Source organism: Hyla sarda, unplaced genomic scaffold (assembly GCF_029499605.1).
Source record: "Hyla sarda isolate aHylSar1 unplaced genomic scaffold, aHylSar1.hap1 scaffold_1110, whole genome shotgun sequence".
Taxonomy (NCBI): domain Eukaryota; kingdom Metazoa; phylum Chordata; class Amphibia; order Anura; family Hylidae; genus Hyla; species Hyla sarda.
In genome coordinates this window covers 15,965-88,053 of record NW_026607731.1, presented here as the reverse complement: position 1 = coordinate 88,053, position 72,089 = coordinate 15,965, and the positions used below count along the sequence as shown (strand labels likewise).

The 72,089-nt window shown below is 44.1% G+C and overlaps 2 protein-coding genes across 4 annotated transcripts in view; one reads left to right on the top strand and one right to left on the bottom strand.

Moving 5' to 3' along the window:
• Positions 1-8,934, top strand: part of LOC130301112 (early activation antigen CD69-like) — a gene marked incomplete at its 5' end in the record, with an annotated part of 35,426 nt that extends 26,492 nt beyond the window's left edge. Inside the window, 2 exons of the mRNA XM_056551603.1 lie at positions 8,413-8,519; positions 8,700-8,934. Coding sequence (XP_056407578.1) covers positions 8,413-8,519; positions 8,700-8,811 — 219 coding nt within the window. The remainder of the gene's footprint in view (positions 1-8,412; positions 8,520-8,699) is intronic.
• Positions 8,935-36,272: 27,338 nt separating this feature from the next.
• Positions 36,273-66,706, bottom strand: LOC130301111 (sphingomyelin phosphodiesterase 5-like). Of its 3 annotated transcripts, XM_056551600.1 has the most exons (9): positions 66,594-66,706; positions 48,346-49,214; positions 48,167-48,242; positions 43,634-43,774; positions 37,872-37,949; positions 37,483-37,572; positions 37,107-37,170; positions 36,902-37,034; positions 36,273-36,471 (listed from the first exon to the last, which is right to left on the bottom strand). In XM_056551600.1, exons 2-9 carry the CDS (start codon positions 49,186-49,188, stop codon positions 36,367-36,369), a joined length of 1,530 nt encoding a protein of 509 aa, XP_056407575.1. In that variant the 5' UTR covers positions 49,189-49,214; positions 66,594-66,706; the 3' UTR covers positions 36,273-36,366. The 3 variants fall into 3 exon arrangements, with proteins under 3 accessions (XP_056407575.1, XP_056407576.1, XP_056407577.1); XM_056551601.1 differs by lacking the exon at positions 37,872-37,949; XM_056551602.1 differs by lacking the exons at positions 37,872-37,949; positions 43,634-43,774.
• Positions 66,707-72,089: the final 5,383 nt, after the last annotated feature.

Below are 72,089 nucleotides of genomic sequence, written 5' to 3'. Positions count from 1 at the left end.
GTAATCTGGTAGGTCAATTCATTAACACTCACGGAACTCCGTCAGTTCCGGTCCCTTCTGCGCTAAATCACGGCAGATCCCTAATGCGCCTGTGTAAAAAACCACGCTTGCGCTCTAGATTGTAAACAAACAACGTCACCACGTAAACTAGCGCATGCGCCCGTCCACCAGTCAATCGCGCATGCGAAAAAACTTAAAAAGTAGAACGTAGTGGCCGGAATCAAAGCGCGCATGCGGGAAAACTTAGAACTAGAAGGGTAGTGACTGCAGATTAACATGCATACGGGAAGACTAAGTTTAATGGGTACTCACTAATAATGGCTTAAATCCAACCTAAAAAAGTTCTGTTAATCACTGTATCAGAACCAATGTAAATATTCTTTTTACAACTATGGATCCATTACAAGGTAAGTATGTCCCAATCAAAAAAAGGGGGGGAGGGGCAGGCAACTGTCAACCATATAGGATTTACTTGTAAAATATTGTGTACAAAAGATTAGGATTGACGATGCTCCGTATACAATACTAGATATAGTGGGTAATAAACCGAATATACTACATACATCTACCTTTATTGTGTGTATGCCCCATACTATATACTGGACCATTATTCAAGGATCGATTGCTGGCCAGCAATAAATCCTGAGTGGACCTTCACAAATCAAGTTGCAGTGTGAAGGGATTAATGTAGCAAACTCAATGATTTATAAAAATATAAACATACAAATACTTTTTATAAGTATTTTTATAAATCATTTTTGCTCAGTCCCTTTGGGCTGAGTTGAGGTATAAAATAAACATATGTTTAGTCCACCCCTCACTAGGGTCATTGATCCTTGTGATCATTAATTTAGGAGCGTGGTCAGACCCCCTCATAATACCTATAGTAGCAGAGGTTATTCTTTGGAGTAGCCATTTGTCAGTGACAATGAAATCTATACGTGAGTAAATTTGATGTGGATGGGAGAAGAAAGTATAATCCCTCTCGCTTGCATTAAGCACTCTCCATGTATCATACAAATCCTCCTTAAATAGCACATTATATAGGGCGGTGATTTATCCATCATAGGGGACATAACTTGGTTAAAGTCTCCTAGCAATAGTAAAGCACCATATTTATGTTTATGAATGATTTCTAGCATTCGGGAAAAAAATGTGTTCTGTTTTTTATTGGGAGCGTATACGGAGACTATTGTGAATCTCTCATTGTTGATAATGCAGTTTAGTAAAATGTACCTACCATTAGGGTCGCAAACAGTGTCAATTAGCTGAAAGGCTACAGTGTTTTTAATAGCAATCAGAACCCCCTTTTTTTCCCTAGTATTTGGCGTGAAGAAAGTAAAGGGGAATCTTTTGTTTTTAACTCTGATGGTGTCGGATTCTAGAAGGTGTCTTTCCTGAGCGCAGACTATATCGCATTTCAGTCGGGAACACTCACTCCAGAACAGAGACCTTTTGAATGGGCTGTTTAGTCCCTTGACATTCAATGACGATACTTTAAGTACCATGGTGTATATTAGGGAGAACGTGGGTGAGCAGGTCACTTACCCCAGCCTGGAACCAGTACAGCATTAAGGGAATTGAGGCATTTTGGAAAGATGGAGCGCCCGTGGAGTCGCATATAGTGAAAAACAACAAAAAGAAACAACAGTAAGTAGAAACACGTATCATTTGTTCAAATTGAACCTGCCAGTACCTATTGTAATACATAGGCTAGGCTAGTGAGGGGAGATAGTGAACAGGGTATCAGACTAAAAATGAGAGAGTACACCAATTATAATGCACTCTAGTAAAAACGTAAGTATGGTATTCAAAGAATCCTGAATAATATCTCAGTTTACCAACCTAAATGATCAAATATACTTCCCTGAGAAAGTACGTCTCATTGCATTACATAACCAGTGCTAAGTTTCTATATAAGTATGAAGGAAATAAACATACTCTACTATATAGAGAAACAGTAGAAACTTATACTAAGTGTTTAGCAGATAACAATCAGTTCAAGTCGGAAGGTCACATAGATGGTCAGAGGCTGGAGATCTGGGTTGGGAGTTCATTGAAGAAGAATAGTTCTTGGTCGATGAGGGTCCCACTTTTTTCCAATCCTGTGTCAATGGTTCAGCTCTTCTTTTAGCAGGAGTTTTTTCTTTGTCTGGGATTGACCACTTCTCTATTAGTTTTAATGCCTCTGAAGGGTTGCGTAGTTCATGAGTGGAACCATTTTTAGATATTAGGAGTTTGACCAGAAATCCCCAGCGGTATGGGACACCTTTGTCTCTCAAAATATTAGTTGAGACAGAGAAGGCTTTCCTCCTCTTCAAAGTGGCTGCAGATAAGTCCGCAAATAAAGATATTTGAGAAAAGCGCTCTGGAAGAGTTGGCGGTTTCCTGGCCTTCCTGAGTATTTCATCCTTGAAGGGATAGAAATGCAGTCTCGCTAGTACGTCCCTAGGCACGATTGCTGGTAAATGGGAAGGTTTAGGTATCCTATGTACTCTGTCTATAATCATGTCCCTTTGGTCCGCTTCAGGAATGAGAATGGTGAAGTAATCAGTTAGGAATTCTTTGATGTCAGCTGCTTGCACAGTCTCTGGGATGCTGCGAATGCGGATATTATTTCTGCGTGATCTATCTTCTAAATCCCCAAGTTTAAGCTTGACTGCAAACATATCTTCTTTTAGTTCGTTTTGATCATCCACCATAGCATTGTGGGCCTCCATGAATTCGCCCATTTTTTCTTCCAGGTGGCTTGTTCTTTTGCCAATAGTAGTAACTTCCTTCGCTAAAGAGCTTAAAGATGTCATAAAGTCTTTTTGAAGGTTTTCTCTAAATTCTTGGAATAAAGATCTCATTGCAGCCTCCATATTAGGTGGCAATTCAGGGTCATCTTTAGGTTGGTGGGAAGCCATCTGGACTGGAGGAGGTGAGGGATGAAGGCAACACTGGTACCAATTAGTGTTGAGCGGCATAGGCCATATTCGAATTCGCGAATATTCGCGAATATATGGACGAATATTCGTCATATTCGCGAATATTCGCATATTCGTAATGTTCTCGTTTTATTTTCGCATATGCAAATATTCGCGTGTGCGAAAATTAACATATGCGAAAATTTGCATATACAAAAATTAACATAAGCTAAAAATCGCATAAGCGAAAATTATCATATGCAAATTTTCGCATATGCGAAAATTCGCACACCAGTCTCACACAGTAGTATTAGAGCCTTCTTACACCACATAAGCTGGAAGCAGAGAGGGATGATCACTGTGATGTGTACTGTGAAAAAAAAAATATACGAATATTCGTAATTACGAATATATAGCGCTATATTCGCGAATATTCGCGAATTCGCGAATATGCGATATTCGCGAATAAAATTCGAATTGAGAATATTCGCGAGCAACACTAGTACCAATGAAGATAGTTTTTCAGGCGGTGAGGTAGTGTTTTCCTTTTTTGCACCTGGTAAAGAAGTTGTCCCTCCTGACGTAGGTGAGTAAAACTTGGTGAGTTTAGTAGGTGCAGTTCTCCTACCCCGTCTAGCGGGCATAACTTGTCATGAACAGTCCTTTAATATAGGTGTTTAGATAGTGAGGTGGGAGAGAAGCGGGAAACTTGAGATGGTGGTTATAAGAGATTCAAGTGCAGTCTTCTCATATGCAATATCACCCTCTAGTGGCAGAAGGTGGGAAGCACAGCAGTACCTTTAGAAAAAGATTTTTGTAGGTGGCTTGAGCATTACATTGAAATGCACACGGTTCTCAGTGTATAACTGTAGGTGCGTTCTTTCCGTCTAGAAGGTTATAAGTATTTAGTGATAAAAGTTTTGTATGCAAACTGGGTCTTCAAAGCTAATATCCAATAGGCTCAGCGCAGTATAGATCAGTCAATGAATGCAATCCTCTTCAGTTTATGGGTACAACTAGGTGCATATAGACCATGAACAGAAAATAACTGGATAAAGTAAGATGAGCATCACAATAAACTCTGATTTAACTCCACCATCTAGTGGAGAAAGATGGGTAGTGCAGGAATAAAGATAATGGTGGTTGTCTGTAACTGATAAGCTGACATTAGAAAAAGTAGATTGAGTCTTTTGTATGTCAAATGTTATATAGTAATGTCCTCTTGGTATATGCCACCTCAATATCCAGGGGGTTCAATACACTACAGCTTGCTTGAGGATCCCAGCTCCTTTAAAGCGGTATAAATCAAGGTTTGGTATCTTTTAGATGGAAGAACAGCACTGTAATGGCGGCTCCGGGCAAGAGGAAGCCCTAAAATGGTGGTGCCACTAAATGTGCTGTACAATTGCCCCCTCTTCTCTTTCTCTTTATTCTTTTTCCCTTCACCTTCCACCAGACAGTACCTTTATGGTTGCAGTGGTCTTTAGACAATGCGCCTCTTGGGCGCTGGATCGCCGAGTTCGCGGGCGCCTGTAGAGGAGGAGGTATCTCAGGTTATGGCGTCCTCACTCCGCTCACGCAGGCCGTCTCCTTCTCCCAGCTCCGCAGTCAGCCACGAGTCCCCTCCCGGCTCTCCTCTGATCAGGACCCGAAACACGCAGCCTCTACCTGGTAAGTGTTATCTGTGCAGGGCACCAGGCAGCTGCGCCGGCTCTTTTTATCTTCTGTAGCCGGGACGGAGCAGCGGGAAGATGGCGCCCGTCCCCTCTCTGAGGCTCTGCCGCCGTCTCGCTGTTGCAACTGCTGAGGACCCTGCAGCGCCAATCTAAGCAGCCCGGAGAGTTCCTCTGTGCTTGGGGGTGAGACTGATCGGTGCCGGTCAGATGCAGTCGGTTGAAAGCCGGTGTTAGCCGCGTTTTATTCAGGATGGGAGAGGGAGCTTGTCAGCCATGCGACCTCTCTCCTCGGCGGTTAGCCACGCCCCCCCCGCCTCTTATCTCGGAACTGTTTGACCGCCTTCGTGGCGCTAACATCTTCACCAAATTGGACTTAAGAGGTGCATATAATCTCATCCGCATCAGGAAAGGGGATGAGTGGAAGACCGCATTTATTACCAGAGACGGACATTTTGAATATCTGGTTATGCCCTTTTTGGCTCTGCAATGCCCCCGCTGTCTTCCAGGACTTCGTGAATGAAATATATCGGGATTTGTTATATACCTGTGTTGTGGTTTACCTGGACTTCTAGCCTCGAAGAAAACCATCGCCATGTCCGTCTAGTGCTCCAGAGACTCCGTGAAAATCAATTATATGCCAAGATGGAGAAATGTCTCTTTGAATGCCAATCTCTTCCCTTCCTCGGTTACCTAGTCTCTGGCCAGGGACTTCAAATGGACCCAGACAAACTGTCAGCCGTTTTAGATTGGCCACGCCCCTCTGGACTCCAAGCTATCCAACGCTTCTTGGGATTTGCCAATTACTATCGACAGTTTATTCCGCATTTTTCCACCATTGTGGCTCCGATTGTGGTCCTAACCAAGAAGAACACCAACCCTAAGTCCTGGCCTCCCCAAGCGGATGTGGCATTCAATCGTCTCAAAACTGTCTTTTCTTCTGCTCCTGTACTCTCCAGACCTGATCCATCAAAACCCTTCTTGCTGGAGGTGGACGCCTCCTCGGTGGGAGCCGGAGCTGTACTCCTACAAAAAAACTCTACTGGACATAATATTACTTGTGGTTTCTTCTCTAAGACCTTCTCTCCGGCGGAAAAAAAATTACTCCATTGGTGATCGTGAACTTCTGGCCATTAAACTAGCCCTCGAGGAATGGAGGCACCTGCGGGAGGGATCCAAATACCCGATTGTCATCTACACGGATCACAAGAATCTCTCGTATCTCCAGTCTGCCCAACGTCTGAACCCACGCCAGGCTAGGTGGTCGTTGTTTTTTGCCCGTTTTAACTTCGAGATTCATTTTCGCCCTGCTGACAAAAACATCAGGGCTGACGCCCTTTCTCGTTCCTCTGATGCCTCCGAAACGGAAGCCCCCCTGCAACACATTGTACCTCCTGAGTGCCTGGTCTCCTCTGCTCCAGCTTCTATCAGACAAACTCCTCCTGGAAAGACTTTCGTCCCTCCACGCCAGCGCCTCAAGATCCTCAAATGGGGACACTCCTCTCACCTCGCCGGCCATGCTGGCGTCAAGAAGTCCATCCAACTCATCTCTCATTTATATTGGTGGCCTACCCTGGAAGCAGATGTTGCTGATTTTGTTCGGGCCTGTACAGTCTGTGCCCGGGACAAGACTCCTCGCCAGAAGCCTGCTGGTCTCCTTCATCCTTTGCCTGTTCCTGAGCAGCCATGGTCTCAAATTGCCATGGATTTTATTACGGATCTGCCTTTATCCCATGGCAACACAGTCATCTGGGTGGTCGTTGATCGTTTCTCCAAGATGGCACATTTTATTCCACTTCCAGGCCTTCCTTCAACACCACAGTTGGCGAAGCAATTGTTTGTGCACATTTTTTGCCTTCACGGGCTTCCTACGCATATCGTCTCGGATAGAGGCGTTCAAATTGTATCGAAATTCTGGAGGGCCCTCTGTAACCAATTAAAAATCAAATTAAATTTCTCGTACTCCTATCATCCCCAATCCAATGGGCAAGTAGAGAGAGTTAATCAGATCCTTGGTGACTATTTGCGACATTTTGTTTCCTCCCGCCAGGACAATTGGGCCAATCTTCTACCCTGGGCTGAATTCTCGTACAATTTCAAGAACTCTGAATCCTCCGCTAAATCCCCATTCTTTGTGGTGTATGGTCGTCACCCTTTGCCCCTCCCCCCCTTCCCCCACTCCCACTTCTTCTGGTTTGCCAGCTGTTGATGAGGTGACCCGGGACTTCTCCACCATCTGGAAGGAAACTCAAAAATCCCTCTTACAGGCCTCATCCCGGATGAAGAAACATGCCGACAAAAAAAGAAGAACTCCTCCTGTCTTTTCTCCTGGAGACAAAGTGTGGCTCTCCGCCAAGTATATCCGCTTCCGTGTCCCCAGTTATAAACTGGGACCACGTTATCTTGGACCCTTTAAAATCAAGAGTCAAATCAATCCTGTCTCCTACAAACTCCTTCTTCCCCCTTCTCTCCGTATTCCTAACGCTTTTCATGTTTCTCTCCTTAAACCGCTTATCATTAACCGCTTCTCTCCCAAGGTTGTCGCTCCAGCTCCTGTCTCCGGTTCCTCAGATGTCTTCTCGGTTAAAGAAATTCTTGCGTTAGAGGTAAAAAAAAAATTCTCGTAGATTGGGAGAATTGCGGTTCTGAGGAGAGGCCGTGGGAACCCGAGGAGAACATCCTCGACAAGGACCTCATTCACAAGTTCTCGGGTTCCAAAAAGAGGGGGAGACGCAAGGGGGGGGGTACTGTCACCCCGAGCACTCCGGGTCCCCGCTCCTCCCCGGAGCGCTCGCAGCGTTTACTTGCTCGCAGCATCCCAGTCAGACCCGCTGACCGGGAGCACTGCGATAATGTCTCTAGCAGGGATGCGACCCGCGATGCAGGACGTGACCGCTCGCGGTTCGCATCCCAGCCTGGTTACCCGACCTGTTCCCCGTTTGTCCAGTCCCGGCGCGCGCGGCCCCGCTCCCTGGGGTGCGCGCGCCGGCTCTCTGCGATTTAAAGGGCCAGTGCGCTGCTGATTGGCACCTGGCCCAAATTAGTAACTTCACCTGTGCACTGGTCTATATTACCTCACTTCCCCTTCCCTGTATTGCAGGATCTTGTTGCCATTGTGCCAGTGAAAGCGTTCCTTGTATGTCCCAAGCCAGTGTTCCAGACCTCCTGCCGTTGCCCCTGACTACGATCCTTGCTGCCTGCCCCGACCTTCTGCTACTTCAGACCTTGCTCTTGCCTAATCCCTTGTACCGCGCCTGTCTCAGCCGTCAGTGGGGTTGAGTCGCTATCGGGTGGAACGACCTGGGGGTTACCTGCCGCAGCAAGTCCATCCCGCTTTGCGGCGGGCTCTGGTGAATACCAGTAACCCCTTAGACTCCGTTCCCCTGGTACGGCCCACGTCATCACCCCACTGACACAGAGGATCCTCCACCAGTATCCGGATCCTGACAATGTCCTGATAATATTGTCTTATACAGAGGTTGGTGACCACATAATACTGTACTCAGTCATGTCCTGATAATATTGTCTTATACAGAGGTTAGTGACCACATTATACTGTACACCGTCATGTCCTGATAATATTGTCTTATACAGAGGTTAGTGACCACATAATACTGTACTCAGTCATGTCCTGATATTATTGTCTTATACAGAGGTTGGTGACCACATAATACTGTACTCAGTCATGTCCTGATAATATTGTCTTATACAGAGGTTGGTGACCACATAATACTGTACACCGTCATGTCCTGACAATATTGTCTTATACAGAGGTTAGTGACCACATAATACTGTACTCAGTCATGTCCTGATATTATTGTCTTATACAGAGGTTGGTGACCACCACTGAGCAGGAATTCTGGATTGGACTTTTCACTCTTGGAACGCATCACGGTAGCGGAACGTGGTCGGGAAGATGGTCTGATGGAAGCGTTGTGTAAGTGACCCCCCCCCCCCCCCCCCATGTGTGACTGTTGTATAGGGGTCTTAGAGATGACCATATGACCTTCTAGAATGAGATCTTCTCCTCAGGAATCTCTGGTGACCATGTTGTAGATCTGGTGGGTGACATTATGGCATCTACATGACTCTGATCACTGAATCTTGTCTCATGTAGGAACGTCACTAAAGGATCAGGAACTTGTGCGAAGATCCATCGCGTCCTCGTGTTACACAACTGTAATGGTGAACTGCACTGGATCTGTGAGCGAGATGTGAGGAATCCATGAGATCTATAACTCACCGAGATGGATGAAGACATGATCCATAGTATATAATGTATCCACAACACCAGATCACATGATCCATACTGTATAATGTATCCACAACACCAGATCACATGATCCATAGTGTATAATGTATCCACAACACCAGATCACATGATCCATAGTATATGATGTATCCACAACACCAGATCACATGATTCATAGTGTATAATGTATCCACAACACCAGATCACATGATCCATAGTGTATAATGTATCCACAACACCAGATCACATGATCCATAGTGTATAATGTATCCACAACACCAGATCACATGATCCATAGTATATAATGTTACGCCGAGCGCTCCGGGTCCCTGCTCCTCCCCGGAGTGCTCGCGGCGTTCACCTTCTTGCAGCGCCCCGGTCAGACCCGCTGACCGGGAGCACTGCATTAATGTTACCGGCGGGGATGCGGCCCGCGTAGCGGGACGCGCCCGCTCGCGGCTCGCATCCCGGTCTCCTCACCCGTCCTGTTCCCCGACGGCTCAGTCCCGGCGCGCGCGCGCGCCGGCTCTCTACGATTTAGAGGGCCAGTGCGCCACTGATTAGCGCCTGGCCCAATTAGTGCTCACACCCGTGACATGTCTTTACAACCTCACTTCCCCTTCCCAGCATTGCCGGATCTTGTTGCCCTTGTGCCAGTGAAAGAGTTTCTTGTGTATGTTCCAAGCCAGTGTTCCAGACCTTCTGCAGTTGCCCCTGACTACGATCCTTGCTGCCTGCCCTGACCTTCTGCTACGTCCGACCTTGCTCTTGCCTAATCCCTTGTACCGCGCCTGTCTCAGCCGTCAGTTGGGGTTGAGTCGCTATCGGGTGGAACGACCTGGGGGTTACCTGCTGCTGCAAGTCCATCCCGCTTTGCGGCGGGCTCTGGTGAATACCAGTAACCCCTTAGACTCCATTCCCCTGGAACGGCCCACGTCATCACCCCACTGACACAGAGGATCCACCACCAGTATCCTCACAGTATCCGGATCCTGACAGTAGATCCGGCCATGGATCCCGCTGAGGTCCCGCTGCCAGTTGTCGCTGACCTTACCACGGTGGTCGCCCAGCAATCTCAACAGATAGTGCAACAAGGACAACAGCTGACCCAACTGACAGTCATGCTGCAACAACTCCTGCCACAGCTTCAGCAACCATCTCCTCCGCCAGCTCCTGCACCTCCTCCGCAGCGAGAAGCCGCTCCCAGCCTCCGTTTGTCCCTGCCGGACGAATTTGATGGGGACTCTAAGCTATGCCGTGGTTTCCTGTCTCAATGTTACCTACACTTGGAGATGATGTCGGACCAATTCCCCACAGAACAGTCTAAGGTGGCTTTCATGGTTAGTCTCCTGTCTGGAAAGGCCTTGTCATGGGCCACACCGCTCTGGGACCGCAATGATCCTGTCACTGCCACTGTCCAGTCCTTCTTCGCTGAGGTTCGTAGTGTCTTCGAGGAACCAGCCCGAGCCTCTTCTGCCGAGACTGCTTTGTTGAACCTTGTCCAAGGAAGTTCTTCTGTGGGCGAATGCGCCATCCAGTTTCGTACCCTCGCCTCTGAATTATCTTGGAACAATTAAGCTCTCTGCGCAACCTTCAAGAAAGGCCTATCCAGCAACATCAAGGATGTACTGGCCGCACGAGAAATTCCTCCCAACCTGCATGAACTTATCCATTTGGCCACCCGCATTGACATGCGTTTTTCTGAAAGACGCCAGGAGCTCCGACAAGAGAAGGACTTTGTTCGCACCAGGCGATTTCTCTCCCCGGCTCCTCTCTTCTCAAGTCCACTGCAATCTGTTCCTGTGCCTTCTGCCGAAGAGGCTATGCAAGTGGACCGGTCCCGCCTGACCCTACCAGAGAGGACTCGCCGCCGTAACAAGAATCTCTGCCTGTACTGTGCTAGTACCGAACACTTCCTAAAAGACTGTCCTATCCGCCCTCCACGGCAGGTAAAACGGACTCAGATTCCGCACAAAGGTGAGATAGCTCTAGGTGTGAATTCTGCTTCTCCACGTCTTACTATGCCTGTGCGGATTTCTCCTTCTGCTAACTCCTCCTTCTCAGCAGTGGCCTTCTTGGACTCCGGTTCTGCAGGAAATTTTATTTTGGCCTCTTTCATTAACAGGTTCAACATCCCAGTGACCAGTCTCGTCAGACCCCTCTACATCTCTTCAGTTAATGGAGAAAAATTGGACTGTACTGTGCGTTACCACACAGAACCCCTGATAATGTGCATTGGACTGCATCACGAAAAAATTGAATTTCTTGTCCTACCCAACTGCACCTCTGAAATTCTCCTCGGCTTGCCATGGCTCCAACGTCACTCTCCTACCCTTGACTGGACCACCGGGGAGATCAAGAGCTGGGGTTCTTCTTGTCTCAAACAATGCCTCACGTCTGCTCCCGTCAGTCAAACCCCTGTGGCTCCACCTATACCAGGTCTTCCCAAGGCCTACCAGGACTATGCAGATGTTTTCTGTAAAAAACAAGCAGAGACTTTGCCACCTCATAGGCCTTATGACTGCCCTATTGACCTCCTTCCTGGTACTACTCCACCCCGGGGCAGGATCTATCCTCTGTCTGCTCCTGAGACTCAAGCCATGTCAGACTACATCCAGGAAAATTTAAAGAGGGGATTCATTCGCAAGTCCTCATCCCCTGCCGGAGCGGGGTTCTTCTTTGTTTCGAAAAAAGACGGTACCCTACGGCCATGTATTGACTACCGCGGTTTAAATAAAATCACCATCAAAAACCGCTATCCCCTGCCTCTAATCTCTGAACTCTTTGACCGCCTTCGTGGACCCAACATCTTCACTAAATTGGACTTAAGAGGCGCATATAATCTCATTCGCATCAGGAAAGGGAATGAGTGGAAAACCACATTTAATACCAGAGACAGACATTTCGAATATCTGGTTATGCCCTTTGGGCTCTGCAACGCCCCCGCTGTCTTCCAGGACTTCATTAATGAAATATTTCAGGACTTGTTATATATCTGTGTTGTAGTTTACCTGGAGGACATCTTGATTTTCTCCTCTAGTCTAGAGGAACACCGTCGTCATGTCCGCCTAGTGCTCCAGAGACTCCGCGAAAATCAACTATATGCCAAAATGGAGAAATGTCTCTTTGAATGCAAATCTCTTCCCTTCCTAGGTTACCTAGTCTCTGGCCAGGGACTTCAAATGGACCCAGACAAACTGTCAACTGTCGGATTTAGATTGGCCACACCTTTCTGGACTCCGAGCTATCCAACGCTTCTTAGGATTTGACAACTACTACCGACAGTTTATTCCCCATTTTTCCACCATTGTGGCTCCGATTGTGGCCCTAACCAGGAAGAACGCCAACCCTAAGTCCTGGCCTCCTCAAGCGGATGAGGCCTTCAATCGCCTCAAAACTGCCTTTGCTTCTGCTCCAGTACTGTCCAGAGCTGATCCATCGAAACCCTTCTTGCCGGAAGTGGACGCCTCCTCAGTCGGAGCCGGAGCTGTACTCCTACAAAAACTCTACCGGACATAATATTACTTGTGGTTTCTTTTCTAAAACCTTCTCTCGGGCGGAAAAGAATTACTCCATTGGTGATCGTGAACTTCTGGCCATCAAGCTAGCTCTTGAAGAATGGGGGCATCTACTGGAAGGTTCCAAACACCCCATTGTCATCTACACTGATCACAAGAATCTCTCGTATCTCCAGTCTGCCCAACGTCTGAACCCTCGCCAGGCTAGGTGGTCGTTGTTTTTTGCCCGCTTTAACTTCAAGATTCACTTTCGTCCTGCTGACAAAAACGTCAGGGCTGACGCCCTTTCACGTTCCTCTGATGCTACCGAATCTGAAGCCCCTCTACAACACATAGTACCTCCTGAGTGCCTGGTCTCCTCTGCTCCAGCTTCTATTAGACAAACTCCTCCTGGAAAGACCTTTGTCCCTCCATGCCAGCGCCTCAAGATCCTCAAGTGGGGACTGGACCACCGGGGAGATCAAGAGCTGGGGTTCTTCTTGTCTCAAACAATGCCTCACGTCTGCTCCCGTCAGTCAAACCCCTGTGGCTCCACCTATACCAGGTCTTCCCAAGGCCTACCAGGACTATGCAGATGTTTTCTGTAAAAAACAAGCAGAGACTTTGCCACCTCATAGGCCTTATGACTGCCCTATTGACCTCCTTCCTGGTACTACTCCACCCCGGGGCAGGATCTATCCTCTGTCTGCTCCTGAGACTCAAGCCATGTCAGACTACATCCAGGAAAATTTAAAGAGGGGATTCATTCGCAAGTCCTCATCCCCTGCCGGAGCGGGGTTCTTCTTTGTTTCGAAAAAAGACGGTACCCTACGGCCATGTATTGACTACCGCGGTTTAAATAAAATCACCATCAAAAACCGCTATCCCCTGCCTCTAATCTCTGAACTCTTTGACCGCCTTCGTGGACCCAACATCTTCACTAAATTGGACTTAAGAGGCGCATATAATCTCATTCGCATCAGGAAAGGGAATGAGTGGAAAACCACATTTAATACCAGAGACAGACATTTCGAATATCTGGTTATGCCCTTTGGGCTCTGCAACGCCCCCGCTGTCTTCCAGGACTTCATTAATGAAATATTTCAGGACTTGTTATATATCTGTGTTGTAGTTTACCTGGAGGACATCTTGATTTTCTCCTCTAGTCTAGAGGAACACCGTCGTCATGTCCGCCTAGTGCTCCAGAGACTCCGCGAAAATCAACTATATGCCAAAATGGAGAAATGTCTCTTTGAATGCAAATCTCTTCCCTTCCTAGGTTACCTAGTCTCTGGCCAGGGACTTCAAATGGACCCAGACAAACTGTCAACTGTCGGATTTAGATTGGCCACGCCTTTCTGGACTCCGAGCTATCCAACGCTTCTTAGGATTTGACAACTACTACCGACAGTTTATTCCCCATTTTTCCACCATTGTGGCTCCGATTGTGGCCCTAACCAGGAAGAACGCCAACCCTAAGTCCTGGCCTCCTCAAGCGGATGAGGCCTTCAATCGCCTCAAAACTGCCTTTGCTTCTGCTCCAGTACTGTCCAGAGCTGATCCATCGAAACCCTTCTTGCCGGAAGTGGACGCCTCCTCAGTCGGAGCCGGAGCTGTACTCCTACAAAAACTCTACCGGACATAATATTACTTGTGGTTTCTTTTCTAAAACCTTCTCTCGGGCGGAAAAGAATTACTCCATTGGTGATCGTGAACTTCTGGCCATCAAGCTAGCTCTTGAAGAATGGGGGCATCTACTGGAAGGTTCCAAACACCCCATTGTCATCTACACTGATCACAAGAATCTCTCGTATCTCCAGTCTGCCCAACGTCTGAACCCTCGCCAGGCTAGGTGGTCGTTGTTTTTTGCCCGCTTTAACTTCAAGATTCACTTTCGTCCTGCTGACAAAAACGTCAGGGCTGACGCCCTTTCACGTTCCTCTGATGCTACCGAATCTGAAGCCCCTCTACAACACATAGTACCTCCTGAGTGCCTGGTCTCCTCTGCTCCAGCTTCTATTAGACAAACTCCTCCTGGAAAGACCTTTGTCCCTCCATGCCAGCGCCTCAAGATCCTCAAGTGGGGACATTCCTCTCACCTCGCTGGCCATGCTGGCGTCAAGAAGTCCATCCAACTTATTTCCCGTTTATATTGGTGGCCTACGATGGAGGGTGATGTCGCTGATTTCATTCGGGCCTGTACCGTTTGTGCCCGGGACAAGACCCCTCGCCAGAAGCCTGCTGGACTCCTGCTTCCTTTACCAGTTCCTGAGCAGCCATGGTCTCAAATTGCCATGGATTTTATTACGGATCTGCCTGTATCCCATGGCAACACAGTCATCTGGGTGGTCTTTGATCGTTTCTTCAAAATGGCACATTTCATTCCGCTTCCAGGTCTTTCTTCTGCGCCACAGTTGGCGAAGCAATTTTTTATGCATATTTTTCGCCTTCACGGGCTACCCACGCATATCGTCTCGGATAGAGGCGTCCAATTTGAATCGAAATTTTGGAGAGCTCTCTGTAATCAATTAAAAATCAAATTAAATTTCTCATCCTCCTATCATCCCCAATCCAATGGGCAAGTAGAGAGAGTTAACTAGATCCTTGGTGACTATTTGCGACATTTTGTTTCCTCCCGCCAAGACGATTGGGTCGATCTTCTACCCTGGGCTGAATTCTCGTACAATTTCAAAAACTCTGAATCCTCTGCCCCCCCTCCCCATTCCCACTTCTTCTGGATTGCCTGCTGTTGATGAAGTTACCCGAGATTTCTCTATCATCTGGAAGGAAACTCAAAAGTCGCTCCTACTGGCCTCGTCTCGTATGAAGAGACATGCCGATAAAAAGAGAAGAACTCCTCCTGTCTTCGCTCCTGGGGACAAAGTGTGGCTCTCTGCCAAGTATATCCGCTTCCGTGTTCCCAGCTATGAGCTGGGACCACATTATCTTGGACCTTTTAAAATCAAGAGTCAAATCAATCCTGTCTCCTACAAACTCCTTCTTCCCCCTTCTCTCCGTATTCCTAACGCTTTTCATGTTTCTCTTCTCAAACCTCTTGTTCTTAACCGCTTCTCTCCCAAGGTTGTCGCTCCAGCTCCTGTCTCCGGGTCCTCCGATGTCTTTGCTGTTAAGGAAATCCTCGCGTCCAAAATGGTCAGAGGTTAAAAAAAAAATTCTCGTAGATTGGGAGAATTGTGGCCCCGAAGAGAGGTCTTGGGAACCCGAGGATAATATCCTCGACAAGGAGCTCATTCGCAAGTTTTTGGGTGCCAAAAAGAGGGGGAGACCCAAGGGGGGGGGGTACTGTTACGCCGAGCGCTCCGGGTCCCTGCTCCTCCCCGGAGCGTCGCGGCGTTCACCTTCTTGCAGCGCCCCAGTCAGACCCGCTGACCGGGAGCGCTGCATTAATGTTACTGGCGGGGATGCGACCCGCGTAGCGGGACGTGCCTGCTCGTGGCTCGCATCCCGGTCTCCTCACCCGTCCTGTTCCCCGACAGCTCAGTCCCCGGCGCGCTCGGCCCCGCTCCCTAGGGCGCGCGCGCGCCGGCTCTCTGCGATTTAAAGGGCCAGTGCGCCACTGATTGGCGCCTGGCCCAATTAGTGCTCACACCTGTGCCCTCTCTATATAACCTCACTTCCCCTTCCCTGTATTGCTGGATCTTGTTGCCATTGTGCCAGTGAAAGCGTTTCCTTGTGTGTTCCTAGCCTGTGTTCCAGACCTCCTGCCGTTGCCCCTGACTACGATCCTTGCTGCCTGCCCTGACCTTCTGCTACGTCCGACCTTGCTCTTGCCTAATCCCTTGTACCGCGCCTGTCTCAGCCATCAGTTGGGGTTGAGTCGCTATCGGGTGGAACGACCTGGGGGTTACCTGCCGCAGCAAGTCCATCCCGCTTTGCGGCGGGCTCTGGTGAAAACCAGTAACCCCTTAGACTCCGTTCCCCTGGTACGGCCCACGTCATCACCCCACTGACACAGAGTATCCACCACCAGTATCCTCACAGTATCCGGATCCTGACATATAATGTATCCACAACACCAGATCACATGATCCATAGTGTACAATGTATCCACAACACCAGATCACACATGATCCATAGTGTATAATGTATCCACAACACCAGATCACACATGATCCATAGTATATAATGTCCTCTCCACAACACCAGATCACACATGATCCATAGTATATAATGTATCCACAACACCAGATCACACATGATCCATAGTATATAATGTATCCACAACACCAGATCACACATGATCCATAGTATATAATTTATCCACAACACAAGATCACACATGATCCATAGTATATAATGTCCTCTCCACAACACCAGATCACATGATCCATAGTATATAATGTATCCACAACACCAGATCACACATGATCCATAGTATATAATGTATCCACAACACCAGATCACACATGATCCATAGTATATAATGTATCCACAACACCAGATCACACATGATCCATAGTATATAATGTATCCACAACACCAGATCACACATGATCCATAGTATATAATTTATCCACAACACAAGATCACACATGATCCATAGTATATAATGTCCTCTCCACAACACCAGATCACATGATCCATAGTATATAATGTATCCACAACACCAGATCACACATGATCCATAGTATATAATGTATCCACAACACCAGATCACACATGATCCATAGTATATAATGTATCCACAACACCAGATCACACATGATCCATAGTATATAATGTATCCACAACACAAGATCACACATGATCCATAGTATATAATGTCCTCTCCACAACACCAGATCACACATGATCCATAGTATATAATGTCCTCTCCACAACACCAGATCACATGATCCATAGTATATAATGTATCTACAACACCAGATCACACATGATCCATAGTATATAATGTATCCACAACACCAGATCACACATGATCCATAGTATATAATGTATCCACAACACCAGATAACATGATCCATAGTATATAATGTATCCACAACACAAGATCACACATGATCCATAGTATATAATGTATCCACAACACCAGATAACATGATCCATAGTATATAATGTATCCACAACACCAGATCACACATGATCCATAGTATATAATGTATCCACAACACCAGATCACACATGATCCATAGTATATAATGTCCTCTCCACAACACCAGATCACATGATCCATAGTATATCATGTGACTTGTCCTTCTCTCCAGCACTGAGACCTCATTGACTATGAACATTGTTTTTGCTTTATTCTTTCTCTTTACCGGTAATAATAAAAAAAAAAGAAAAATCATCATCTGAATAAAATGCAATGTTCTTAAAGAATTACTAATGATGGATGAGACTTTTCTGAACTTGTCTTGCTGAATTCTTTTATATTTTTGTACCTGTATGCCATGAGCTTCTCCTGGGGCACTATATTAAGCAAAGTGGGGTAACATGCATGAAATTAAGGGGAGTGAAAAGGGGCTCCCTTTCTGTAGTTGTGTATATGGACACAACTACCTCAACAGGGTTTGCTGCGTTAACGCGGTGCAGCCGACCGGTACTCGGATCCAGGAGCCTCCTGGCCAAGCGGTGCAGTATCCTGATGAGTGTTCTACGGACGTCGAGCAGAAAAAATCACCGGTGACGTTCGGCGCCAAACCGCTCAGACACAAGGAAGGTGGTGTAGGTTAAGATAAAGTCCTTTATTCCAACGAGCCTTTAAGGTTACACCACCTTTCTTGTGTCTGAGCGGTTTGGCTCCGAACTTCACCGATGATTTTTTCTAATCCACTCGTCAGGATACTTATACGCAGCACCGTGATACCTTTATATCAGATTAAATGTTTAATTAATCGGCTCTGGTCTTTGATCTCTAAATATATGAGCTCACCTTTCTGAAGGCAGCTCGTGTGAAACACTTTTATCTAAGGGTTAATTTGGTGAAGTGCTGGGACTAGTAGTGGATACCCAGAGGTCTGGTGGCTTTAACCCTTGCACCATCACACTCTCTCTAGCGTCTTGACTGGACCGATAGGGTGTGATCGTGACAGGGGGCATCTGCTCCTCAACACCGTAGCCTGGGATGGATAAGTACCAGATTTTTCGCCGTATTTTTCGGGAGGAAGTTGGTGCATCTTATACGGCGAATACACCCCTATCACGGCGGTCCCTGCGGCCATCAACGGCAGGGACCCGCGGCTAAGACAGGACATCACCGATCGCAGTGATGTCCTGTATTAACCCTCAAAGCTGACCATCGCGTCTTAAGCCAAAGTGACACTAACCCGGCTGCTCAGTCGGGCTGTTCGGGACCGCCGCGGTGAAATCGCGGCGTCCCGAACAGCTTACAGGCCACCGGGAGGGAACTTACCTGCCTCCTCGGTGTCTGCTCCGTGACGGGATCCCCTGCATGGCGGCGCTCTCTTTTGTCGTCATCCAATAGGAGCGGTGTGCGTAGCGACGTGATGATGGCGACGGAGAGCGAGGATCCCGGGGAAGAAGACGTCTGGAGCGTAGGGGGACACCCGGGGACGCGGCAACAGCGATGGAGCGACATCCAGGGCAGCGGTGATGGGTCCGGAGTGGCGGGGACAGGTATTACCTCCTATCCAGTGGTCTTCAGCAGTTTTACAACATCTGGAGGTCCGCAGGTTGAAGATCACTGTTTGGTGCAGAATCTTTTTTTTCTAGATTTTGCATCTTTAAAATTGGGTGCGTCTTATATGCCGGTGTGTCCTATAAAATACGGTATATTGCTGTATCATTTCTACAATAAATATTTATATCACTCGGGTAGATTTATGCTAGTTTTCTATACTATTGTATTAATGCTTGTTTGTATTGTATTATAAGTGATAGCCAGCATGGGTTTACTAAGGATAGAAGGTGTCACCAATCTAATTTGCTTTTATGAAGAGGTGAGTAGAAGCCTTGACAGAGGAATGGCTGTGTATATAGAGGGGGGGCTGTGCATATAGAGGGGGGCTGTGTATATATAGAGGGGGGCTGTGTATATATAGAGGGGGGGCTGTGTATATAGAGGGAGGGCTGTGTATATAGAGGGAGGGCTGTGTATATAGAGGGGGGCTGTGTATATAGAGGGGGGGCTGTGTATATAGAGGGGGGGCTGTGTATATATAGAGGTGGGGCTGTGTATATAGGGGGGGGCTGTGTATATAGAGGGGGGCTGTGTATATAGAGGGGCGGCTGTGTATATAGAGGGGGGCTGTGTATATAGAGGGGGGCTGTGTATATAGAGGGGGGGCTGTGTATATAGAGGGGGGCTCTGTATATAGAGGGGGGCTGTGTATATAGAGGGGGCTGTGTATATAGAGGGGGGCTGTGTATATAGAGGAATGGCTGTGTATATAAAGGGGGGCTGTGTATATAGAGGGGGGCTGTGTATATAGAGGGGGGCTGTGTATATAGAGGGGGGGCTGTGTATATAGAGGGGGCTGTGTATATAGAGGGGGCTGTGTATATAGAGGGGGGGCTGTGCATATAGAGGGGGGGCAGTGTATATAGAGGGGGGGCTGTGTATATAGAGGGGGGGCTGTGTATATAGAGGGGGGGCTGTGTATATAGAGGGGGGCTGTGTATATAGAGGGGGGCTGTGGATATAGAGGGGGGCTGTGGATATAGAGGGGGGCTGTGTATATATAGGGGGGGCTGTGTATATAGAGGGGGGGCTGTGTATATAGAGGAATGGCTGTGTATATAGAGGGGGGCTGTGTATATAGAGGAATGGCTGTGTATATAGAGGGGGGCTGTGTATATAGAGGGGGGGGCTGTGTATATAGAGGGGGGCTGTGTATATAGAGGGGGGGCTGTGTATATAGAGGGGGGCTGTGTATATAGAGGGGGGGGCTGTGTATATAGAGGGGGGCTGTGTATATAGAGGGGGGGCTGTGTATATAGAGGGGGGGGCTGTGTATATAGAGGGGGGCTGTGTATATAGAGGGGGGGCTGTGTATATAGAGGGGGGCTGTGTATATAGAGGGGGGCTGTGTATATAGAGGGGGGCTGTGTATATAGAGGGGGGCTGTGTATATAAAGGGCGGCTGTGTATATAGAGGGGGGGCTGTATATATAGAGGGGGGCTGTGTATATAGAGGGGGGCTGTGTATATATAGAGAGGGGGGCTGTGTATATAGAGGGGGGCTGTGTATATATAGAGGGGGGCTGTGTATATAGAGGGGGGCTGTGTATATAGAGGGGGGCTGTGTATATAGAGGGGGGCTGTGTGTATATAGAGGGGGGCTGTGTATATAGAGGGGGGCTGTGTATATATAGAGGGGGGCTGTGTATATAGAGGGGGGCTGTGTATATAGAGGGGGGGCTGTGTATATAGAGGGGGCTGTGTATATAGAGGGGGGCTGTGTATATAGAGGAATGGCTGTGTATATAGAGGGGGCTGTGTATATAGAGGGGGGCTGTGTATATAGAGGGGGCTGTGTATATAGAGGGGGGCTGTGTATATAGAGGGGGGCTGTGTATATAGAGGGGGCTGTGTATATAGAGGGGGGCTGTGTATATAGAGGGGGGGCTGTGTATATAGAAGGGGGCTGTGTATATAGAGGGGGCTGTGTATATAGAGGGGGGCTGTGTATATAGAGGGGGCTGTGTATATAGAGGGGGGCTGTGTATATAGAGGGGGGGCTGTGTATATAGAAGGGGGCTGTGTATATAGAGGGGGGGCTGTGTATATAGAGGGGGGCTGTGTATATAGAGGGGGCTGTGTATATAGAGGGGGGCTGTGTATATAGAGGGGGGCTGTGTATATAGAGGGGGGGCTGTGTATATAGAGGGGGCTGTGTATATAGAGGGGGGCTGTGTATATATAGAGGGGGGCTGTGTATATAGAGGGGGGCTGTGTATATAGAGGGGGGCTGTGTATATAGAGGGGGGCTGTGTATATAGAGGGGGGCTGTGTATATATAGAGGGGGGCTGTGTATATAGAGGGGGGCTGTGTATATAGAGGGGGGCTGTGTATATATAGAGGGGGGCTGTGTATATAGAGGGGGGCTGTGTATATAGAGGGGGGCTGTGTATATAGAGGGGGGGGCTGTGTATATAGAGGGGGGCTGTGTATATAGAGGGGGCTGTGTATATAGAGGGGGGCTGTGTATATAGAGGGGGGCTGTGTATATAGAGGGGGGGCTGTGTATATAGAGGGGGGGCTGTGTATATAGAGGGGGGGTACAGTCTATAGAGGAGGTGTATAAGTTACAAGATGACTTGGATAGACTAAGTGTCTGGGCCTCCACTTGGCAAATGAGGTTCAATGTGGATAAATGTAAAGTTCTGCATCTGGGTACTAATAACCTGCATGCATCGTATGTCTTAGGGAGGCTGTGTATATAGAGGGGGGCTGTGTATATAGAGGGGGGCTGTGTATATAGAGGGGGGCTGTGTATATAGACGATGTGTATATAGAGGGGGGGCTGTGTATATAGAGGGGGGCTGTGTATATAGAGGGGGGCTGTGTATATAGAGGGGGGCTGTGTATATAGAGGATGTGTATATAGAGGGGGGGCTGTGTATATAGAGGGGGGCTGTGTATATAGAGGGGGGGGCTGTGTATATAGAGGGGGGCTGTGTATATAGAGGGGGGCTGTGTATATAGAGGGGGGCTGTGTATATAGAGGATGTGTATATAGAGGGGGGGCTGTGTATATAGAGGGGGGCTGTGTATATAGAGGGGGGGGCTGTGTATATAGAGGGGGGCTGTGTATATAGAGGGGGGCTGTGTATATAGAGGGGGGGCTGTGTATATAGAGGGGGGCTGTGTATATAGAGGGGGGGCTGTGTATATAGAGGGGGGGCTGTGTATATAGAGGGGGGCTGTGTATATAGAGGGGGGGCTGTGTATATAGAGGGGGGCTGTGTATATAGAGGGGGCTGTGTATATAGAGGGGGGGCTGTGTATATAGAGGGGGGCTGTGTATATAGAGGGGGCTGTGTATATATAGAGGGGGGCTGTGTATATAGAGGGGGGCTGTGTATATAGAGGGGGGGCTGTGTATATAGAGGGGGGGCTGTGTATATATAGAGGGGGGCTGTGTATATAGAGGGGGGGCTGTGTATATAGAGGGGGGCTGTGTATATAGAGGGGGGGGCTGTGTATATAGAGGGGGGGCTGTGTATATAGAGGGGGGGCTGTGTATATAGAGGGGGGCTGTGTATATAGAGGGGGGCTGTGTATATAGAGGGGGGCTGTGTATATAGAGGGGGGCTGTGTATATAGAGGGGGGGCTGTGTATATAGAGGGGGGCTGTGTATATAGAGGGGGCTGTGTATATAGAGGGGGGGCTGTGTATATAGAGGGGGGCTGTGTATATAGAGGGGGCTGTGTATATATAGAGGGGGGCTGTGTATATAGAGGGGGGCTGTGTATATAGAGGGGGGGCTGTGTATATAGAGGGGGGCTGTGTATATATAGAGGGGGGCTGTGTATATAGAGGGGGGGCTGTGTATATAGAGGGGGGCTGTGTATATAGAGGGGGGGGCTGTGTATATAGAGGGGGGGCTGTGTATATAGAGGGGGGGGCTGTGTATATAGAGGGGGGCTGTGTATATAGAGGGGGGGGGGGCTGTGTATATAGAGGGGGGGGGCTGTGTATATAGAGGGGGGCTGTGTATATAGAGGGGGGGGGGCTGTGTATATAGAGGGGGGGCTGTGTATATAGAGGGGGGGCTGTGTATATAGAGGGGGGCTGTGTATATAGAGGGGGGGGGCTGTGTATATAGAGGGGGGGCTGTGTATATAGAGGGGGGGCTGTGTATATAGAGGGGGGCTGTGTATATAGAGGGGGGGGGGCTGTGTATATAGAGGGGGGGGGGCTGTGTATATAGAGGGGGGCTGTGTATATAGAGGGGGGGGGCTGTGTATATAGAGGGGGGGCTGTGTATATAGAGGGGGGGCTGTGCATATAGAGGGGGCTGTGTATATAGAGGGGGGCTGTGTATATAGAGGGGGGGGCTGTGTATACTAATAACCTGCAGCGTCGTATGTCTTAGGGGGGCTGTGTATATAGAGGGGGGGGCTGTGTATATAGAGGGGGGCTGTGTATATAGAGGGGGGCTGTGTATATAGAGGGGGGCTGTGTATATAGAGGGGGGCTGTGGATATAGAGGGGGGCTGTGTATATAGAGGGGGGCTGTGTATATAGAGGGGGGGGCTGTGTATACTAATAACCTGCAGCGTCGTATGTCTTAGGGGGGCTGTGTATATAGAGGGGGGCTGTGTATATAGAGGGGGGCTGTGTATATAGAGGGGGGGGCTGTGTATACTAATAACCTGCAGCGTCGTATGTCTTAGGGGGGCTGTGTATATAGAGGGGGGCTGTGTATATAGAGGGGGGGTACAGTCTATAGAGGAGGTGTATAAGTTACAAGATGACTTGGATAGACTAAGTGTCTGGGCCTCCACTTGGCAAATGAGGTTCAATGTGGATAAATGTAAAGTTCTGCATCTGGGTACTAATAACCTGCAGCGTCGTATGTCTTAGGGAGGCTGTGTATATAGAGGGGGGCTGTGTATATAGAGGGGGGCTGTGTATATAGAGGGGGGGCTGTGTATATAGAGGATGTGTATATAGAGGGGGGGCTGTGTATATAGAGGGGGGCTGTGTATATAGAGGGGGGCTGTGTATATAGAGGGGGGCTGTGTATATAGAGGATGTGTATATAGAGGGGGGGCTGTGTATATAGAGGGGGGCTGTGTATATAGAGGGGGGGGCTGTGTATATAGAGGGGGGCTGTGTATATAGAGGGGGGCTGTGTATATAGAGGGGGGCTGTGTATATAGAGGATGTGTATATAGAGGGGGGGCTGTGTATATAGAGGGGGGCTGTGTATATAGAGGGGGGGGCTGTGTATATAGAGGGGGGCTGTGTATATAGAGGGGGGCTGTGTATATAGAGGGGGGGCTGTGTATATAGAGGGGGGCTGTGTATATAGAGGGGGGGCTGTGTATATAGAGGGGGGCTGTGTATATAGAGGGGGGCTGTGTATATAGAGGGGGGCTGTGTATATAGAGGGGGGGCTGTGTATATAGAGGGGGGCTGTGTATATAGAGGGGGCTGTGTATATAGAGGGGGGGCTGTGTATATAGAGGGGGGCTGTGTATATAGAGGGGGGCTGTGTATATATAGAGGGGGGCTGTGTATATAGAGGGGGGCTGTGTATATAGAGGGGGGGCTGTGTATATAGAGGGGGGCTGTGTATATATAGAGGGGGGCTGTGTATATAGAGGGGGGGCTGTGTATATAGAGGGGGGCTGTGTATATAGAGGGGGGGGCTGTGTATATAGAGGGGGGGCTGTGTATATAGAGGGGGGGCTGTGTATATAGAGGGGGGCTGTGTATATAGAGGGGGGCTGTGTATATAGAGGGGGGCTGTGTATATAGAGGGGGGCTGTGTATATAGAGGGGGGGCTGTGTATATAGAGGGGGGCTGTGTATATAGAGGGGGCTGTGTATATAGAGGGGGGGGCTGTGTATATAGAGGGGGGGCTGTGTATATAGAGGGGGCTGTGTATATATAGAGGGGGGCTGTGTATATAGAGGGGGGCTGTGTATATAGAGGGGGGGCTGTGTATATAGAGGGGGGCTGTGTATATATAGAGGGGGGCTGTGTATATAGAGGGGGGGCTGTGTATATAGAGGGGGGCTGTGTATATAGAGGGGGGGGCTGTGTATATAGAGGGGGGGCTGTGTATATAGAGGGGGGGCTGTGTATATAGAGGGGGGCTGTGTATATAGAGGGGGGGGGGCTGTGTATATAGAGGGGGGGGGCTGTGTATATAGAGGGGGGCTGTGTATATAGAGGGGGGGGGCTGTGTATATAGAGGGGGGGCTGTGTATATAGAGGGGGGGCTGTGCATATAGAGGGGGCTGTGTATATAGAGGGGGGCTGTGTATATAGAGGGGGCTGTGTATATAGAGGGGGGGGCTGTGTATACTAATAACCTGCAGCGTCGTATGTCTTAGGGGGGCTGTGTATATAGAGGGGGGCTGTGTATATAGAGGGGGGCTGTGTATATAGAGGGGGGGGCTGTGTATATAGAGGGGGGCTGTGTATATAGAGGGGGGCTGTGTATATAGAGGGGGGCTGTGTATATAGAGGGGAGCTGTGTATATAGAGGGGGGGGCTGTGTATACTAATAACCTGCAGCGTCGTATGTCTTAGGGGGGCTGTGTATATAGAGGGGGGCTGTGTATATAGAGGGGGGCTGTGTATATAGAGGGGGGGGCTGTGTATACTAATAACCTGCAGCGTCGTATGTCTTAGGGGGGCTGTGTATATAGAGGGGGGCTGTGTATATAGAGGGGGGCTGTGTATATAGAGGGGGGCTGTGTATATAGAGGGGGGGGCTGTGTATACTAATAACCTGCAGCGTCGTATGTCTTAGGGGGGCTGTGTATATAGAGGGGGGCTGTGTATATAGAGGGGGGCTGTGTATATAGAGGGGGGCTGTGTATATAGAGGGGGGGGCTGTGTATATAGAGGGGGGGCTGTGTATATAGAGGGGGGGCTGTGTATATAGAGAGGGGGCTGTGTATATAGAGGGGGGCTGTGTATATAGAGGGGGGGCTGTGTATATAGAGGGGGGCTGTGTATATAGAGGGGGGCTGTGTATATAGAGGGGGGGCTGTGTATATAGAGGGGGGCTGTGTATATAGAGAGGGGGCTGTGTATATAGAGGGGGGGCTGTGTATATAGAGGGGGGCTGTGTATACTAATAACCTGCAGCATCGTATGTCTTAGGGGGGATTAAACTGTCAGAGTCACTGGTAGAGAAGGATCTGGGGGACTTGTAGATCACAGACTACAGAATAGCACAATGTCAGGCTGCTGCTTCCAAGGCCGGCAGGATATTGTCATGTATCAAAAGAGGCCTGGACTCCAGGGACAGGGGACATAATACTCCCCCTTTATAAAGCATTGGTACAGTCTATAGTGTATAATACTCCCCCTTTATAAAGCATTGGTACAGTCTATAGTGTATAATACTCCCCCTTTATAAAGCATTGGTACAGTCTATAGTGTATAATACTCCCCCTTTATAAGGCATTGGTACAGTCTATAGTGTATAATACTCCCCCTTTATAAAGCATTGGTACAGTCTATAGTGTATAATACTCCCCCTTTATAAAGCATTGGTACAGTCTATAGTGTATAATACTCCCCCTTTATAAAGCATTGGTACAGTCTATAGTGTATAATACTCCCCCTTTATAAAGCATTGGTACAGTCTATAGTGTATAATACTCCCCCTTTATAAAGCATTGGTACAGTCTATAGTGTATAATACTCCCCCTTTATAAAGCATTGGTACAGTCTATAGTGTATAATACTCCCCCTTTATAAAGCATTGGTACAGTCTATAGTGTATAATACTCCCCCTTTATAAAGCATTGGTACAGTCTATAGTGTATAATACTCCCCCTTTATAAAGCATTGGTACAGTCTATAGTGTATAATACTCCCCCTTTATAAAGCATTGGTACAGTCTATAGTGTATAATACTCCCCCTTTATAAAGCATTGGTACAGTCTATAGTGTATAATACTCCCCCTTTATAAAGCATTGGTACAGTCTATAGTGTATAATACTCCCCCTTTATAAAGCATTGGTACAGTCTATAGTGTATAATACTCCCCCTATATAAAGCATTGGTACAGTCTATAGTGTATAATACTCCCCGTTTATAAAGCATTGGTACAGTCTATAGTGTATAATACTCCCCTTTATAAAGCATTGGTACAGTCTATAGTGTATAATACTCCCCCTTTATAAAGCATTGGTACAGTCTATAGTGTATAATACTCCCCCTTTATAAAGCATTGGTACAGTCTATAGTGTATAATACTCCCCCTTTATAAATCATTGGTACAGTCTATAGTGTATAATACTCCCCCTTTATAAAGCATTGGTACAGTCTATAGTGTATAATACTCCCCCTTTATAAAGCATTGGTACAGTCTATAGTGTATAATACTCCCCCTTTATAAAGCATTGGTACAGTCTATAGTGTATAATACTCCCCCTTTATAAAGCATTGGTACAGTCTATAGTGTATAATACTCCCCCTTTATAAAGCATTGGTACAGTCTATAGTGTATAATACTCCCCCTTTATAAACCATTGGTACAGTCTATAGTGTATAATACTCCCCCTTTATAAAGCATTGGTACAGTCTATAGTGTATAATACTCCCCCTTTATAAAGCATTGGTACAGTCTATAGTGTATAATACTCCCCCTTTATAAAGCATTGGTACGGCCTCACCTGGAATATGCTGGTCAGTTTTGGTCACCTGTCCATAAAAGGGACACTGCGGAGTTGGAAAGGGTGCAGAGACGCGCGACTAAACTAATATGGGGCCTGGAACATCTTAGCTATGAGGAGCGATTAAAGGAGTTACAATTGTTTAGTCTTGAGAAGAGACGTATAAGGGGGGATATGATAAACGTATATAAGTATATTAATGGCCCATACAAAAAATATGGAGAAAAACTGTTCCAGGTTAAACCCCCCCAAAGGACGAGGGGGCACTCCCTCCGTCTGGAGAAGAAAAGGTTTAGTCTAAAGGGGCGGCACGCCTTCTTTACCGTGAGGACTGTGAATTTATGGAACGGTCTACCTCAGGAACTGGTCACAGCAGGAACAATTAACAGCTTTAAAACAGGATTAGATACATTCCTGGAACAAAATAAGATTAATGCTTATGAAGAAATATAAAATCCCTTCCCCAATATCGCGCCACACCCCTACCCCTTAATTCCCTGGTTGGACTTGATGGACATATGTCTTTTTTCGACCGTACTAACTATGTAACTATGTAACTATGTAACTATGTATGTCTTATTTGGTTTAGCTAATTAATGTTTTATTAAATGTTATCAACATTGTTGGTTACCGAGTGATTGATAATTTGGTGGGATCCACTTAACGAGCGTTTCTGGGTGTTTACAAACATATTTAGGTCCTATACATTTAGCCGTTACTTCCTGCATCCGTTTCATATAGTTGGTGGCCATTTTGGGGACTCTAACAAAGAAAGCACATGGTCGGGGGAGGGGCATGTTTTGTTGTACTCTTATGCTATAAACCACAAATGGTGTAGTCGGCAGGATAAGTGGAGATGCAGACAGGATTACCACCCTAGAACCACAACAATCCGGGACCATGTAATCATTTCAGGGGGTCTTGTTTGTCCCCGTTAGTCCAGGCTCCTGCTATATATCTAGAAATTTTATTTTTTTATATAAGCAGAATAAAAGGGTAGGGGATAAGATGTCTGATCTCCGGGCTGGCAGCGTCAGCGTCCGGAACACGGAAGCTTTGTGCTTCCGTGTTTGTGACATCACGCCCCCTCCATTCATGTCTATGGGAGGGGCGTGACAGCCTCCTCCATTCATGTCTATGGGAGGGACATGACAGCCTCCTACATTCATGTCTATGGGAGGGGTGTGATGGCCTCCTACATTCATGTCTACGGGAGGGGTGTGACTGCCTCCTACATTCATGTCTATGGGAGGGGGAATGACAGCCTCCTACATTCATGTCTATGGGAGGGGGCGTGACAGCCTCCTACATTCATGTCTATGGGAGGGGGAATGACAGCCTCCTACATTCATGTCTATGGGAGGGGGCATGACAGCCTCCTACATTCATGTCTATGGGAGGGGGCGTGACAGCCTCCTACATTCATGTCTATGGGAGGGGTGCGATGGCCTCCTACATTCATGTCTATGGGAGGGGCGTGACAGCCTCCTACATTCATGTCTATGGGAGGGGGCATGACAGCCTCCTACATTCATGTCTATGGGAGGGGGCGTGACAGCCTCCTACATTCATGTCTATGGGAGGGGTGTGATGGCCTCCTACATTCATGTCTATGGGAGGGGTGTGACAGCCTCCTACATTCGTGTCTATGGGAGGAGGCGTGACAGCCTCCTACATTCATGTCTATGGGAGGGGGCATGACGGCCTCCTACATTCATGTCTATGGGAGGGGGAATGACAGCCTCCTACATTCATGTCTATGGGAGGGGGAATGACAGCCTCCTCCATTCATGTCTATGGGAGGGGCATGACAGCCTCCTACATTCATGTCTATGGGAGGGGGCATGACAGCCTCCTACATTCATGTCTATGGGAGGAGGCGTGACAGCCTCCTACATTCATGTCTATGGGAGGGGGCGTGACGGGCTCCTACATTCATGTCTATGGGAGGGGGCATGACAGCCTCCTACATTCATGTCTATAGGAGGGGGCGTGACGGCCTCCTACATTCATGTCTATAGGAGGGGGCGTGACAGCCTCCTACATTCATGTCTATGGGAGGAGGCGTGACAGCCTCCTACATTCATGTCTATGGGAGGGGGCGTGACGGGCTCCTACATTCATGTCTATGGGAGGGGGCGTGACAGCCTCCTTCATTCATGTCTATGGGAGGGGTGTGACGGCCTCCTACATTCATGTCTATGGGAGGGGGCGTGACGGCCTCCTACATTCATGTCGATGGGAGGGGTGTGACGGCCTCCTACATTCATGTCTACGGAGGGGGAATGACTGCCTCCTACATTCATGTCTATGGGAGGGGGAATGACAGCCTCCTACATTCATGTCTATGGGAGGGGCGTGACAGCCTCCTACATTCATGTCTATGGGAGGGGCGTGACAGCCTCCTACATTCATGTCTATGGGAGGGGGCGTGACGGCCTCCTACATTTATGTCTATGGGAGGGGGCGTGACGGCCTCCTACATTCATGTCTATGGGAGGGGGCGTGACAGCCTCCTACATTCATGTCTATGGGAGGGGTTTGATGGCCTCCTACATTCATGTCGATGGGAGGGGGTGTGACAGCCTCCTACATTCATGTCTATGGGAGGGGGCATGACAGCCTCCTACATTCATGTCTATGGGAGGGGGCGTGACGGCCTCCTACATTCATGTCTATGGGAGGGGGCGTGACGGCCTCCTACATTCATGTCTATGGGAGGGGGCATGACAGCCTCCTAAATTCATGTCTATGGGAGGAGGCGTGACAGCCTCCTACATTCATGTCTATGGGAGGGGTGTGATGGCCTCCTACATTCATGTCTATGGGAGGGGGCGTGACAGCCTCCTACATTCATGTCTATGGGAGGGGTGTGACGGCCTCCTACATTCATGTCTATGGGAGGGGGCGTGACAGCATCCTACATTCATGTCTATGGGAGGAGGCGTGACAGCCTCCTAAATTCATGTCTATGGGAGGGGGCGTGACAGCCTCCTAAATTCATGTCTATGGGAGGAGGCGTGACAGCCTCCTAAATTCATGTCTATGGGAGGGGGCGTGACAGCCTCCTACATTCATGTCTATGGGAGGGAGCGTGACAGCCTCCTACATTCATGTCTATGGGAGGGAGCGTGACGGCCTCCTACATTCATGTCTATGGGAGGGGGCGTGACAGCCTCCTACATTCATGTCTATAGGAGGGGGCGTGACAGCCTCCTACATTCGTGTCTATGGGAGGGGGGCGTGACGGCCTCCTACATTCATGTCTATGGGAGGGAGCGGGACAGCCTCCTACCATCATGTCTATGGGAGGGGCGTGACGGCCTCCTACATTCATGTCTATGGGAGGGGGCGTGATAACCTCCTGCATTCATATCTATGGGAGGGGGTGTGATGGCCTCCTACATTCACGCCTCCTCCCATAGACATGAATGTAGGAGGCGTGGTGGCTGTAGTAGCCAATCATAAAGTACAGAGCGTAGTTCGCTCCATGCACTGATGACCGGTGTGCCGCGCTGGAGATCGTGGGGGTACCCAGTGGCAGGACCCCCCCGATCAGACACCTTCATAGGATAGGGGATAAGATGATTTTCGCTGGAGTACCCCTTTAACTCCTGAGGTTGCTGCTCTCTAAGCCTTTATCTGCACACTGTACTGTCTAAGAATGAACCTTCTGTTGTCCATATTGGAAGGTTACACGGTGACAATAGCATCATTGTGGGGGTACCTAAACTCCGTGAAACACATCGGCTATATACCTGAGGTGTAGGTATGTGCCGCAAAATCTTGTTGTTCATACAATAGACCGGTCGTGAGAAAACACGAAAAAAACTTTTGTGAAATTTTTATATCCAGGCAGGGGGCGACCTGCACGAAAAATCTTTAACAAGAACAAAACATTTTCCCAGATAAATCATATTCCAGGAGAACAAAGAATCTGGCCATGGAAGTCTGTGAGAATCCTAACCAATGAGAAGAGAGAAGGTCACAAGATTCCCATTGTTCCGATTTATAGATTATTTTCCTAACAAACTATAGTAAAGATTGGGACCAGCTGAATGAGACGTGGGGGGAATGGAGAAGGCAGGAAAATGTTTTCCTCACTATAGACTAGGGATGTAAGAAAAAATCGATTCTCGCGATAATCGCGATTTTTCATTTGCCGATACAGAATCGATTCAAAATATTTTTGAATCGATTCTTTTAGGGATGTGGAATTTTTAATAAAACGCACTTTTCTTACCTGCCAACGAGCCCGCGGAGCTCCGGTACAGGTGTTGGGTCCCCGGGCTGTATTCTTCTTACTTCCTGTTAGTCCGGCACGTCACATGGAGCTTCAGCCTATCACCAGCCGCAGCGATGTCCCGCCTCCGCTGGTGATAGGCTGAAGCTCCATGTGACGTGCCGGACTAACAGGAAGTAAGAAGAATACAGCCCGGGGACCCAACACCTGTACCGGAGCTCCGCGGGCTCGTTGGCAGGTAAGATAAAGTGCGTTTTATTTTATTTTGCAGCACCGGAGTACTAGATCGCCGCTGTCAAAGCTGACAGCGGCGTCTATTGGGATCTATGAATGCTCCCAGGTGGGCGATATATCGCGATGTATCGTCACCTAGACGGTATCGCGATATATCGCGATATATCGAATCGCCACACTGGTATCGCGATTCGAATCGAATCGCCAAATTCTTGGCGATTCACACCCCTACTATAGACCAGACGTCTTCTCGGACAACCAACAGAAGATTGGTCTGAGGAGAAGATGACACGATCCCCCCCCCCCCACAGAGGAGCCCAAGTTATTTTATCTAAGACTTATATTACACATGGCCGATCACCAGCAGCTGGGTACCGCCATGGGCACTACGTCATCCCACCTTATGCCGAACTATTTATGGGACGTTTTGAAGGACAACATATGGTGTCTGACCATTCCTTCTGAAATATTATCCTTTATAAAGAGATTTATACACAATCTGGGAAGGAAGTAACATCAACTCTGTATTCAGGATTAATGATTACCAGGGCACGAGACTGAACCCCAATCGGGCTGGTAATGGAGGGAGATTTAAGGTATTGTAGTCGGGATATTAAAAGTTTTATCCTCCAGGACAATTCTAACCAGCCTGTTCTCTAAGGATTTACATGAGGTTCTGAGCCTGTTCTGTGAGGATTCACGAGGTTCTGAGCCTGTTCTTTGACCATTTACATGAGGTTCTGAGCCTGTTCTTTGACCATTTACATGAGGTTCTGAGCCTGTTCTGTGAGGATTTACATGAGGTTCTGAGCCTGTTCTGTGAGGATTCATGGAGGTTCTGAGCCTGTTCTGTGAGGATTTACATGTGGTCCTGAGCTTGTTCTGTAAGGACTTAGGCTCCTTTCACACTATGAACAGGACCCGTTGTATAACACACGTTATAAAATTGCAGGCGATCGCGGGGTAAAATGCATGCACTATTTCTCCCATCCCAAAATAACTTGCGTTATGATTGACGGGCGAGAACGAGTTAAAACGTGTATTAGAACAATCCCATAGACTATAATGGGATTTACTAACCTAAGTTAGGGCTTTTCTAATGGCCATTTTACCCTGCGATCGCCCGCAATTTTATAACGTGTGTTATACAACGGTCCTGTTCATAGTGTGAAAGGAGCCTTACATGAGATCCTGAGCCTGTTCTTTGACCATTTACATGAGGTTCTGAGCCTGTTCTGTGAGGATTTATATAAGGTTCTGAGCCTGTTGTGTGACGATTTACATGCGGTTCTGAGCCTGTTGTGTGAGGATTTACATGAGATTCTGAGCTTGTTGTGTGAGAATTTACATGAGGTTGAGCCTGTTCTGTGAGGATTTACATGAGGTTCTGAGCCTGTTCTGCAAGTAATTACATGAGGTCCTGAGCCTGTTCTTTGACCATTTACATGAAGTTCTGAGCCTGTTCTGTGAGGATTTATATAAGGTTCTGAGCCTATTGTGTGACGATTTACATGCGGTTCTGAGCCTGTTGTGTGAGGATTTACATGAGATTCTGAGCTTGTTGTGTGAGAATTTACATGAGGTTGAGCCTGTTCTGTGACCATTTACATGAGGTTGAGCCTGTTCTGCAAGTAATTACATGAGGTCCTGAGCCTGTTCTTTGACCATTTACATGAAGTTCTGAGCATTGTTCTGTGAGGATTTACATAAGGTTCTGAGCCTATTCTGTAATGATTTACATGAGGTTGAGGCTGTTCTGTAAGGATTTACATGCGGTTCTGAGCCTGTTCTGTGAGGATTTACATGAGATCTGAGCCTGTTCTGTGTCCATTTAAATGAGGATCTGAGTCTATACTGTGACCATTTACATGAGATTCTGAGCCTGTTCTGTGACCATTTACATGAGGTTCTGAGCCTGTTCTGTGAAGATTTACATGAGGTTCTGAGCCTGTTCTGTAAGGATTTACATGAGGTTGAGGCTGTTCTGTAAGGATTTACATGCGGTTCTGAGCCTGTTCTGTGAGGATTTACATGAGGTTCTGAGCCTGTTCTATGAGGATTTACATGCAGTTCTGAGCCTGTTCTGTGAGGATTTACATGCAGTTCTGAGCCTGTTCTGTGAGGATTTACATGCAGTTCTGAGCCTGTTCTATAAGGATATAAATGAGCTTGAGCCTGTTCTGTAATCATTTACATGAGATTCTGAACCTGTTCTGTGACCATTTACATGAGGTTCTGAGCCTGTTCTGTGACTATTTAAATGAGGATCTCAGTCTGTTCTGTAATCATTTACATGAGGTTCTGAGCCTGTTCTGTGACCTTTTAAATGAGGATCTGAGTCTGTTCTGTGACCATTTACATGAGGATCTGAGCCTGTTCTGTGACCATTTACATGAGGATCTGAGCCTGTTCTGTGACCATTTAAATGAGGTTCTAAGCCTGTTCTGTGACCATTTAAATGAGGATCCAAGTCCGTTCTGTGACCATTTACATGAGGTTCTGAGCCTGTTCTGTGGCCATTTACATTAGGGATCGACCGATATCGATTTTTTAGGGCCGATACCGATAATCTGTGACCTTTCAGGCCGATAGCCAATAACTTATACCGATATTCCGGTATAAGTTATCGGCTATTTCCCCCCACCGGCCCCGCAGATCAATGATTTAAAGCGGGTGCTTTAAATAAATGAACTGCAGCGGCTTTTGCGGGGCCAGAAACCGCCACCGCCGCCCACTTCTCTCCCCCTGCCTGTCCTGGGGTTCTCCCTAGTCCAACCCCCACCACCGCTGCCCATTGCCTTCCCCTTCCCGGTTTTATAATTACCTGTTCCCCGGGGCCAAGGGCCCGGGGTCCGCGCTATTTCTGGCTCCTGCGGCGTCCTGAGCTGTCACTGTGCACAGTGACATCGTGATGAGGACGTCACTAGTCATTGCGCTGCGCAGCATGCAGGACGCCAGAAGTAGCGCGGACCCCGGGAACAGGTAATTATAAAACCGGGGATGGGGGAGGCAATGGGGCAGCGGCAGCAGTCTCTGGCCGGGGAGGCAGAGTGGGGCATTATCGGCAAGGTAATTGCTGATACCGATAATGTCCAAAATCGGGAGTATTGGACGATAATATCCGCCAAACCGATAATCGGTCAATCCCTAATTTACATGAGGTTCTGAGCCTGTTCTGTGGGGATTTACATGAGGTTCTGAGCCTGTTCTGTGGGGATTTACATGAGGTTCTAAGCCTGTTCTGTGAGGATTTACATGAGGTTCTGAGCCGGTTCTGTGGGGATTTACATGAGGCTCTGAGCCTGTTCTGTGGGGATTTACATGAGGCTCTGAGCCTGTTCTGTGAGGATTTACATGAGGTTCTAAGCCTGTTCTGTGAGGATTTACATGAGGTTCTGAGCCGGTTCTGTGGGGATTTACATGAGGCTCTGAGCCTGTTCTGTGAGGATTTACATGAGGTTCTGAGCCTGTTGTGTGGCCATTTACATGAGGTTCTGAGCCTGTTCTGTGAGGGTTTACATGAGGTTCTGAGCCGGTTCTGTGTGGATTTCCCTCATGTAAATCCTCACAGAACAGGCTCAGACCCTCATGTAAACGGTCACAGAACAGGCTCAGAACCTCATGTAAACGGTCACAGAACAGGCTCAGAACCTCATGTAAATCTTCACAGAACAGGCTCAGAACCGCATGTAAATGGTGACAGAACAGGCTCAGAACTTCATGTAAATGGTCTGGGCTCTGTGGGTTCACAGAACAGTGAAGATGTACAGACCTGCAGATAGCGCCATCATCTGGTGTCTACTGAACAGAAGATATAGGGGGAGATTTATCAAAACCTGTCCAGAGGCAAAGTTGCCCTTAGCAACCAATCAGATCGCTTCTTTCATTTTTAACAAGGCCTCTGCAAAATGAAAGAAGCGATCTGATTGGTTGCTATGGGCAACTCAGCAACATTTCCTCTGCACAGGTTTTGATAAATTTCCCCCATAATCTCAACCCCGGAGGGCTCGTCAGGGCCGATCTTCCCGAGGTGTTTCCTCATTTTAGAGGGTAAAACATTGACCATACACACACCACCACGACCACCAACTCCCCCCCCCCCCCCCCCCCCCCCCGCCGTATTACTGCTGTGGACACTGCGCTGGATCAGGACAATGACATTCCTCGTATCAAAAATATTTTATTTTATTGTTAGAACTATTTGCAAATGGTGTAACAGGGGGCCCCGGTGTCCGTGAGGTATCTGTGGTCCCCCGCCTATCATAGGGCGGTGCTCTCCGGGAGCGAGGAGGACATGTGCAGTGACACAGGGATGTGATCCGAGAGGCCGGCCAGACGTGTGATGAACTGGAACTTGTCTACAACCTGAAAAACAAGGACCGAGTGAGGGACACCGGGGGGAGGCGGCTTAAAGGGGAACTCCATTTATAACAACAGAAACGCTGGACCAGAGCGCTACTACTTATAATATATGGAGAGGTCTCAGTTCGATCAATGGTGCCTCCTCTCCACACCTACTCTTAGTATTGGGGATCAGTATATATGTACGTGAGTGGAGAGACAAGCATACAGGAGGGAACACACCAATGCGGGGTCCCTGCAGAGGTAAATAGGATGGTCTGGCTGTACATGGGGTCCTGACTGTATATACCTCCCATACATCTATTGACTATGGTGCTCATGGACTGGTGGATCATGGGGGCACATTTGGTCTCTACCATGGGGGTGGGGGATCTCAGGACTGGTGGGGGGTGGATTTCAGGACCAGGGTGTGGGCTACCAGTCACATACTCACCACTGGGAGCAGAGAATCCGCCTCCCTGTACATAATGTAGTCGATCCGTCGCCCTGTCCAGTGTTCTCCACTCTCGTCCTGAGGTAACGGTGAAGCCACGTAAATCTGCCGCTCACTGTCTGACAAGAGGGTGCTGCAACGAGACGAGCCCAATGAGGTGGAGATGATGGCCGACCTGACCCCTCTCTCCATCACCAACACTCACCTCTTCAGCCTGGCCGGCGTGTTCACCGCTTCATGGTACAGGAGCTCCTGCCTGAGGAGGGTCCCTGAGGGGCAAAATGGGTTAATGGAAGAAGGAAGAATAGCCAGAAAGACCAAAAGAGAGGGCCGGGCGCCAATATACAAGAAAGGGGTCTTCCGTGATAAAGGGCGCCCCCCATCAGGCTCCAAGACCCGGGTGCGTGACAAAAGGGACCTTCTGCGCCTCCATGACACCCCCCCCCCCCTTTCTTCCCTGAGGAGTAACAGAGGGACACCTGGACTATATACTCATGGGGCTCGCCGTGTCCTATGACCAGTCGGGCAGACCGATCACTACAAGTCTCAGCATTGTGGCCTCACGTGGGCTCTGGACTCACCCATGGCCCCGGGCCGGTCTCGCCCTGCACAGTCCCTGCAGGGATCACTATACATGGAGAATAACTTGTGCTTCTGCTCCAGGCAATCGTCTGAAATAATAAAAAAATATTATGAGACACAAGAGCGGAATAAAAGGCTCATATATAGAATTCCTTTAATCCGGCAGCCGATACTCCAGACGGGAGGACTCCACTGCACTAAAAAGTGTATACCGCTGCTTCATGTCACATCCATTCGATCGCCTGCACCCCCTCATACCCCATATACCAGCGCCTGCTCCTCTCTATATACCGGATTAAAGGAAGCTCTATATACTGCATAGTAAAATATTGCAGATCTTCTGAAGTGCAATAACGGTATGACGTGCGCTCCACCAATCGCGTCCTACCTCTGCTACATCCAAGATCGATGATGTCACAGGGGTCATGTGACTGCAGGTGACATGCTTCTGTATCAGAATGTATGACTGTCAGAGAAGGTAAAATACTCTGATACGAGGATCTCCCCATATATAACAATATACATCATCAATTTACTCTATAGAGGAGGAGGAGGAGAAAGGAATGAAGGAGGAGGAGGAGAAAGGAATGAAGAGGAGGAGGAGCAGGAGGAGGAGGAAGGAATGAAGAGGAGGAGGAGGAGAAAGGAATGAAGAGGAGGAGGAAGGAATGAAGAGGAGGAGGGGAATGAAGAGGAGGAGGAGAATGAAGAGGAGGAGGAGGAGAAAGGAATGAAGAAAGGAGAAAGGAATGAAGAAGAGGCGGAGGAGAAAGGAATGAAGGAGGAGGAGGAAGGAATGAAGAAGAGGAGGAGGAGGAGGAGAAATGAATGAAGAGGAGGAGGAGGAAGGAATGAAGAGGAGGAGGAGAAAGGAATGAAGAGGAGGAGAATGAAGAGGAGGAGAAAGGAATGAAGAGGAGGAGAAAGGAATGAAGAAGAAGAGGAGGAGGAGGAGGAGGAGGAGGAGGAGGAGGAGGAGGAGGAGAAAGGAATGAAGAAGAGGAGGAGGAGAAAGGAATAAAGAAGAGGAGGAGGAGAAAGGAATAAAGAAAAAGGAGGAGAAGAAAGGACTAAAGAAAAGAAGAAAAGGAGGAGGAGAAAGGAATAAAGAAGAGGAGGAGGAGAAAGGAATAAAGAAGAGGAGGAGGAGAAAGGAATAAAGAAAAAGGAGGAGAAGAAAGGACTAAAGAAAAGAAGAAAAGGAGGAGGAGAAAGGAATAAAGAAAAGAAGGAGGAGAAAGGAATAAAGAAAAGAAGGAGGAGAAAGGAATAAAGAAGAGGAGGAGGAGAAAGGAATAAAGAAAAGAAGAAAAAGAAGAGGAGGAGAAAGGAATAAAGAAAAGAAGAAAAAGAAGAGGAGGAGAAAGGAATAAAGAAAAGAAGAAAAAGAAGAGGAGGAGAAAGGAATAAAGAAAAGGAGGAGGAGAAAGGAATAAAGAAAAGAAGAAAAAGAAGAGGAGGAGAAAGGAATAAAGAAAAGAAGAAAAAGAAGAGGAGGAGAAAGGAATAAAGAAAAGAAGAAAAAGAAGAGGAGGAGAAAGGAATAAAGAAAAGGAGGAGGAGAAAGGAATAAAGAAAAAGGAGGAGGAGAAAGGAATAAAGAAAAAGGAGGAGGAGAAAGGAATAAAGAAAAAGGAGGAGGAGAAAGGAATAAAGAAAAAGGAGGAGGAGAAAGGAATAAAGAAAAGGAGGAGGAGAAAGGAATAAAGAAAAAGGAGGAGGAGAAAGGAATAAAGAAAAAGGAGGAGGAGAAAGGAATAAAGAAAAAGGAGGAGGAGAAAGGAATAAAGAAAAGGAGGAGGAGAAAGGAATAAAGAAAAGAAGAAAAAGAAGAGGAGGAGAAAGGAATAAAGAAAAGAAGAAAAGGAGGAGGAGAAAGGAATAAAGAAGAGGAGGAGGAGAAAGGAATAAAGAAGAGGAGGAGGAGAAAGGAATAAAGAAGAGGAGGAGGAGAAAGGAAGAAAAAGGAGGAGAAGAAAGGAATAAAGAAAAGAAGAAAAGGAGGAGGAGAAAGGAATAAAGAAAAGGAGGAGGAGAAAGGAATTAAGAAAAGAAGAAAAAGAAGAGGAGGAGAAAGGAATAAAGAAAAGAAGGAGGAGAAAGGAATAAAGAAAAGAAGGAGGAGAAAGGAATAAAGAAGAGGAGGAGAAAGGAAGAAAAAGAAGAGGAGGAGAAAGGAATAAAGAAAAGAAGAAAAGGAGGAGGAGAAAGGAATAAAGAAAAGGAGGAGGAGAAAGATAAAGAAAAGAAGAAAAAGAAGAGGAGGAGAAAGGAATAAAGAAAAGGAGGAGGAGAAAGGAATAAAGAAAAGAAGGAGGAGAAAGGAATAAAGAAGAGGAGGAGGAGAAAGGAATAAAGAAAAGAAGAAAAAGAAGAGGAGGAGAAAGGAATAAAGAAAAGGAGGAGGAGAAAGGAATAAAGAAAAGAAGAAAAAGAAGAGGAGGAGAAAGGAATAAAGAAAAGAAGAAAAGAAGAGGAGGAGAAAGGAATAAAGAAAGAAGAAAAGGAGGAGGAGGAGAAAGGAATAAAGAAAAAGGAGGAGGAGAAAGGAATAAAGAAAAAGGAGGAGGAGAAAGGAATAAAGAAAAAGGAGGAGGAGAAAGGAATAAAGAAAAAGGAGGAGGAGAAAGGAATAAAGAAAAGGAGGAGGAGAAAGGAATAAAGGAGGAGGAGAAAGGAATAAAGAAAAGGAGGAGGAGGAGAAAGGAATAAAGAAAAGGAGGAGGAGGAGAAAGGAATAAAGAAAAGGAGGAGGAGAAAGGAAGAAAAGAAGAAAAGGAGGAGGAGAAAGGAAGAAAAGAAGAAAAGGAGGAGGAGAAAGGAATAAAGAAAAGGAGGAGGAGGAGAAAGGAATAAAGAAAAGGAGGAGGAGGAGAAAGGAATAAAGAAAAGGAGGAGGAGAAAGGAATAAAGAAAAGGAGGAGGAGAAAGGAATAAAGAAAAGGAGGAGGAGAAAGGAATAAAGAAAAGGAGGAGGAGAAAGGAATAAAGAAAAGGAGGAGGAGAAAGGAATAAAGAAGAGGAGGAGGAGAAAGGAATAAAGAAGAGGAGGAGGAGAAAGGAATAAAGAAGAGGAGGAGGAGGAGGAACGGCAGAACAATTACACCCAAAGAGAGATGCTGTCCACACGGCTTTAATGTTGGAGGCTGCTCAGGAGATTATAATAGATAACATTGTGATATACATGAGAAGTGTCACTATATACAATAGGAAAAGTAAGTGAACCCTTTTGGCATTTCCTACATTTCAGCATTGATCACTAACACATCGAGACCTGATTATTCTCAGTTATAGACAATCACAATGTAATAAGTCACAGGTGGTTGTACTGTTCATGTATTTATGGAGCACATTGTGTAAACATCCACAGTGCAGGAGAAAAAAGTAAGTGAACCCCTGTGATAATGCCTTCTCCAAGATGAGATGCAAAGTGCTGGGGTCACACAAAGTGCTGGGGTTACATAAAGTCACACAAAGCCTGGTCACCAACAGACCTGGTCTGATCACGAAAGACTGGTCAGTGTGAACAGCGCCGTAATGGAGAAAACCTCAGAAGACGTGTTAGAGACAGGATGCTGGAAAGGCTACAGACATTACTGAAGGCTATCCGGACATGCTGAGAGTTGTACAATGCCTTAAAGGGTTACTCCGTCCCTAATACATCTATATCCTTTGGATAGGGGCTAAGATGTGTGATCACGGGGGTCCGCTGGGGACCCCTGCAATCTGTCATTCAGCACCCACCTTTGCAAGCTCTCCGCAGCGCTGGAAGCTCGGAGTGTGCAGCGTGACGACCACGGGGCCGGACAATCGCAACATCACAACTCCGCCCCCACGGCCGCCTCCCATAGGCTTGCATTGAGGGGCAGGGTGTGACGACACGATACTACGGCCCCGTGGTCGTCACGCTGCACACTCCGAGCTTCCAGCGCTGCGGAGAGCTTGCAAAGGTGGGTGCTGAATGACAGATTGCAGGGGTCCCCAGCGGCAGGACCCCCGCGATCAGACATCTTATCCCCTATCCTTTGGATAGCAGATAAGATGTATTAGGGCCGGAGTACCCCTTTAACCCTATGGAGATCCTGTGACCTGACCTATAGAGAGCACTGCACAGAAGAATAGGAATACTGAGAAGTTGAAAGATCTACTGGAGGAACGGTCCAAAATGTCTCCTAATTATTGTACAAATCTTCTCTACAGCGACACGAGACGTCCGGTGGAAGAGACGGCTGCTCAATGGCATCTACAGGCTCATACATTTACATTTTCTCCCTGCCCTGAGGATGTTTACACGATGTGCACAATAAAAGACATGAATTGTATAAGATGAGTTACATCATGTTACAACAGTGACTTCTCCTCGAGGCCATAAAGGGTCATTTCCAAACTACCAGACCATGCGCCAAATTCATCCGGAGGATATAAAACGGGCAGAAGATTTCAGTATCGGGGATTCAAGATCTGCCCTAGCGAGAGGCCGGTGTGAGACGGTGGGCACCAGACCCAAAGAACAGGAAGGACCTATACCCGGGGCCATCACCCGCAGCACACCCCTCCCCCCTATACCCGGGGCCATCACCCGCAGCACACCCCTCCCCCCTATACCCGGGGCCATCACCCGCAGCACACCCCTCCCCCCTATACCCGGGGCCATCACCCGCAGCACACCCCTCACCCGCTATACCCGGGGCCATCACTCGCAGCACACCCCTCCCCCCTATACCCGGGGCCATCACTCGCAGCACACCCCTCCCCCCTATACCCGGGGCCATCACTCGCAGCACACCCCTCCCCCCTATACCCGGGGCCATCACCCGCAGCACACCCCTCCCCCGCTATACCCGGGGCCTTCACCCGCAGCACACCCCTCCCCCGCTATACCCGGGGCCATCACCCGCAGCACACCCCTCCCCCGCTATACCCGGGGCCATCACCCTCAGCACACCCCTCCCCCCTATACCCGGGGCCATCACCCACAGCACACCCCTCCCCCGCTATACCCGGGGCCTTCACCCGCAGCACACCCCTCCCCCGCTATACCCGGGGCCATCACCCGCAGCACACCCCTCCCCCGCTATACCCGGGGCCATCACCCGCAGCACACCCCTCCCCCGCTATACCCGGGGCCATCACCCGCAGCACACCCCTCCCCCGCTATACCCGGGGCCATCACCCGCAGCACACCCCTCACCCGCTATACCCGGGGCCATCACCCGCAGCACACCCCTCACCCGCTATACCCGGGGCCATCACCCGCAGCACACCCCTCACCCGCTATACCCGGGGCCATCACCCGCAGCACACCCCTCACCCGCTATACCCTGGGCCATCTCCCGCAGCACACCCCTCACCCGCTATACCCGGGGCCATCACCCGCAGCACACCCCTCACCCGCTATACCCGGGGCCATCACCCGCAGCACACCCCTCACCCGCTATACCCGGGGCCATCTCCCGCAGCACACCCCTCCCCCCTATACCCGGGGCCATCACCCGCAGCACACCCCTCCCCCCTATACCCGGGGCCATCACCCGCAGCACACCCCTCACCCGCTATACCCGGGGCCATCACCCGCAGCACACCCCTCACCCGCTATACCCGGGGCCATCACCCGCAGCACACCCCTCACCCGCTATACCCGGGGCCATCTCCCGCAGCACACCCCTCCCCCGCTATACCCGGGGCCATCTCCCGCAGCACACCCCTCCCCCGCTATACCCGGGGCCATCACCCGCAGCACACCCCTCACCCGCTATACCCGGGGCCATCACCCGCAGCACACCCCTCACCCGCTATACCCGGGGCCATCACCCGCAGCACACCCCTCACCCGCTATACCCGGGGCCATCTCCCGCAGCACACCCCTCCCCCTATACCCGGGGCCATCACCCGCAGCACACCCCTCCCCCCTATACCCGGGGCAATCACCCACAGCACACCCCTCACCCGCTATACCCGGGGCCATCACCCACAGCACACCCCTCACCCGCTATACCTGGGGCCATTGCCCACAGCACACCCCAACCCCCTGATACGCAGGGCCATTGCCCGCAGCACACCCCACCCCCCTGATACCCAGGGCCATTACCCGCAGCACACCCCACACCCCTGATACCCAGGCCATTGCCCGCAGCACACCCCACCCCCTACCTGAGGAGCAGTTGTCAAAGTTCAGATCTCCACAGAGAACATCGAAGGCGACAAGTTCCCCGTCCTGAGAGTTCTCCGCCTGGAAGTCAGATACCCACTGCAGGATGAGGGACATCTGGTCACAGCGTATGGCGGCATCACCTGGGCACACCGGAGCGAGACAGACAATCAGAGGAGCGAGACCATCAGAGGAGCGAGACCATGAGAGGAGCGAGACCATGAGAGGAGCCCCCTGCAGGAGCGAAACAATCAGAGGAGACCCCCACAGGAGCGAGACAATCAGAGGAGACCCCTACCGGAGCGAGATAATCAGAGGAGACCCCCACAGGAGCGAGACAATCAGAGGAGACCCCCACAGGAGCGAGACAATCAGAGGAAAACCCCACAGGAGCGAGACAATCAGAGGAGACCCCACAGGAGCGAGACAATCAGAGGAGACCCCACAGGAGCGAGACAATCAGAGGAGACCCCCACAGGAGCGAGACAATCAGAGGAGACCCCCACAGGAGCGAGACAATCAGAGGAGACCCCCACAGGAGCGAGACAATCAGAGGAGACCCCCACAGGAGCGAGACAATCAGAGGAGACCCCACAGGAGCGAGAAAAAGAGTGAGACAATCAGAGGAGACCCCACAGGAGCGAGACAATCAGAGGAGACCCCCAAAGGAGCGAGACAGAGGAGACCCCCACAGGAGCGAGACAATCAGAGGAGACCCCCACAGGAGCGAGACAATCAGAGGGGATCCCACAGGAGAGAGACAATCAGAGGAGACCCCACAGGAGCGAGAAAAAGAGTGAGGCAATCAGAGGAGACCCCACAGGAGTGAGACAATCAGAGGAGACCCCACAGGAGCGAGACAATCAGAGGAGACCCCACAGGAGCGAGACAATCAGAGGAGACCCCACAGGAGAGAGACAATCAGAGGGGATCCCACAGGAAAGAGACAATCAGAGGAGACCCCCACAGGAGCGAGACAAGACCGCATTGCACATGATAACAGCATGTAATCCAGCAGGAAACTACAGCAGCCGGACAACTGCAAGATCACTCATCACCCATCATACCACAGCCAGGACTCACCATCCACCCATCATACCACAGCCAGGACTCACCATCCACCCATCATACCACAGCCAGGAATCGCCCCCCCCACCATCATACCACAGCCAGGAATCGCCCCCCCCACCATCATACCACAGCCAGGAATCGCCCCCCCATCCATCATACCACAGCCAGGACTCACCATCCACCCATCATACCACAGCCAGGAATCGCCCCCCCCACCATCATACCACAGCCAGGAATCGCCCCCCCCCACCATCATACCACAGCCAGGACTCGCCCCCCCATCCATCATACCACAGCCAGGACTCGCCACCCACCCATCATACCACAGCCAGGACTCGCCACCCACCCATCATACCACAGCCAGGACTCGCCACCCACCCATCATACCACAGCCAGGACTCGCCATCCACCCATCATACCACAGCCAGGACTCGCCATCCACCCATCATACCACAGCCAGGACTCGCCATCCACCCATCATACCACAGCCAGGACTCACCATCCACCCATCATACCACAGCCAGGACTCACCATCCACCCATCATACCACAGCCAGGACTCACCATCCACCCATCATACCACAGCCAGGACTCACCATCCACCCATCATACCACAGCCAGGACTCACCATCCACCCATCATACCACAGCCAGGACTCACCATCCACCCATCATACCAAAGCCAGGACTCACCATCCACCCATCATACCACAGCCAGGACTCACCATCCACCCATCATACCACAGCCAGGACTCACCATCCACCTATCATACCACAGCCAGGAATCACCCCCCACCATACGAAAGCCAGGACTCACCCCCCACCCATCATACCACAGCCAGGACTCACCCCCCCCCCCCACCCCACCCATCATACCAGTCAGGACTCACCCTCACCCTTCACCTATCATATAACAGCCAAGACTTGCCCTCCACCCATCATAACACAGACAGGAACCCCCACACCCATCATACCACAGCCAGGACTCGCCACCCACCCATCATACCACAGCCAGGACTCGCCATCCACCCATCATACCACAGCCAGGACTCGCCATCCACCCATCATACCACAGCCAGGACTCGCCATCCACCCATCATACCACAGCCAGGACTCGCCATCCACCCATCATACCACAGCCAGGACTCCCCATCCACCCATCATACCACAGCCAGGACTCACCATCCACCCATCATACCACAGCCAGGACTCACCATCCACCCATCATACCACAGCCAGGACTCACCATCCACCCATCATACCACAGCCAGGACTCACCATCCACCCATCATACCACAGCCAGGACTCACCATCCACCCATCATACCAAAGCCAGGACTCACCATCCACCCATCATACCACAGCCAGGACTCACCATCCACCCATCATACCACAGCCAGGAATCACCCCCCACCATACGAAAGCCAGGACTCACCCCCCACCCATCATACCACAGCCAGGACTCACCCCCCCCCCCCCACCCCACCCATCATACCAGTCAGGACTCACCCTCACCCTTCACCTATCATATAACAGCCAAGACTTGCCCTCCACCCATCATACCACAGACAGGAACCACCCCCCACCCATCATGCCACATACAGGAAATATCCCCCACCCATCATACCACATACAGGAATCACCCCCACACATCATACCACAGTCAGGCAGAAATTAATACTACCAACATGTCTATCCCCCACTCTGTATCCAACAACCATCACTCCTCATCCACCACTCCATATTCAATGACCATCACTCCATATCCAATGATCATCACTCCTCATCCACCACTCCATATTCAATGACCATCACTCCATATCCAATGATCATCACTCCTCATCCAACACTCCATATCCAATGACCATCACTCCATATCCAATGACCATCACTCCTCATCCACCACTCCATATCCAATGACCATCACTCCATATCCAATGACCATCACTCCATATCCAATGATCATCTCTCCTCATCCACCACTCCATATCCAATGATCATCAATCCTCATCCACCACTCCATATCCAATGATCATCAATCCTCATCCACCACTCCATATCCAATGATCATCACTCCATATCCAATGACCATCACTCCATATCCAATCATCATCCATCACTCCATATCCAATCATCATCCATCACTCCATATCCAATAATCATCCATCACTCCATATCCAATAGTCACTCTCCTTATGATGCCTGTTCCACATGTATACGGATACAGAGTGTCCACTCTCCCCAGTATATCTATATAATATGATATTAGTGATATTACCCTGATAAAGAGAAAGATTACAGGAAATCTCATCAGTGTACGGTGACCTAAACACACAGAGATAGAGATGTCTGATCACCATAGAGTCACCCAGAACAGAGGAAGAGGAGCCCGGGGCACACAGAGGAAGAGGACCCCGGGGCACACAGAGAAAGAGGACCCCGGGGCACACAGAGAAAGAGGACCCCGGGGCACACAGAGAAAGAGGACCCCGGGGCACACAGAGAAAGAGGACCCCGGGGCACACAGAGAAAGAGGACCCCGGGGCACACAGAGAAAGAGGACCCCGGGGCACACAGAGAAAGAGGACCCCGGGGCACACAGAGAAAGAGGACCCCGGGGCACACAGAGAAAGAGGACCCCGGGGCACACAGAGAAAGAGGACACCGGGGCACACAGAGAAAGAGGACACCGGGGCACACAGAGAAAGAGGACACCGGGGCACACAGAGAAAGAGGACACCGGGGCACACAGAGAAAGAGGACACCGGGGCACACAGAGAAAGAGGACACCGGGGCACACAGAGGAAGAGGACACCGGGGCACACAGAGAAAGAGGACACCGGGGCACACAGAGAAAGAGGACACCGGGGCACACAGAGAAAGAGGACACCGGGGCACACAGAGGAAGAGGACACCGGGGCACACAGAGGAAGAGGACACCGGGGCACACAGAGGAAGAGGACACCGGGGCACACAGAGGAAGAGGACACCGGGGCACACAGAGAAAGAGGACACCGGGGCACACAGAGAAAGAGGACACCGGGGCACACAGAGAAAGAGGACACCGGGGCACACAGAGGAAGAGGACACCGGGGCACACAGAGGAAGAGGACACCGGGGCACACAGAGGAAGAGGACACCGGGGCACACAGAGGAAGAGGACACCGGGGAACATAAGAGGGAAAGGACACCAAGGAACATAAGAGGGAAAGGACACCAAGGAACATAAGAGGGAAAGGACACCGGAAACATAGAGGGAAAGGACACAGGGGAACACAGAGGACAGGACACCAGATACTAATCCTCACAACAGAGAATGATAAATCTGCGATAGACGAACCAGACAACCTGACAGATGAAACAAACGGATGACCACTCACCAGAGGGGGGGGGGACACAACGAGAAATAACTTGGTCAGCCCCTACTGTATATATCGCCGCCTACAGGCGGCTCGCACAGTACTTACTCTCTGGAGCGTGGAGGTGTGTGCAGTTTATATATCCCACAATGCTTTGCTTCTGTTCTGTGCTTCCCAGGTGGACCTGCAGACATAAACCACATCACAAGGTGACAAAACTTCTCCACGTCACCGCACATTGTGCCACGCGCCCGTCCATACTGATCAATGCCGAGTCTTCTTCTCACCTTAACACACAGGAGGCCTTTAGAGGCCAGGGCGTCCTCCCCTCGCCCATTCGGGTAGATATAGTACTTGGCATTGAGTAGAGGGTGCCTGCTGGCCAGGAATAGTCCGCTGTTGAAGAACTTGAAGCCACAACAATGAGGTCCCGTGGGCCCCACATCATACAAGATATAAGGGTAGGAGGAGCCAAGGCACCGGCGCAGTTTCCGTGACGCTCGTCCATCAAACACTTCCTGTAGACATATAAAGTCAGGGTCCTGCGGGAAATCCACTGAGACCTCAAACAGGCAGTCTTCTTCTCCACCCCCGGTGACCTTCTGAGGCCTCTCTATCATGGGTAGGATGTCCTCGGTATAGATGGGTAGGGAGTCCACGCCATTCTCCTGTGCCCGCTCTGGAGGAGCACACAGCAGCTTGGAGATGGCAGTGACACGCCGCTGCGTGTGGCTCAGGTTACTGAAACGGGCCAAGCCGTCCGGCAGAAGACAGAGATTGGCGCTGACAAAGATGAAGGAGCAGCCGCCGGTGATGGTTCTCTCTGGAGGATCCGTGGACATTGCACATCGTTGATAACTGAAGGGACGTCGAATTTGGTGGAGCGGAGCCCATAGCAGAAGACCAAGAAAAAGCAGGGGTAGGGAGAGCACGAAGAGAAGTAGGAAGAGCGGGACCCCAAATATGATGCATAGGACCCTCCGGGCGACACCAGAGCACTCAACGCTGGTCAGGACCACGCAGGACAGAAGGCGATCGATGAACCAGTAAGATGGAAAGAGGAGGACACAACTCAGGTAGAAGAGGGCATCAAGGAAGCAGCACCCGAAGGGCGACTCCGAGAAAGGCATTGAGGTCTCCGCATGCGGCTCATAGACTGAAAGACAAGAGACAAAAGGAAAAATTAGAGGTCGTAACATTAGACAGTCCAGAAACCATCAGAAACCACAACATTACCCAGTGCAGAAACCAGAGATCATAACAACATTACCCATTCCAGAAACCATCAGAGACCACAACATTACCCAGACCAGAACCATCAAAGACCACAACATTACCCTGACCACAAACCATCAGAGACCACAACATTACCCATTCCAGAAACCATCAGAGACCACAACATTACCCAGACCAGAACCATCAAAGACCACAACATTACCCTGACCACAAACCATCAGAGACCACAACATTACCCAGTACAGAAACCATCAGAGACCACAACATTACCCTGACCACAAACCATCAGAGACCACAATATTACCCAGTCCAGAAACCATCAGAGATCCCATTACCCTGACCAGAAACCATCAGAGACCACAACATTACCCAGACCAGAAACCATCAGAGACCACAACATTACCCAGACAAGAACCATCAGAGACCACAACATTACCCTGACCACAAACCATCAGAGACCACAACATTACCCAGTCCAGAAACCATTGAGACCACAACATTACCCAGACCAGAAACCATCAGAGACCACAACATTACCCAGACAAGAACCATCAGAGACTACAACATTACCCAGTGCAGAACCAGAGACCATGAGAGACCACAACATTACCCAGACCATAAACCATCAGAAGCCACAACATTACCCAGTCCAGAAACCATCAGAGACCACAGCATTACCCAAACCAGAAACCACAACATTATCCAGACCAGAAACCATGAGAGACCATAACATTACCATGACCACAAACCATTAGAGACCACAACATTACCCAGACCAGAAACCATCAGAGACCACAACATTATCCAGACCATAAACCATCAGAAGCCACAACATTACCCAGTCCAGAAACCATCAGAGACCACAGCATTACCCAGACCAGAAACCAGAGACCACAACATTATCCAGACCAGAAACCATGAGAGACCACAACATTACCCAGACCAGAAACCATGAGAGACCACAACATTACCCAGACCAGAACCATCAGAGACCACAACATTACCCAGACCAGAAACCATCAGAGACCACAACATTATCCAGACCAGAAACCATCAGAGACCACAACATTACCCAGTCCAGAACCATCAGAGACCACAACATTATCCAGTCCAGAACCATCAGAGACAACAACATTATCCAGTCCAGAACCATCAGAGACGACAACATTACCCAGTCCAGAACCATCAGAGACGACAACATTACCCAGTCCAGAACCATCAGAGACCACAACATTACCCAGACCAGAAACCATCAGAGACCACAACATTATCCAGACCAGAAACCATCAGAGACCACAACATTACCCAGTCCAGAACCATCAGAGATGACAACATTATCCAGTCCAGAACCATCAGAGACGACAACATTATCCAGTCCAGAACCATCAGAGATGACAACATTACCCAGTCCAGAACCATCAGAGACCACAACATTACCCTGACCAGAAACCATCAGAGACGACAACATTACCCAGTCCAGAACCATCAGAGATGACAACATTATCCAGTCCAGAACCATCAGAGGCCACAACATTACCCAGTCCAGAACCATCAGAGATGAAATTACCCAGTCCAGAACCATCAGTAGGAAGGTGTCCGGTCTAGTGATCCACAAGAATGGTGCTCCAGCGGGACATGCAATAGCTCATCGGGAGAGCAGCAGATAACACCTCCTTATAGAACGTTAGCATCACCTACAATAGTGGTCTTCAAACTGTGGACCTCCAGATGTTGCATAACTACAACTCCCAGCATACCAGGCTATTGGCTGTCTTGGCATGCCAGGAGTTGTAATTTTGTAACAGCTGGAGGTTCAAAGTTTGCAGACCACAGGCTTAAAACCTCCCACTCTACCAGACAGTAGGCCACCACTCCATGGTCACATGACTACTTTGGTTCTTCCACACTGTCCACCCCATTCAAATGCTGTCTATAATGCTGCGGCCTATAACTTTATTGACAGTACAAATTGGAACAGTCATGGTCTGCTGGTCATGTGACAATGGATGACGTGTAGCGGCAGTGGAGTATATACAGTGAGGCAAAAAAGTATTTAGTCAGCCCCCAATTGTACAAGTTCTCCCCCTTATAAAGATGAGGCTGTAATTATCATCATAGGTTATAACCTCAACTATGAGACAGAATGAGAAAAAAAATCTATAAAATCACATTGTCTGATTATTAAAGAATTTATTTACAAATTATGGAGGAAAATAAGTATTTGGTCACCTACAAACAAGTAAGATTTCTGCCTCTCACGGATCTGTAACTTCTTCTATAAGAGTCTCCTCTGTCCTCCACTCGTTACCTGTATTAATGGCTCCTGTATGAACTTGTTATCAGTATAAAAGACACCTGTCCACAACCTCAAACAGTCACACTCCAAACTCCACTATGGCCAAGACCAAAGAGGTGTCCAAGGACACCAGAAACAAAATTGTAGTCCTGCACCAGGCTGGGAAGACTGAATCTGCAACAGGCAAGCAGCTTGGTGTGAAGAAATCAACTGTGGGAGAAATTATTAGAAAATGGAAGACGTACAAGACCACTGATAATCTCCCTCCATCTGGGGCTCCACACAAGATCTCACCCCGTGGTGTCAAAATGATCACAAGAACGATGAGCAAAAATCCCAGAACCACACGGGAGGGACCTAGTGAATGACCTGCAGAGAGCTGGGACCAAAGTAACAAAGGCTACTATCAGTAACACACTACACCGCCAGGGACTAAGATCATGCAGTGCCAGACGTGTCCCCCTGCTTAAGCCAGTACATGTCTGGGCCCGTCTGAAGTTCGCTAGAGAGCATTTGGATGATCCAGAAGAGGATTGGGAGAATGTCATATGGTCAGATGAAACTAAAATAGAACTTTTTGGTAAAAACTCAACTCGTCGTGTTTGGTGGAGAAAGAATGCTGAGTTGCATCCAAAGAACACCATATCTACTGTGAAGCATGGGGGTGGAAACATCAGGATGACTGATCCGTGTAAAGGAAAGAATGAATGGGGCCATGTATTGTGAGATTTTGAGTGAAAACCTCCCTCCATCAGCAAGGGCATTGAAGATGACAATTATCCCAAACACACCGCCTGGGCAATGAATGAGTGGCTTCATAAGAAGCATTTCAAGGTCCTGGAGTGGCCTAGCCAGTCTCCAGATCTCAACCCCATAGAAAACCTTTGGGGGGGGGGGGGGGGGAGTTGAAAGTCTGTGTTGCCCAGCGACAGCCCCAAAACATCACTGCTCTAGAGGAGATCTGCATGGAGGAATGGGCTAAAATACCAGCAACAGTGTGTGAGGACCTTGTGAAGACAGAAAACATGTGACCTCTGTCATTACCAACAGTGTGTGAGAACCTTGTGAAGACAGAAAACATGTGACCTCTGTCATTACCAACAGTGTGTGAGAACCTTGTGAAGACAGAAAACATGTGACCTCTGTCATTACCAACAGTGTGTGAGAACCTTGTGAAGACAGAAAACATGTGACCTCTGTCATTACCAACAGTGTGTGAGAACCTTGTGAAGACAGAAAACATGTGACCTCTGTCATTACCAACAAAGGAGATAGAACAAAGTATTGAGATGAACTTTTCTTATTCACCAAATACTTATTCTCCACCATAATTTGCAAATAAATTCTTTAATAATCAGACAATGTGATTTTATGGATTTTTTCTCATTCTGTCTCATAGTTGAGGTTATAACTATGATGATAATTACAGCCTCATCTTTATAAGGGGGAGAACTTGTACAATTGGGGGCTGACCAAATACTTTTTTACCCCACTGTTTTATATTATATATATATATATATATATATATATATATATATATATATATATATATATATATATATCCTTGTGTAAGCTCCTGTAGTGTTACTAATGATCAGTAATTAGAGAGATGGTGACACTGATCTGTAATTAGACCTGGACCCGTGACTAATAAATTATAACGAGCTAACTAGTCACCCGGGAGCGATAATAATCACCATGAATAGTCAGCAGCTGGGACCGCGCCAAAGCTCACTCATTATATAAGGGACAGAAGAGAAGGTCACCTGCATGATGTCACCCCCACCATCCCCAATGCCATGATGTCACCATTCCCAACGCCATGATGTCACCGCCACCATCCCCAAGATGTCACCTCCACCAACCCCAACGCTATGATGTCACCTCCACCTCCACCAACGCCATGATGTCACCTCCACCAATGCCATGATGTCACCTCCACCAACGCCATGATGTCACCTCCACCAACGCCATGATGTCACCTCCACCAACGCCATGATGTCACCTCCACCAACGCCATGATGTCACCTCCACCAACCCCATGATGTCACCTCCACCAACCCCATGATGTCACCTCCACCAACCCCATGATATCACCTCCACCAACCCCAACACCATGATGTCACCTCCACCATCCCCAACGCCATGATGTCACCTCCACCACCCCAACGCCATGATGTCACCTCCACCACCCCAACGCCATGATGTCACCTCCACCAACGCCATGATGTCACCTCCACCAACGCCATGATGTCACCTCCACCAACGCCATGATGTCACCTCCACCAACCCCATGATGTCACCTCCACCAACCCCATGATGTCACCTCCACCAACCCCATGATGTCACCTCCACCAACCCCATGATATCACCTCCACCAACCCCAACACCATGATGTCACCTCCACCATCCCCAACCCCATGATGTCACCTCCACCAACCCCATGATATCACCTCCACCAACCCCAACACCATGATGTCACCTCCACCAACACCAACGCCATGATGTCACCTCCACCAACGCCATGATGTCCCCATCCCCAACGCCGGTATGTCACCTCCACCATCCCCAACGCCATGATGTCACCTCCACCAACCCCAACGCCATGATGTCACCTCCACCAATGCCATGATGTCAGCGCCACAATCCCCAACACCATGATGTCACCTCCACCATCCCCAAGGCCATGACGTCACCTCCACCAACACCAACGCCGGTATGTTACCGCCACAATCCCCAATGCCATGATGTCACCTCCACCATCCCCATGATGTCACCTCCACCAACGCCAGGATGTCACCTTCACCAACGCCATGATGTCACCTCCACCAACCCCAACGCCATGATGTCACCGCCACCAACCCCAACATGTCACTGCCACAATCCCCAACGCCAGGATGTCACCTCCACCAACGCCAGGATGTCACCACCACCATCCCCAACGCCATGGCGTCACCATCCCCAACGCCATGGCGTCACCATCCCCCACACCGTGATGTCCTCTCCACCATCCCAGATGGTCACAGGTTTGGGGTGTTTTAGGTCGGAGATGTCAGTCAGCAGGGAGGTGAAATCATGGCGTTGGAGATGGTGGAGGTGATAACATGGCTAGAGATGCGCGAACTTACAGTCATCCGATTCGTCACTAACTTGTCGACTCGGCATTTGCTGACTTTATCCTGTATAAATAAGTTCAGCTTTCAGGGGCTCCGGTGGCTGGAAAAGGTGGATACAGTCCTAGGAAAGAGTCTCCAGCCACCGGAAAGATGAACTTATTTATACAGGATAAAGTCAGCAAATGCCAAGTCGACAAGTTCGTGACAAATCGGATCACTGTAACTTCACGCATCTCTAATCAGGACGTTGGGGATGGTGGAGGTGACACATATACAATATACCACAAACACATGTACATTATTATATACAATATACCACACACATATATAATATACAATATACAATATACCACACACACATTCACATTATTATATACAATATACCACACACATATATAATATACAATATACCACACACACATTCACATTATTATATACAATATACCACACACATAATATACAATATACCACACACACATTCACATTATTATATACAATATACCACACACATATATAATATACAATATACCACACACACACACACACCTAATATACAATATACCACACACACACACACAATATACAATATACCACACACACATTCACATTATAATATACAATATACCACACACATATAATATACAATATACCACACACACACACACACACCTAATATACAATATACCACACACATATATAATATACAATATACCACACACACACACAATATACAATATACCACACACACATTCACATTATAATATACAATATACCACACACATATAATATACAATATACCACACACACACCTACTATACAATATACCACACACACATTCACATTATTATATACAATATACCACACACATATTATATTATTATATACAATATACCACACACATATATAATATACAATATACAATATACCACACACACACCTAATATACAATATACCACACACACATTCACATTATTATATACAATATACCACACACACACACACACACACAATATACAATATACCACACACACATTCACATTATTATATACAATATACCACACACATATATAATATACAATATACCACACACACATTCACATTATTATATACAATATACCACACACATATATAATATACAATATACCACACACACACATTCACATTATTATATACAATATACCACACACACCTAATATACAATATACCACACACACATTCACATTATTATATACAATATACCACACACACACACACACACACACAATATGCAATATACCACACACACATTCACATTATTATATACAATATACAATATACCACACACACACATTCACATTATTATATACAATATACCACACACATATATAATATACAATATACCACACACACACACATTCTTATATACAATATACCACACACATATATAATATACAATATACCACACACACACACACCTAATATACAATATACCACACACACATTCACATTATTATATACAATATACAATATACCTCACACACACACACACACACACACTCACATTATTATATACAATATACCACACACACATCTAATATACAATATACCACACACACACACACACAATATACAATATACCACACACACACACACAATATACAATATACCACACACACATTCAATTATATACAATATACCACACACACACACAATATACAATATACCACACACACACACACAATATACAATATACCACACACACATTCAATTATATACAATATACCACACACACACACACAATATACAATATACCACACATTCAATTATATACAATATACCACACACACACACAATATACAATATACCACACACACATTCAATTATATACAATATACCACACACATATAATATACAATATACCACACACACATTTACATTATTATATACAATATAACACACACACACACACACACACATATCTAATATACAATATACCACACACACATTCTTATATACAATATACCTCACACACACACTCACATTATTATATACAATATACCACACACACCTAATATACAATATACCAATATCTAATATACAATATACCACACACACATTCACATTATTATATACAATATACAATATACCACACACACACCTACTATACAATATACCACACACACATATCTAATATACAATATACCACCCATACACATTCTTATATAAAATATACCACACACACATCTAATATACAATATACCACACACACATTCACATTATTATATACAATATACCACACACACCTAATATACAATATACCACACACACATTCACATTATTATATACAATATACCACACACATATACAATATACAATATACCACACACACACACACCTAATATACAATATACCACACATTTATAATATACAATATACCACACACACATTCACATTATTATATACAATATACCACACACATATCTAATATACAATATACCACACACACATATCTAATATACAATATACCACACACACATTCACATTATTATATACAATATACCACAGACATATATAATATACAATCTACCACAGACATATATAATATACAATCTACCACACACACACACCTAATATACAATATACCACACACATATAATATACAATATACAATATACCACACACACATTCACATTATTATATACAATATACCACACACACACACACACATATCTAATATACAATATACCACACACACATTCTTATATACAATATACCTCACACACACATATATAATATACAATATACCACAGACATATATAATATACAATATACCACACACATATATAATATACAATCTACCACACACACACCTAATATACAATATACCACACACACATATATATATTACACAATACCACACACATTATATATTACACATATAGAAATATATTATATATAGAATATACCTCACACACATAGAGATATAATATACACTAGGGGTGTGAATCGCCAAGAATTTGGCGATTCGATTCGCGATACCAGTGTGGCGATTCGATATATCCCGATATATCGCAATACCGTCTAGGTGACAATACATCGCAATATATGCAGATTCTGTCCAAAAAACAATGTCTTTTACACTTTTATTAAAACTTTGTTTATTTTATTTTTTTTATACACTTTATTAGTCTTTTAGGAATCATTAGATTCCTCAGACAGATGAATAGATTCTATTGAACTCCATTGATCTGTGATCCATTGATAGAGTCTGGTCCAGCCACGATCTATCAATGACAGAGCCCCGGAGAGCAGGGAAGCAGAGGTAAGTCCTCCGGCTACCTCCACAGTGGATCACCCGCCCGCAATCGTGCTGCGGGGGGCGATCTAGCCCACCAGGGAGCATACACATCTCCCTTTAGACGCCGCTGTCAGCTATGACAGTGGCGATCTAAGGGGTTAATAGCCAGCCGCGGCGATCGCTGCATGCTGGCTATTAGCGGCGGCCCCCGGCTGCAGAGTACGGAGTGGGCAGGAGTCGGAGCCGCTCCATACACCCAGAGCGCCACCGTGTCAGATCCGGCTGACAAAATGTGGAAGTTGTATCTCCTGATGCCCGGGACGGGACAAGCTGCTTTCTGCATCAGGAGATAATCGATTCTTTTAGTGATGTGGAATTTGTATCTCCTGATGCAGAAAGCAGCTTGTCCCGTCCCGGGCATCAGGAGATACAACTTCCACATCACTAAAAGAATCGATTCAGTATCGGCAAGTGAAAAATCGCCATAATCGCGGGAATCGATTTTTTCTTACATCCCTAATATACACATACATATAATCTACCTCACACATATAGATATAATACACATATACATATAATATACCTCACACAGATATAATACACATATACATATACATATAATACACCTCACACACAGATATAATACACATATAGATATAATCTACCTCACACATATAGATATAATACACATATACATATAATACACATATACATATAATACACATATAGATATAATACACCTCACACACAGATATAATACACATATACATATAATATACCTCACACATATGGGTATAATACACACATATAGATATAATATACCTCACACATGGGTATAATACACATACATATAATATACCTCACACACATATATATAATACACACATAATATACCTCACACATATAGATATAATACACACATATAGATATAATATACCTCACACATATAGATATAATATACCTCACACATATAGATATAATACACACATATAGATATAATATACCTCACACATATAGATATAATACACACATATAGATATAATATACCTCACACATATAGATATAATACACACATATAGATATAATATACCTCACACATATAGATATAATACATACATATAGATATAATATACCTCACACATATGGGTATAATACACATATACATATAATATACCTCACACACATAATACACATATAATATACCTCACACATATAGATATAATATACACATAATATACCTCACACATATAGATATAATACACACATATAGATATAATATACCTCACACATATAGATATAATACACACATAGATATAATATACCTCACACATATGGGTATAATACACATATACATATAATATACCTCACACATATAGATATAATATACACATAATATACCTCACACATATGGGTATAATACACATATAGATATAATATACCTCACACATATAGATATAATACACACATATAGATATAATATACCTCACACATATAGATATAATATACACATAAATATAATAGATATAATTTACCTCACACATATACATATAATACACACATACATATAATATAGATATAATTTACCTCACACATATACATATAATACACACATACATATAATATAGATATAATATACCTCACACATATACGTATAATACACACATACATATAATATACCTCACACATATAGATATAATACACACATAGATATAATATACACACATACATATAATATAGATATAATTTACCTCACACATATAGATATAATACACACATACATATAATATAGATATAATTTACCTCACACTTATAGATATAATACACACATATAGATATAATACACACATACATATAATATAGATATAATTTACCTCACACTTATAGATATAATATACACACATACATATAATATAGATATAATTTACCTCACACATATACATATAATACACACATACATATAATATAGATATAATTTACCTCACACATATGGGTATAATACACACATACATATAATATAGATATAATTTACCTCACACATATACATATAATACACACACATACATATAATATAGATATAATATACCTCACACATATACATATAATACACACACACATATAATATAGATATAATTTACCTCACACATATACATATAATACACACATACATATAATATAGATATAATTTACCTCACACATATAGATATAATACACACATACATATAATATAGATATAATTTACCTCACACATAGATATAATACACACATATACATATAATACACACAAATATAATATAGATATAATACACACATACATATAATATAGATATAATATACCTCACACATATAGATATAATACACACATACATATAATATAGATATAATATACCTCACATATATACATATAATACACACATACATATAATATAGATATAATTTACCTCACACATATACATATAATACACACATACATATAATATAGATATAATTTACCTCACACATATACATATAATACACACATACATATAATAAAGACATAATTTACCTCACACATATACATATAATATACCTCACACATATACATATAATATACACATAATATACCTCACACATATACATATAATACACACATACATATAATATACACATAATATACCTCACACATATACATATAATACACACATATACATATAATATACACATAATATACCTCACACATATACATATAATACACACATATACATATAATATACACATAATATACCTCACACATATACATATAATACACACATACATATAATATAGATATTATTTACCTCACACATATACATATAATACACACATACATATAATATAGATATAATTTACCTCACACATATAGATATAATACACACATACATATAATATAGATATAATTTACCTCACACATATACATATAATACACACATACATATAACATAGATATAATATACCTCACACATATACATATAATACACACATACATATAATATAGATATAATATACCTCACACATATAGATATAATATACACACATACATATAATATAGATATAATATACCTCACACATATACATATATTACACACACACACATATAATATAGATATAATTTACCTCACACATATACATATAATACACACATACATATAATATAGATATAATTTACCTCACACATATGGGTATAATACACACATACATATAATATAGATATAATTTACCTCACACATATACATATAATACACACACATACATATAATATAGATATAATATACCTCACACATATACATATAATACACACACACATATAATATAGATATAATTTACCTCACACATATACATATAATACACACATACATATAATATAGATATAATTTACCTCACACATATAGATATAATACACACATACATATAATATAGATATAATTTACCTCACACATAGATATAATACACACATATACATATAATACACACAAATATAATATAGATATAATACACACATACATATAATATAGATATAATATACCTCACACATATAGATATAATACACACATACATATAATATAGATATAATATACCTCACATATATACATATAATACACACATACATATAATATAGATATAATTTACCTCACACATATACATATAATACACACATACATATAATATAGATATAATTTACCTCACACATATACATATAATACACACATACATATAATAAAGACATAATTTACCTCACACATATACATATAATATACCTCACACATATACATATAATATACACATAATATACCTCACACATATACATATAATACACACATACATATAATATACACATAATATACCTCACACATATACATATAATACACACATATACATATAATATACACATAATATACCTCACACATATACATATAATACACACATATACATATAATATACACATAATATACCTCACACATATACATATAATACACACATACATATAATATAGATATTATTTACCTCACACATATACATATAATACACACATACATATAATATAGATATAATTTACCTCACACATATAGATATAATACACACATACATATAATATAGATATAATTTACCTCACACATATACATATAATACACACATACATATAACATAGATATAATATACCTCACACATATACATATAATACACACATACATATAATATAGATATAATATACCTCACACATATAGATATAATATACACACATACATATAATATAGATATAATATACCTCACACATATACATATATTACACACACACACATATAATATAGATATAATTTACCTCACACATATACATATAATACACACATACATATAATATAGATATAATTTACCTCACACATATGGGTATAATACACACATACATATAATATAGATATAATTTACCTCACACATATACATATAATACACACACATACATATAATATAGATATAATATACCTCACACATATACATATAATACACACACACATATAATATAGATATAATTTACCTCACACATATACATATAATACACACATACATATAATATAGATATAATTTACCTCACACATATAGATATAATACACACATACATATAATATAGATATAATTTACCTCACACATAGATATAATACACACATATACATATAATACACACAAATATAATATAGATATAATACACACATACATATAATATAGATATAATATACCTCACACATATAGATATAATACACACATACATATAATATAGATATAATATACCTCACATATATACATATAATACACACATACATATAATATAGATATAATTTACCTCACACATATACATATAATACACACATACATATAATATAGATATAATTTACCTCACACATATACATATAATACACACATACATATAATAAAGACATAATTTACCTCACACATATACATATAATATACCTCACACATATACATATAATATACACATAATATACCTCACACATATACATATAATACACACATACATATAATATACACATAATATACCTCACACATATACATATAATACACACATATACATATAATATACACATAATATACCTCACACATATACATATAATACACACATATACATATAATATACACATAATATACCTCACACATATACATATAATACACACATACATATAATATAGATATTATTTACCTCACACATATACATATAATACACACATACATATAATATAGATATAATTTACCTCACACATATAGATATAATACACACATACATATAATATAGATATAATTTACCTCACACATATACATATAATACACACATACATATAACATAGATATAATATACCTCACACATATACATATAATACACACATACATATAATATAGATATAATATACCTCACACATATAGATATAATATACACACATACATATAATATAGATATAATATACCTCACACATATACATATATTACACACACACACATATAATATAGATATAATTTACCTCACACATATACATATAATACACACATACACATATAATATAGATATAATTTACCTCACACATATACATATAATACACACATACATATAACAAAGATATAATATACCTCACACATATACATATAATACACACATACATATAATATAGATATAATATACCTCACACATATAGATATAATATACCTCACACATATACATATAATACACACATATAGATATAATATACCTCACACATATAGATATAATATACCTCACACATATAGATATAATACACACATATAGATATAATATACCTCACACATATAGATATAATACACACACATATAATATAGATATAATATACCTCACACATATAGATATAATATACACACATACATATAATATAGATATAATTTACCTCACACATATACATATAATACACACATACATATAATATAGATATAATTTACCTCACACATATACATATAATACACACATACATATAATTTAGACATAATTTACCTCACACATATAGATATAATATACACACACACATATAATATAGATATAATTTACCTCACACATATACATATAATACACACATACATATAACATAGATATAATATACCTCACACATATACATATAATACACACATATAGATATAATATACCTCACACATATAGATATAATACACACATATACATATAATACACACATACATATAATATAGACATCATTTACCTCACACATATACATATAATACACACATACATATAACATAGATATAATATACCTCACACATATACATATAATACACACATACATATAATATAGATATAATATACCTCACACATATACATATAATACACACATACATATAATATAGATATAATTTACCTCACACATATACATATAATATACACATAATATACCTCACACATATACATATAATACACACATACATATAATAAAGACATCATTTACCTCACACATATACATATAATACACACATACATATAATATACCTCACACATATACATATAATATACACACACATACATATAATATAGATATAATTTACCTCACACATATACATATAATACACACATACATATAACATAGATATAATATACCTCACACATATACATATAATACACACACATACATATAATATAGATATAATTTACCTCACACATATACATATAATACACACATACATATAATATAGATATAATATACCTCACACATATACATATAATACACACATACATATAATATAGATATAATTTACCTCACACATATACATATAATATACACATAATATACCTCACACATATACATATAATACACACATACATATAATATAGATATAATTTACCTCACACATATAGATATAATACACACATACATATAATATAGATATAATATACCTCACACATATAGATATAATATACACACATACATATAATATAGATATAATATACCTCACACATATAGATATAATACACACATACATATAATATAGATATAATATACCTCACACATATAGATATAATATACACACATACATATAATATAGATATAATATACCTCACACATATACATATAATACACACACACACATATAATATAGATATAATATACCTCACACATATAGATATAATATACACACATACATATAACATAGATATAATATACCTCACACATATACATATAATACACACACACATATAATATAGATATAATATACCTCACACATATACATATAATACACACATATAGATATAATATACCTCACACATATAGATATAATACACACATATACATATAATATAGATATAATTTACCTCACACATATACATATAATATACCTCACACATATAGATATAATACACACATACATACAATATACCTCACACATATAGATATAATACACACATATACATATAATACACACATACATATAATATAGATATAATATACCTCACACATATAGATATAATACACACATACATATAATATAGATATAATTTACCTCACACATATACATATAATACACACATACATATAATATAGATATAATATACCTCACACATATACGTATAATACACACATACATATAATATACCTCACACATATAGATATAATACACACATACATATAATATACCTCACACATATAGATATAATACACACATATACATATAATACACACATACATATAATATAGATATAATATACCTCACACATATAGATATAATACACACATACATATAATATAGATATAATTTACCTCACACATATACATATAATACACACATACATATAACATAGATATAATATACCTCACACATATACGTATAATACACACATACATATAATATACCTCACACATATACGTATAATACACACATACATATAATATACCTCACACATATAGATATAATACACACATACATATAATATACCTCACACATATAGATATAATACACACATATACATATAATACACACATACATATAATATAGATATAATATACCTCACACATAGATATAATACACACATACATATAATATAGATATAATTTACCTCACACATATACATATAATACACACATACATATAACATAGATATAATATACCTCACACATATACATATAATACACACATACATATAATATACCTCACACATATACGTATAATACACACATACATATAATATACCTCACACATATAGATATAATACACACATACATATAATATACCTCACACATATAGATATAATACACACATATACATATAATACACACATACATATAATATAGATATAATATACCTCACACATATAGATATAATACACACATACATATAATATAGATATAATTTACCTCACACATATACATATAATACACACATACATATAATATAGATATAATATACCTCACACATATACATATAATACACACATACATATAATATAGATATAATTTACCTCACACATATACATATAATACACACATACATATAATATAGATATAATATACCTCACACATATACATATAATACACACATACATATAATATAGATATAATTTACCTCACACGTTTCCTCTCCGGTGAGATCTGCACTGAGGAGTTCTGGTGGGAGAAGCCGGAGATGAGCTGGAGGGTGATCACGTGAGCACCAGATGGGTGTGGCCGAGGATTCACATGACCTACTTTCAGTTTCGTGTAATGGAGCCGCCCACTACACCCAGTGATGCCGGTGTGCCCCGGAGCATTGTGGGTAATTGTGGGATCTGTGATCGTATGGGAAGATCCAGAGAGGGAAGGGCCGTGTATATAGGTCCCTGAGTATATACAATATATCCCCTGTATACAGTATATATCCCTGTATATAATATATCCCCCTGTATACAATATATATCCCCTGTATACAATATATATCCCCTGTATACAATATATCCCCCTGTATACAGTATATATCCCCTGTATACAGTATATATCCCCCTGTATACAGTATATATCCCTGTATATAATATATCCCCCTGTATACAATATATATCCCCCTGTATACAATATATATCCCCCTGTATACAATATATATCCCCTGTATACAATATATATCCCCTGTATACAGTATATATCCCTGTATACAGTATATATCCCCGTGTATACAGTATATATCCCCCTGTATACAGTATATATCCCCCTGTATACAGTATATATCCCCCTGTATACAATATATATCCCCTGTATACAATATATATCCCCTGTATACAATATATATCCCCTGTATACAATATATCCCCCTGTATACAGTATATATCCCCCTGTATATAATATATCCCCCTGTATACAGTATATATCCCCCTGTATATAATATATCCCCCTGTATACAATATATATCCCCTGTATACAATATATATCCCCTGTATACAATATATATCCCCTGTATATAATATATCCCCCTGTATACAGTATATATCCCCTGTATATAATATATCCCCCTGTTATACAGTATATATCCCCTGTATATAATATATATCCCCTGTATATAATATATCCCTGTATATAATATATCCCCCTGTATACAATATATATCCCCTGTATACAATATATATCCCCTGTATACAATATATATCCCCTGTATACAATATATATCCCCTGTATATAATATATCCCCCTGTTATACAATATATATCCCCTGTATATAATATATATCCCCCTGTATACAATATATATCCCCTGTATACAGTATATATCCCCCTGTATACAGTATATATCCCCCTGTATATAATATATCCCCCTGTATACAATATATATCCCCCTGTATACAGTATATATCCCCCTGTATACAGTATATATCCCCCCTGTATACAATATATATCCCCTGTATACAATATATATCCCCCTGTATATAATATATCCCCCTGTATACAATATATCCCCCTGTATACAGTATATATCCCCCTGTATACAATATATCCCCCTGTATATAATATATATCCCCTGTATACAATATATATCCCCTGTATATAATATATCCCCTGTATACAATATATCCCCCTGTATATAATATATCCCCCTGTATACAGTATATATCCCCCTGTATATAATATATATCCCCTGTATACAATATATATCCCCTGTATATAATATATCCCCCTGTATACAGTATATATCCCCCTGTATATAATATATATCCCCTGTATACAATATATATCCCCTGTATACAATATATATCCCCCTCCCCCTGTATATAATATATTCCCCCTGTATATAATATATATCCCCTGTATACAATATATATCCCCTGTATAAATAAGATCCCCCTGTATACAGTATATATCCCCTGTATATAATATATCCCCTGTATACAATATATATATCCCCTGTATACAATATATATCCCCTGTATACAATATATATCCCCTGTATACAATATATATCCCCTGTATACAGTATATATCCCCCTGTATACAGTATATATCCCCTGTATACAATATATATCCCACTGTATACAGTATATATCCCCCTGTATACAGTATATATCCCCCTGTATACAGTATATATCCCCCTGTATACAGTATATATTCCCCTGTATACAGTATATATCCCCCTGTATATAATATATATCCCACTGTATACAATATATCCCCTGTATACAATATATCCCCCTGTATATAATATATCCCCTGTATACAATATATCCCTCTGTATACAATATATCCCCTGTATACAGTATATATCCCCTGTATACAGTATATATCCCCTGTATATAATATATCCCCTGTATACAATATATCCCCTGTATATAATATATCCCCTGTATACAATATATCCTCTGTATACAATATATCCCCTCTGTATACAATATATCCCCCTGTATACAGTATATATCCCTGTATATAATATATCCCCCTGTATACAATATATATCCCTGTATACAATATATATCCCCTGTATACAATATATATCCCCTGTATACAGTATATATCCCCTGTATACAGTATATATCCCCTGTATACAATATATCCCCTGTATATTATATAAATCCCACTGTATATAATATATCCCTCTGTATACAATATATCCCCTGTATACAATATATCCCCTGTATACAATATATATCCCCTGTATACAATATATATCCCCTGTATACAATATATCCCCCTGTATACAATATATATCCCCTGTATACAGTATATCCCCCTGTATACAATATATATCCCCCTGTATACAATATATATCCCCTGTATATAATATATATCCCTGTATACAGTATATATCCCCCTGTATACAATATATCCCCCTGTATATAATATATCCCCTGTATACAGTATATATCCCCCTGTATACAATATATCCCCCTGTATATAATATATCCCCTGTATACAATATATATCCCCTGTATACAATATATATCCCCTGTATACAATATATATCACCTGTATACAATATATATCCCCCTGTATACAGTATATATCCCCTGTATACAGTATATATCCCCTGTATACAGTATATATCCCCTGTATACAGTATATATCCCCTGTATACAGTATATATCCCCCTGTATACAGTATATATCCCCCTGTATACAGTATATATCCCCCTGTATACAGTATATATCCCCCTGTATATAATATATCCCTCTGTATACAATATATCCCCTGTATACAGTATATATCCCCCTGTATACAGTATATATCCCCCTGTATTTATTATATCCCTCTGTATACAATATATCCCCTGTATACAATATATATCCCCTGTATATAATATATATCCCACTGTATACAGTATATATCCCCTGTATATAATATATATCCCACTGTATATAATATATATCCCTCTGTATACAATATATCCCCTGTATACAGTATATATCCCCTGTATACAGTATATATCCCCTGTATACAGTATATATCCCCTGTATACAATATATCCCCTGTATACAGTATATATCCCCTGTATACAATATATCCCCTGTATATAATATATCCCCTGTATACAATATATCCCTCTGTATACAATATATCCCTCTGTATACAATATATCCCCCTGTATACAGTATATATCCCTGTATATAATATATCCCCCTGTATACAATATATATCCCCTGTATACAATATATATCCCCTGTATACAATATATATCCCCTGTATACAGTATATCCCCTGTATACAGTATATATCCCCTGTATACAGTATATATCCCCTGTATACAATATATCCCCTGTATATAATATATATCCCACTGTATATAATATATCCCTCTGTATACAGTATATATCCCCTGTATATAATATATCCCCTGTATATAATATATCCCCTGTATACAATATATCCCCTGTATATAATATATCCCCTGTATACAATATATCCCCTGTATACAATATACCCCCCTGTATATAATATATCCCCCTGTATACAGTATATATCCCCCTGTATACAGTATATATCCCTCTGTATACAATATATCCCCTGTATACAATATATCCCCCTGTATACAGTATATATCCCTGTATATAATATATCCCCCTGTATACAATATATATCCCCTGTATACAATATATATCCCCTGTATACAATATATATCCCCTGTATACAGTATATATCCCCTGTATACAATATATCCCCTGTATATAATAAATATCCCACTGTATATAATATATCCCCCTGTATACAGTATATATCCCCTGTATATAATATATCCCCTGTATATAATATATCCCCCTGTATATAATATATCCCCTGTATATAATATATCCCCCTGTACACAGTATATATCCCCCTGTATATAATATATCCCCTGTATATAATATATCCCCTGTATATAATATATCCCCCTGTATACAGTATATATCCCCCTGTATATAATATATCCCCTGTATATAATATATATCCCCTGTATACAATATATATCCCCTATATACAATATATATCCCCTGTATACAATATATATCCCCTGTATACAATATATATCCCCTGTATACAGTATATATCCCCCTGTATACAGTATATACCCCTGTATACAATATATATCCCCTGTATATAATATATATCCCACTGTATATAATATATCCCCTGTATATAATATATCCCCTGTATATAATATATCCCCTGTATATAATATATCCCCTGTATACAATATATCCCCCTGTATATAATATATCCCTCTGTATACAATATATCCCCCTGTATATAATATATCCCCCTGTATACAATATATCCCCCTGTATATAATATATCCCTCTCTATACAATATATCCCCTGTATATAATATATCCCCCTGTATACAATATATCCCCCTGTATATAATATATCCCCCTGTATACAGTATATATCCCCTGTATACAGTATATATCCCCTGTATACAATATATCCCCTGTATACAATATATCCCCTGTATACAATATATCCCCTGTATACAATATATCCCCTGTATACAATATATCCCTGTATATAATATATCCCTCTGTATACAATATATCCCCCTGTATATAATATATCCCCTGTATACAGTATATATCCCACTGTATATAATATATCCCCTGTATACAATATATCCCCCTGTATACAATATATATCCCCTGTATACAATATATATCCCCTGTATATAATATATCCCCCTGTATACAATATATATCCCCTGTATACAATATATATCCCCTGTATACAATATATATCCCCTGTATACAATATATATATCCCCTGTATATAATATATATCCCCCTGTATACAATATATATCCCCTGTATACAGTATATATCCCCTGTATACAGTATATATCCCCCTGTATACAATATATCCCCTGTATACAATATATATCCCCTGTATACAGTATATATCCCCTGTATACAGTATATATCCCCCTGTATACAATATATCCCCTGTATACAATATATCCCCCTGTATACAATATATCCCCCTGTATACAGTATATATCCCCTGTATACAATATATCCCCTGTATACAGTATATATCCCCCTGTATACAGTATATATCCCCCTGTATACAGTATATATCCCCCTGTATACAGTATATATCCCCTGTATACAGTATATACAATATATCCCCTGTACACATTA

Excerpts from the sequence above, each read along its gene's own strand:
- LOC130301111 (XM_056551600.1), bottom strand. The coding sequence starts at position 49,188 with ATGCCTTTCTCGGAGTCGCCCTTCGGGTGCTGCTTCCTTGATGCCCTC. Across the intron at positions 43,775-48,166 it reads ACACCTCCACGCTCCAGAGA|GTGATGCCGCCATACGCTGT; the intron begins GTAAGTACTGTG and ends CGGTGTGCCCAG. Across the intron at positions 37,950-43,633 it reads CTTTGACAACTGCTCCTCAG|TCATACATTCTGATACAGAA; the intron begins GTAGGGGGTGGG and ends CTTCTCTGACAG.